The sequence below is a fragment of the Miscanthus floridulus genome, chromosome 19, assembly GCF_019320115.1.
Source record: "Miscanthus floridulus cultivar M001 chromosome 19, ASM1932011v1, whole genome shotgun sequence".
NCBI classification, from domain to species: domain Eukaryota; kingdom Viridiplantae; phylum Streptophyta; class Magnoliopsida; order Poales; family Poaceae; genus Miscanthus; species Miscanthus floridulus.
The window spans coordinates 25,517,231-25,589,319 of record NC_089598.1 but is presented as its reverse complement, the minus strand read 5'-3'; the positions used below and the strand labels follow the sequence as shown (position 1 = coordinate 25,589,319).

The window sequence follows — 72,089 nt, the reverse complement described above, 5'->3', positions numbered from 1 at the left end:
ATAATTTTGTTATATCATCAGACACACAGCAGATGGAGGTACTAACCTGCACATTGCATAATTTCAACATACCTAGACACCTAGTACTTGTACTTTATCTGTTTCAAAATATGTAAGTTTTATTTTTGTCCTAAGTCAAAATTCTCTATTTTCGACAAAGTTAATACAAAAATGCACGGGTATCTATAACACCAAATTTATTTCATTAAATCTACCATGAAATGTGTTTTGATGGTGCATTTATTTGGTATTGTAAATGTTAATATATTTTTCTATAAACTTGATCAAAATTAGAGAAAATTGAATTAGGATAAAAATAAAACATCTTACATTTTGAAATGGAGGGAATATACCCTGTTTGCCTTCTTGATAATATGACGCCATCTTTTGGTGGGGTTCTTTTTATTTCTTCATTGTATTACCAAAGATACAAGCACATCACATTATTTTCGTAAGGAAGGAACATATAGAAAATCACTATGTTTCTCATTGTTTTGCTATTTGACTTTAAAGTTCCAGGCAGCCAGTTCTGTATATGACCATGGATAGTTTTCTTATGCTGAGAATAAAGATAACAGCTAAGTAATGTTTGTTCTGCTTTACCTGAAAACTGACCGTGAATATATGATCTCTTGCTATTGCAGTCCCTGAAAAACTCCCTGCACTTCATAGTGGACACCGCTTCTGGTGACCATCCGTTTGATCTATATCTCTCTCTCCTTAAGGTTGGTGGTGTGATGACACTAGTGGGCTTTCCCAGTGAGATCAAAATGCATCCTGCAAGCCTTCTTCTTGGTAATTCTCTGTTTTGACACTGTACTGAAAAAACATGGTAACACAAATAAATTATTTAAATTTAACCTGAACGGCTTTTTTAGGTGCGCGGAGCTTGTCGGGTAGTGTTGTTGGAGGTACAAAAGACATCCAAGAAATGGTTAACTTCTGTGCAGCGAACAAAATCTATCCAGAGATTGAGATCATTAAGATAGATTATATCAATGAGGCTTTGGCTAGGCTTGTTAATCGAGATGTGAAATACCGCTTTGTAATTGACATCGAGAACTCTTTCAAGTAGCATGCTGGTTCACATGCTCTCGTATGTCTTTCTGTTAGTGTACAAGAGCAATCACAAATGTGAGTCATGTCAAATAAACTTGATGTAATGCTGCAGCTCATTTACAATTCTAGTCATGTGTTAATTTCATTATTGTAATATTTATGCCTTCTCTTTTTTTTTCTGTTTTTTTTTACTCAATAAGACCGGCTGACAATAGAGGTTGAATAGAAACAGGGAAAAGCGGAGCTTTCACTCAAGCTGTTCCTTCTCGCATGGATGGCAATGACTGCTTATCTTGCAGTAGCAGCAGTGACTGCATAGAATCTTTGTTCGCGGCTAATGGTACTCGAGGTCGAGGTTACCTATCCCGATAGGGATGGATTCACATTGGTTTGGTATGGAATCAGAGTCTGGATAGCACTATTTACCATATTTTAATTCGAATATGAATCCAGATACAAAATGGATATCCCAAATTTAGTTTCGCATTCGGATATCTACTATATTTTTAAGATAGTGTAGATAACACATAAACATAAATATTTCTATTATAATTAAATGTACAAAAAATCAACAAAGGGTTAGATAAATGTTTCAATACACATAATATTCATCTATAATAAAATAAAGTACTTAAATTAATATTATTAGTCATATTAAAGTTAATTAAACTTAACCTTTATATATCATTAAGAGCATCTCCCAGAGTTCTCAATATTTTCTTTCCAAAACCATAGAGTTTTCTAACTCGCAAAAAAGTATTGGAGGAATATATAAGATCATCTCCAACAGTTTCTAATAATTCACTCCTAAAATATAGAATATAATTTTACATCAGAAATCCTATACTATTTCTAAATTATCCTAACTACTTTTCTAAATTGTTCTCTCTTGTACGTTTGCATCAGGAACTCTTTGGTACTCTTTATTCTTTCCCCGGCCTTACACCTTTATAATTGGCCGCACCATATGCGCATTTAGATCGGCGGGAGGGGATACGCGCGACCTCCGGTCCGCGCATCTTTACGCGCAAAAGGGGTTTTTTCCCAAGTGCTAAAAGATTGGGAGGTGGGATTGAGAGTTGTTGGAGATGATTTTTTTTCCTATCCTGCAAAAAATCATAGATTGGGAGAGTGGTTTGGATACTCTTGGAGATGCTCTAATTATAATATTAAAATTATCATAAATATAAGTTTTGAAATTATCATAAATTAAACTTAACCTTTATGATTGGCCTAATTAGTCATAGAAATAACTTTTAAATAGTTTAAAAGTTATATTAAAATAATTGTCATTTACAATGTTAATCAGTCATAAATACAAGTTTTAGATGGTACTTTGTTCTTCACATATGGATAATGTCGAATATTTCACATTTTTTTTGAATAAGAATTCAAAATCGTATAGAGAAGAAGCATAGAAAGTGAATTCGAATACATCTATTTAGCATCCATATTAAATCAGACGAATACTTTAGACATCCTGATCTATCCCTAACTACCGGGCTACAATGCGGGGTCTGCTTTGAGTCAAGGGTATTCAATTGAATATCCATTGTTTTTATCAAACAATTAGTACTTATATTATATATATGTTGAACACTTTCAAGTTATGATCAGATCTATAAATCTATATATAATGTTCAATTATATGTTAATTTTCTATTTATTATACAAATAAAATTAGTACAATATGAAACACTAAACTTTATGTTGTAAGAAAAAATCTGTATTATCTTACTATTTGGTCAATCAAAGGCAAAAACTCTATTAAGCGACGGATCGTGCTCACCTCCTCCCTGGCCCACCTCGCGCACGCGCCCACTCCCACTCCCCCACTCGAGCCAGCGAGCTCCTCCCTCCCTCCCTCCCCTTCGGCGGTGGCGTCGACGAGGTAGGCCTCCACCTCCTCCTACTCCTCCTCCTGGATCTGTGAGCACCAGAGACGAAGATGTCGGCGACAGTGGCTAGGGTGAGGAGGAGGTTGCCGGAGAGGGAGAAGAAGCCAACTCCGCGGGCTTTAGAAGGGCCCGGCCGGGGGAAGCAGGCAAGCTAGGCGGTGGGGAAGGAGGCCGGGTAGTTTAGGGGGCCTAGCGGTGGTAGCGATGGCTGGGACAGGGAGGGGCGGGGGCGCCATGGCTAGAGCTCGGAGCTCGGAGCTCGGCGTCGCCGACGAGCATGGCCATGGTGGAGCTCCGGCGAGAGGGGGTGTGAGGTGAAGCAGGCGGCTGCCACGGGCGCTAGGGTTCGCTAGAGCTCCGGCGAACCCTAGGGCCCGCGGTGGTGCGGTGGTCGGTGGCGGGGGCGAGGACGAGGAGGAGGGCGGGGTCGTCGGCGAGGAAGTCACCCCCAGGGCGGTGGGGGTGGAACGAGGATGACCGCGGGCGAGAGGGCTGAATGAGGAAGACAACCACATGGGTTGGAGGAGGAAGACGACACGCGGTGGGAACGAGGTTTGGCTCGCGCGACACCAGTAGATATGCACGTGCGACACGCACGTGTCTATAAAAATATCAAGATGGATGAGTAAAAAAAGTGTTTAATAATTGAATTCCTACATATACGGCACGCACGTGTTCATAAAAAAGGTTCATCCTTAATGGAGGAATTACAGTGAAAATTTCAACAAATAACAATACACGTTCAAGAGGATTCATATAATAGATAACAAGAATCCAAATAGAAATAAGAATGTGTATTTGCGGCAGGAGTTTGCTGCTCAATTTATATACCGAATGGAAATAAACAGTGTATTTACAACAAGAGTTGGTTGGTAAGCACCAACACCATGTTTGAATTCATATTAAAATCCAACCCACAACTAAAAGGATAACTTTCTTTCACAACAACGGTCATTTCCCTTATGGTACACTTCAAAATTTTAATTGATTGAATTAACAATTATACAAGGCCTTAGATGATTAGGCTAAGAAATTTCATGATATACTCAGATGTTCCACCATAATAATGGTTCTGTAACATAGCCTGATCTTCCCTTGCCACTTGCACCAGCTCCAAGATCAGTAACATCATTAATTAGAACAATCCATATGAGCCAGAACCAGGTGGGTATTCAACCATGCACAATGATAACAGTACCTACATATAAAAATAAAATCAACAAATTTATAATAAATAATTGACTATATACACTTATCATCATACTCTATATACACTTCTAATGATAACACCAGTGGGGAGTGGGTTCGCGCTATCTGCTATACATACCACCCACCTCAAAACAAACATAAACAAATTGAATCTATCAATGTGTTGACATTCATTGTGCTGTGATGACATGGCCATGCCCTTCCTTCCAACAAGACCGGTGATTTTCAATATTTCTTTGTGCTGTTAGGCTATTTTGTATAAAGAGTACAATGCAATGATAACGGGGAATATGAGACATTAGACAGAATGATGAAACTAAGGTTGGAGGTGCTACTCTACTGCACCATATTTCTATATGAAAATTCAGAGTTGAATTGCCTGAGTCACAATTTGTATATGAAGTTATGAACCTAAACTCGACTCAAAATAATATGAGCATCAATCAATCAGAGATCTATCAAAAATAGGAGCACGGCAAATCAATACCAATTAGAGCACTGCAATGCTTATTCTCAGGTGTCGGTGACAATTTAAAAATGAAATAGGAAGAAAATAAAAGATGCTAGTATATGTATGGCTATCTCGCTCATGCATTTGCACTGGAATATTGATGAAAGGATGGTTCAAACCCACTTTTAAGAAATCGTTCCAGGTTTACATTTTCATCCCAATATGATCTGCTTCTTTGATTTGTTCATTTCCGAAGTGAATGCCACCAATGTTGTAACCATGTGTTGGATAATAATGTTTGAGAAAATATAGTCTTTCTAAACTACAAATGGACCCTAAATTTGTTGACACTGCTTACTTTGTATCCTCTTATTCACAGACTTACAATTTGGGGATAATATCTGCATATGAAAAGCTCTCTTGTAATGTCAGAATTTATTTAAGATGAAAGATCCTAAAGATAGCAACATGGATAATTTATTTTAATTACACCTCTTTTATTTTGTTGCCCTGTATAAAGACAACATCAATCTCAGCATGATCAATGATATATTAATTATGAAATTTAATGCATTACTTGTTTTCTCATTAAAAGCATATGTGTTCCAATATACTTTTTTGTTTAATCTGAAACATTCTACGATGTGTGCCTACTATTTAATGGTCTCCTACTTACCTAAAGTATCATATAGTAGGCCACAGATTAGACTATATAGCCATTAGAAGCCTGGAAAATTAATAGTGGTTTGTCACACAGAAAAGATCTGATGGGGAAAATTAAATTTTGTACAAGTCACTGACGGTTACCACTATCCACTGAGGACAGTTTCCTCTGTAGATCTCGACTCAGGAACCCTGGTATCAGTGTGTGGAATTAAACTGCACAATATCCTCTCAGATTCTCAAGTCCAGAAAAGAGACATTCCGTTTCCTGCAAACAGAAAGCCGGTCAACATACATGCAACTAATGCTATCAGAAACAACAGACCAATCAAAGTTTCTAACAAAAAAAGGCGTTCCTGCCCTGCAAGGCTAAGCAAAAGAAAAAAACATGTAAAAAGATTTAAAATAAGTCTACTCAGGCCGGCGCCCGTCCCTCCGCATCTTTCTTTGCCGCGGGGGTGCTGCTGCGCCGCCATCTTGGCCTCCTCCGCCGCCGCGGAGAGCGAACTTATAAAATACAGTAAAGGATATCAACTTGTATCCGTAAACATCCATTACAAGAACCACAACAGTAGAAGATGTTGGAAAGCAAAAGATGGAGGAACACGGGGCAGTCATTCAGGATTACGTACCTACCTCACATGCATTGCCTCACCAGCGCTATCTTCAAGCTTGAGTTGGCGATGATCTGGATCTGAAGGGAGGCGAAACCAATAGATGAATGAAACGGGGAGCATTGGAGCCGAAAAGAGAGAAGAAAGAAATAGATGGAACTCACGCTGGCTGGTGCAACATCGCACGTGGTGTTGAGGAGCGCATCCGCTGGTCTTCCGTCGCCGAGTGACTGCAGGCGTCCAGCGTCCCCTAGCGTGCGATGGAGAGGAGAGGGGAGGAGGATTGGCGGCGCTGGGAAAGAGAAACAAATAAATCAGCATCACCGAAGCAAGCGGCGGCGGAAGAAATGGGTATGGGCGGGTGGGTATGCTGACAGATGCGTGAAAAAAAAAACCGCGGTGAGAGAAGGGATGTAAGAATACAACGGCAGGAACGAGTAAGATTTCACCTGTAAGATGTGAGATCACAGATAGCCCACCATCAAGTTAATATACGCCACTGGATTTAAAGACAACTTACCATCCAACAATTGTAATAGAACGTGGGTATGATTTTTTGGGTAACAACTATTTTTCAATTCATTTGCTCTTTTATAGTATAGATAGATACAATCAAAAGAGGGTCCATGTTAGATCTCAAGGTCTAGAAATTATGACATTAATTGAAGAAAATAAAATCAAAATGTCAATAGACATCTAATAAATTACGCACTACTATCAATATGCAAAAATTAGTCCAAAATACCCTCTTATGTATTCTGCTATTACCCAATTGTACCATTGTTAAGAAAAACCTACCAATAAAAAAAAAGAAAGAATAGCATAAAACTAACCACTGTTGGGGGAAGGCCCCCCAGCAAGCCCCCCCTCCCCCCGTCTGCTGCTTGGCCTTTCTCGGACCCTCGCTAACACTCGATCGCGTCGCGGAACCCTCGGGAGGCCGAGGCTTATTTGTTTCCCTTCTTTACAGGCATACGCAGAGGAGAAGGTCACGGCGGGGGCAACACGTAGCAGGAGAACGGAAGCTGATGGGGGTCTGGTGGACCCTCAGGATGATCCTCGCGGCAAGAGAAGGCGAGGCCCTGTTCATTTGGCTTATCAGCCTGTATTTTTTCAGCGTAGTAGCAGTGTTTTCTCTCTTACAACAAATTAGCGAACAATACTTTTTAGTCTGGCTTTTCAGCAAAGCGAACAGGAAGCCTTCCTGGGAGCTCGGGAGTGGCGGCGGCGGCGCATGGAGTAGTTGGCCGGGGTATTGCAAGTTACCACCATGCCCCTTAGCAGTGTATTAGAAACCTGCGCGCCTGAGCAACCCTTGCGTAATTTTACTATCGCCCTGTGGTGTGCCCTACAAATACCCTAGGACGCCATTGTTCGGACAAAGTTCTTTGGCAATTTAATGGGCAGTCAGTCCGCATTTAACCCTGCATTCTCCTTTTGGGTTATTCTCGGTCCGAATCGAGTTCAATCCCTGTGGGAAACCATCGTCCTTCCCCCGCCTAGCCTCCGGCGAGGGTGCGAGGCCAGGAGTGACCCTACAACCACACATTAAATTTAAGGTTGAAATCCAAATGATATGATATATGATAAAATACAAACATTCCTGAGATTTTTAAAAAAAGAATAAAGACATAGTAAATAATGCAAATAATATAAAATCCAATATAAGAGAATAATGATCTATCTATATCGTGAAAAAAACACAAGCGTTCATGAGGATTTACTTGAGTTTTTTTGCCATGTTTATTACACTATATATAAAAAAATGTAGAAGTGTTTTTATCTCTCCTATTGCTAGTTTATTTACCTTTAAAATTCTGAATGTCCTGACGGTACTCGTATGATCCTGATCCCGTCACTCCCACTCCCATTAGCTGAAGGCGTCAATGAAAGGGAAAGGGATTGATTGACGCATGCGCTGATGCGCCGCTCGGCCACGCCAACCCGTTAATCAGCGATGAACATGAACTCATGGTTCGCGAGTCGCGAGAAGCCCCGTAGGCCGTAATCAATTCAGTTAGCCAGGTCTGCGACGTCAGTGCTGCCGCCACCCTCCCCGTTCCATTCCATCCAGATCCAGCGGAACGTGATACGGTCTGCGCCCTTCCAAGCAACCAACTGCATCTTCTTCCCGATTACAGTATAAAAAGCTCGCTCGCCGTCGGGCTCTACCTGCATCTGCATCCCGGTAACAGATTCCTTGCCGCGCTTGGATCGAGGAGAGTTGGGGGGCCTGCCGGCGCGGAAGGAATCGACCCGGAGGTGAGTCTTTTCTCCCCCCCCCCTCCGCCCTCCCCTGTACCTGTACGGCTGTACTGTATCGTATCGTGCTTTGGCCTGTTCGTGTGCCCTTAAATCTGGCCGGATTCACTTCTTTTTTCGTCCAGAACAGTATTTTTCTCTCACAAATTTCTCCAGCATTCCTCCAAACCATCTAAATTCCTCCAAGCGAACAGGGGCAACGATTTCACTGCGATAAGTTCATTTACCTTAGGCTATCTGAAATTTCCCCCGCTCTGCAGTTTTTCTAAAGAGCTCCTGTCTTTCTTCAAAATAATACCCAGTCCTTTGCCGGTTTAAATTCAGATTTTATTCATTTTAAATTCAAAAATCAAGTTCCATCTATTTACAAAATTACCACTATCTTCATTAGGTCATATCTTCTCCGTTTTAATTCCGTTTTGATCCATTCAAGTTGCGTTAGATTCGTAATTGAGTAATCTACATGTTCATCCTACTGTTAAATATATTTTCAACTTTTGAAATTCAACGTTAGATTTAATCTATTATTTTGTTAAAGGAAATCTTGTTTAATTCATAACTTTTCGTTATAGCTCCGATTAGAGTGTTTTTCGCTTCTGTGTGTTCGTGGCGAGACGTAGATTCATTTTACAAACTTTTCATCTTGATTTTATGTTTGGTGTACTGTTCTAATTTAGATCTATTGTTTGCTTCATGTATGATTACATGGATACTTGTGTGGTGTTTTATGATCATGTCCAGTCGGTGAGCTTTACGTTGGTGATATAAAAGAAGTTAGTGATCCAAAAGAAATCCTTTGGATGTTACAATTAAATAGAAGAAGGATATGAGTTTAAGGCAAGTATAGCATGTGACCATCCTTGTTGTTCTATACACCTTTAATCATATAATTCATGTTGCATGTGTCTACCTTGATTACCACTAAGGATTTTCTAGTACTGTGTACCTTGTTCCTTGATACCTATAGGGTATTGCATTGGGTAGTATGATGCTAGTGCTCAACTACAACCATGATCTTGTAACTTGACTAATGGAATATGCAATAAACACTAAAAAATATTTTTTAGCAACATGAAACAGGGGGCTAGAGCATTGGACTATTTTTATGGTGCTCTAGATTCCTCTCCCTAAGGACTTATCTGTAAGCGAACATCTAGGACTTATAGTACAACTATGAGGGCTACATGGCTCTGGCCTTAGCTCAGTATGAGGATATTTTCTAGCTTGTTAGTGGTTACCTTTATTGGTGTAAGAATGTCTTGACGAATCGGGTATAGTGCAGCCTCTGTCCCCTTGTGTATAGGTTGCGTGTCATTATGACATCAGGAAGGGAGGATCTGCATCTGTTTGCCGAGTGAATTTAATGGCCCTAACTTGTTAGACGAATCTTTGAAAGGCTTCATAGTGAACCCTGCCGACCTTCCTTGGTAGTGGGTCAAGAGGCTGATCACCTCGGGTAAAAGGGTAAATCATGACTCACAGTGAAAGTGTATAACCTCTGTAGAGTGTAAAACTGGTATATCAGCCGTGCTCACAGTCACGAGCGGCCTTAGAACTCTTACAGAATAGATGATCATTAATGGTTAATGATGATGAACACTGACGATACTGATGACGAAGATGCTCACTAATGATTACTGTTTATGCTATTCATTATTCATGTTTACCTGATCATGTGTTTATATGGGCTTATGAATAAGCTTGTTGCCACCCAATTGCTAAAAGATGACTCATTAAAAGCTAATTATAGTTAAACCAGTGTTAGCCTTTTGAGCCTCATAAACCCCATGTTATATTTGTTGAGTATGACATGTACTTACGCTTGCTTTACTTTTTAAATCTTTGGAAAAATCCCAGATGGGTACCATATTGCTAGAGTTTGGAGGAATTAGGCTTGTGATCAACCAGTCAGTTGTCCCTGTGGAATTGGAGTCTTCTCCCAAAGATCAGAGTTGTCTTTCCGCTATTTGCTATCTAAGGTTATATTCTTTATACTAAGTACGTTATATATTGAGCATTGTCTATTGATATTACCCTTATTTATAGCTATATGTGAGATTCGACTTCCTGGGCTCACATATGGTGTGTATCTGATTTTGTTCTTAAAACCGAGTGCTACAGGTTCTGAGCTTGAAAATCAGAAAATAATTGGGACTAGGTCAAAACCGGCAGTAAAGGTTCACATCACTACCGATTTGTGACTTGCACCGGTAGTGGGTTGATGTCTACTTATCACTGCTAGTTCTAGCCAAGAACTATCAGTGATGGTGGGCTATCACTGTCGGTTCTAGACAAGAACCGACGGTGATAACCTCACAGTACAAAAAGCTAGCGTCGTATGCTCCTTCCTCCTCTCTTCCATCCCGAGCACAGAGACACGCGTTTGGGTCGCTCCCTCTATTGTTGCAGCTGCTCTTCACTATGAAGCTAGCTTTTAGATTTGGAAGAATGTCTTGATCTTCTTGCTTTAAGGTTAGTAACAAGCATCCACTCCTTTGATTTCGTTGCTTAATTAGCGTTGTTTTGATGGCTACATTGCTTGATTATCATTCTAGTTCTTTCTCCATTCTAGAGAGCACTTTTTCAATTAGACTTTGTGCAAGGCTTGCAAGCAAATTGTGGTGAATCCATCATCTAAAAGGTTGGTGTATTTGAACACATTTAAATTCCTAGCTAATTACATGGTGGTCAAGATCATTGTTAGTATGTAGAGCTATAATTAGTTCTTGATAGGAGTAGAGTAGATTCTTTTACAACTTTGGTGAGCAAATTAATCCATGTGCCACCTACCAACACATTGTTTGGAGCTACATTGTTGTTCATGACGATATCTCCAATTTTACTGTTTTTTTAATTAGTGTCGCCATTTTTATATAGCATAGAGTAGAATAATTGTTCTTTATTATTGTGAAATAATTGTTTTTTAATGGTGCTACTATTTTCAATTTATATAGCCGAGGCTACAAATTTCAATATTCTAATAATTAGTGTACAATAATATTTTTCAAAAATAGGGTGACTAAATTAAATAAATATATAATAAATTGTTGTTTCAAGCAACAATTGCTATTCATGAAGCTCCACTTGTTATTAATTTCTCTATAATTACTATCTCAATATTTTGTTGTGCAGAGATGGATCGAGAGTGGATGTATGGGTCCCGAACGGACAAGTGATACATGGTTGGCGTCGGCAAGTTTTTCACCGATGCCAAAGCCCATGCTAGGAATGGGAACCCTGTCTTCTGCCCATGCAAAGATTGCATGAATCAAAGGAAATGGGCTCAAATTGAGTCTGTATGAATGCACTTGATTACCAGGGGGTTCATGCCAAACTATACGATATGGACTATGCATGACGAGGTTGGTGTGAATGTTCCGCAGGAAAATGATGATGATGTGGCCATGCCTGACGTGGCCATGCTTGACGTAGCCATCCACGATGCTGATGAGAAACCTGGTGTCAACACAGAACCTATGGCCACAGTTAATGATGTGTTTAGGAACACGCTAGCTGACGACACCGAGGATAACGATGGCATTTCTCAGCTGCTACGTAATGTAGAGACCGGATGTCTTAGTGAAAGACAGCGGAGAAAGCTAGAGAAAATGAGACAAGATGACAAAACACCATTGTATAAGAATTATCCAATGAGCAAATTGAAAGCCGACATCATGCTATTAGAGTTCAAATCGACAAACGGATTGAGCGATAAAGGCTTCGATCAGATGTTTGAAAAGGGTGTGGAGGATGTTTGGGATGAGTACAAAAAGGAATATGTCACGATCAAGGCAGTACTTATCGCTACAGTCACCAACCTGCCAGGTCGAGGTTGCTTGTCTAGAGAGAAGACAAAAGGCTATACTGGATGTGTCGAATGCTTGGACGACACCGATAAGATACATCTACCAAAGAACTCAAAGATAGTTTATATGGGACACCGTAGGTTGCTACCTAAGGATCACCCTTACCGCAGGAACAAAAAAGATTTTGACGGGACTATTGAGAAATGCTTACCTCCAAAATATCGAGACGGGCATGTGATACTTCGAGAAGTCAACAAACTAGAGGTTGTCCTTGGGAAGGGGCATAATGCAGTAGCAACGCCTGATGGGAGCATCTGGAAGAAAAATCGGTTTTCTGGAAACTACCTTACTGGCCAGTGTTGAGTGTATGCCACTATGTTGATCCCATGCACATTACTAAAAACGTATGTGGTAACATGCTTAACACCTTGATGGACACCGGGAGGACATCGAAGGATGCACTAGCCACATGCTTGGACATGCAACACTTGGAAAACAGGAAGGTGCTGCATCCCGTGACACTAGAGGATGGCCAGTTCAAACTTCCGGTTGCGTCGTGGACCTTGAAGAAGGAACAAAAGTGTGTGCTTATTTCTTTCTTCAATGAACTCAAAGTCCCGATGGGCTACTGTGTGAACCCGAAGAGGCTAGTGAACATGAGAGAACTCAAGTTCAACTATGGTTGTATGAAGGCCCATGACTATCATGTCATTATGACTCAGCTGCTCCTTGTTGCCCTGCGTGGTATCCTCGCCCCAAAGGTCGACGCCCCAATCATAAAGCTATGCTCGTTCTTCAACATGATCTCAAAAAAGGTCATTGATGTGTCCACGCTGGACCAGCTACAGCGAGACATAACCAAAACTCTAGTTAGGCTTGAGATGCATTTCCCACCGACTTACTTTGATATCTCAGTGCATCTGCTCGTTTATCTTGTTGATCAAATTAGAGCCCTTGGCCCAATATACCTGCATCAGATGTTCCCTTTCGAAAGGTTGATGAAAGTTTTTAGGAGGTATGTTAGGAACAGATTTAGGCCAGAAGGGGGCATGGTTGAAGGATGGTCAACGAAGGAGGCCATTGAGTTCTGCACATATTATCTAGACATCAATAGGGTCGGAGTTCCCAAATCTCATCACGAGGGAAGACTAGGTGGCAAAGGAACGATCGGGGAGAAATCTATTATAGTAGACGACCCTATTTCTTTCAGACAGGCACAATTTGCTATTCTCTAGCAAGTCAAGGATGTGATGCCATACATTGATGAGCATAGGCAATCGCTGCAAACTTTGTATCCGACCAGGTCACATGCTTGACTTGATAAAAACATAAGGAAAAATTTGTCAGCTGGTTGTGATGCCGCTTGATTGGAATAACATTGGGTAATCGGTTGAATATCTTAGCCAAGGGACCTTCGAGTACATTGGTTAAGTACCAAGGGTATCGGATCATTGGATTTACATTTTACACAAAAAAGCAAGATGGAAAGAGCACATACCAAAACAGTGGTGTTCGTTTCGATGCTCACGACGAAAACAACAATGTGTAGGCGACCTACTATATTTTCTTAGAGGAGATATGGGAGCTAGACTACGGTCGGTTGAAGGCAGCTCTTTTTTGCTGCTAGTGGGTCTAGCTCGAGGAAATCACCACCGACAGAGAAGGGTTCACTACCGTTGATCTCATCAAGACCACATACCGAGATGACTCCTTCGTCCTTGCAAAAGATGTTATGCAAATCTTCTATGCAGGAGACAACAAGACAAAAGCAAAGCTAAAAGTTGTCCTGGAACAAAAAAGGAAGATTGTCGGTATCGATGGAGTGATGGACGAAGAAGACTACAGGGGCTATCAGAAAATGCCTGCATTCGGGGCGAACGTACCCCTACCTATCGTTGAAGAGGGTGACGAACCTGCTTACGTCCGGTGTGATCACGATGAGGACCTCATTGCTGGACCCGATGAAGATAGTTAGATTATTATTAACTATGTAATCATTATTCAGATGTTGTATCAGTAATTCGCACTGAATATTTAATTTATATTTTGTACGTATCTCTATAATTTAATTATTGATTATATAATCAAATATTAAGATGATGTTCACAAACACTATTATTTGATAATTATAGACCATTAATTAACTATCATAGAATTAAATAATCAAGACACAAATTTTTATGTTATTTTAGAATATAAACTAAATGTATTTAGAAACAATAAACGAATAAAAGAAAAAACTAAACCAATCCTAGTCTAAATAAGAGAAAATTGAACAAAACTTTTAATAGTGTGTCTAAATAAAAGAAAATAGAATATAAACTAATTTTGAGTACATTTTTCAGTTTTATTAATTAAAAGTGTGTTAGGACGGGATAAAACAAAAAATAAAACCAAACTAACTGAACTTCCTATACTACTGTAGCGGTTAAGGCCGCGCACTCTGGACCCTGAGACCCGCGTTCAAGCCCTAGGTGGGCCAAACTTTTTTTGTGTTTTGTTTTATTAATTAATAGTGCGGTAGCGTGGGATAAAACAAAAAAATGAAACAATCTAACTGAACTCCCTACACTACCGCAGCGGTTAAGGCCGCGCACTCTGGACCCTTAGACCCGCGCTCAAGCCCCAGACGGGCCAAACTTTTTATGTTTTGTTTTATTAATTAATATTGCGCATAGGATAAAAGATAAAATAAAACAAAACCAATTGAACTCCCTATCCTAGCGTAGCGGTTAAGCCACTAAACTATGTACCCCGAGACCCAGGTTCGAATCCCAGTGACGAGACAATTTATTTATTTATTTTTTTAAAAAAGCTGCGATGGCAGGCAGCCCAGCTGTAGCATTGCAGCATGCCAGGGTCCATCATTGTCAGTTTCGGTTTAAAAACCGACAGTGATACAAGCTATCATTGCCGGTTCCCAAAATCGGCATAGATGGGCACCTTCACTGTCATTTTTTAACTAAAACCGACAGTGATCTAAAGATGCTCCTCACGGGCCTACAGTGCTACTGCTGACCACCATGGCAGGAGCATTGCTTCCACCTACCCTGACAGCTTTACTTCAAAAAATAAAAACGTACACGACTGCTAGCCCCTATAAAATGGTCATCGGCCGGGAGCTAGCCTCTCAACAGCCAAGTCTTGCCACCCTCTTGCTGCTTATTTCTCACTTCGTTCTCTCTAGCTAGTATACACATCTATGGCATCTCTGTGGGAGAAAGCCCTCCACATATAAATTTCAATAAGCGTGGTCATCCACAAGGATGGTGCACACAAAAGGTACTACAAGATTGTTTCTGAAGATAGAGCAACGCCGAAGCTTGGGAACGCCGTGAGGTTGACAGAGTCATCCTATTCGGTGTGCTCTGGACTATCTGACCAAAGCGGCATGGATTTATCGCTGCTCGGCAATCGTCCCGCGTGCTGGTGATGTCCCCGTTCCGCAAGTAAGCGAATACTGGGCGAGCTACAACCAAATGGATGTGGTAAAATCAACGTCATTGATACCTAAGTTATGGTTATTTATTATATTATTATTGTAATAATGATCTCTCATTTTGTTGCTCGCTTGCCGGTGGTGCTCCATGACATTACCTATGCGGCATTGGGGTTGTCGGCCATTCTAGACCAAGCTACGAAAAGACTCGGGTATGACTAGGAGTACTATACTAGGAACCTTGGCCAGCACACTACTGCAGGACACCAGTTCTACATAAGATTTACTAATGGGGCCAATGATCGTTTAGTAGGTTATATCTATGGACGACCATGTCACCGGTCTTTTGAGCCACAAGAGAGTGCAATCGTACGGGTATTGGCCTTCATCGATGGCTGTGATTATAGAATCTATGACATCAATTATCATGCTTGGATGCAAATGTATGGTGCTGCGCATCCACCCTCGAATTAGTGTTTGTTTAGGTTTAATTCGCAAGGTTTAAGTTTAATTCGGCTTGTGTTTGTCATATAATTCATGTGTTGTGGAATGAGAACTCTAAATTCCAGTGCTGTATTGGTTTCAAACTTTTTCTCAGGCTTGCACATGCCATGGGTGAATGAAACATCAAGTTTGGGATTTTTCTAAGATGGTTTGGTACTTTCTCCGATTTAATTGAATTTCCGCACGACGTCACCGATTAATTGGAGGTTGAACTGAACCTACCCCAAAATGATCTGGAATGGTGCCAAACTTATCCACAGGGTCTTATGTGCCCTAAGAATCAATTTTTGGTCAAGGTGGATGCAAAATTCTAGTGTGCCCAAGATGTAATTAGGCCTTTTTTGTCCCGTTTAGCACAAAAAATATAATAATAAAGAAAATAATCAAAAAAATCTAAGATCTTGTGTGGAGACATAATTTGGGTGTACATGCTTGAATTTTTTTTCAAGCCATTTCGACATAGGCACTACATACCTGCTTCACAAACCTATAGAAGCCATCTCATGTTACATCGACTAAACACCTAGGTTCCCAAGGTTTCTGTGGTTCATATATATTCTGGTATTGTATTGGTCTCAAACTTTTTCTCAGGCTTGCACACGCCACAAGGTGAAGTAACCACCAAGTTTGAGATTTTTCTGAGATGGTTTGGTACTTTCTGTTGTTTAATTGAATTTTCGCGCGACACCACCGATTAATTAAAGGTTGAACTGAGCCTACCTAAAATGACCCGGAATGGTGCCAAACTTTTCCACAGGGTCTTATGTGCCCTAGGGACTAATTTTTGGTCTAGGTGGATGCAAAATTCTAGTGTGCCCAATATGTAATTAGGACTCTTTTTGTCCTGTTTAGCACAAAGAAAAATATAATAATAAAGAAAATAATTAGAAAAACACAAGATCTTGTGTGGGGCCATAATTTGGGTGTACATGCTTTCAAAAAAAATTTCAAGCCATTTGGACCTAGGAGGTATATACCTGCTTCACAAACCTGTAGAAATAGTCTCATGTTACAATGACTAAACATCTAGGTACCCAAGGTTTCTATGGTTTATATGCATTCTGATGTCATACTGGTCTCAAACTTTTTTCTGAGATGGTTTCCAAGGGTTTTGTGGTTCATATGCATTCCGATGTCGTATTGGTCTCAAACTTTTACTCAAGCTCGCATGTACCATGGGTGAAGGAACCACTAAGGTTAGGATTTTTCTGAGATGGTTTGCTACTTTTTGCTGTTTAATTGAATTTCCACGCGAAGTCAACGATTAATTAGAGGTTGAACTGAGCCTACACAAAACAATCTGGAATGGTGCCAAACTTTTCCACTAGGTCTTATGTGCCCTAGGTACCAATTTTTGATCGAGATAGATGCAAAATTCTAGTATGCCCTACATGTAATTGGGCCTCTTTTGTCCCGTCTAGCACAAACAAAAATATAATAATAAAGAAAATAATAAAAAAACCTAAGATCTTGTGTGGGGTCATAATTTAGGTGTACATGCTTCCAAAACAAATTTCAAGACATTTGGACATAGGCGGTATATACCTGCTTCACAAACCTATAGAAGTCGTCTCATGTTACAATGACTAAACATCTAGGTACCCAAGGTTTCTATGGTTTATATGCATTCTGATGTCATACTGGTCTCAAACTTTTTTTAGGCTTGCACGTGCCACGGGTGAAGGAACCACCAAGTTTGGGATTTTTCTGAGATGGTTTGGTACTTTCTGCTATTTAATTGAATTTCCGCGCGACGTCACCGATTAATTAGAAGTTGAACTGAGCCTACCCCTGAAATGATCTGGAATGGTGCCAAACTTTTCCACAGGGTATGATGTGCCCTAGGGACTAATTTTTGGTTGAGGTGGATGCAAAATTCTAGTGTGCCTAACATATAATTGTGCCTCTTTTGTCCTGTCTGCCACAAAGAAAAATATAATGATAATAAAAATGATCAGAAAAACCTAAGATCTTGTGTGGGGCCATAATTTGGATGTACATGCCATTTGGACATAGGTGCAATAGGAATATAAATGCATGAATTTATTCAGTTTAAAAAAAGAATATATATATATATATATATATATATATATATATATATATATAATCGCCACTGTCGGTTTAAAATACCCGACAATGATGGTAAGAAACCGACAGCGATGACAACTACCAGTGATACATATATTTAAAAAAATTCAAAAAAAAAATACTCAGCCTCGGGTTCGAGCGCGGGTCTCGAGGTCCAGAGTAGCAAGCCCTAGCCACTGCGCTATGATAGTGTTTGCGTTAGCTGTAGTTTTTAACTTTTTTATTTAGATATAGTGTAGTAAATTTATATTCGAAAATAAAACAAAATTAAAAAAAATTGCCCGCCCGGGGTTTCAACTCATGTCTCGGGCTCCAAAGTGTATAGACTTAACCGCTGCGCTAGGATAGTAATTGTGTTAGGGTTTGTTTTTTCTTTTCTTTTATTTATTTAGAGTGCAGTTGGCTTATTGAAAAATCAATAAAAAAGTTTGACCCGCCTGTGCTACACAGGGTTCGAACCTGGGCCTCGGGCTACAGAGTGCGGTGTCTTAACTGCTGCGCTAGAAGTACGAGTTCGTAAGGAACTCGATACTAACACTACATAAAGGCTAAGCGGAACCGACAGTGCTGCAACTCATCATTATCGGTTTCTCTTGGCCACCGGCAGTGATGCGTCATCCTATATGTAACTAGAGCACATGCTAGCAAAATTTTTCGCCCTCTTTCGAATGTCCGCGCCGCTGTCTTCCTCCACATCGGCGAAGCATCGCCTCCACCCGCCCAACCACCCCCTGCGCTCACGCCCTCCTCTTCATAGTGCACCCGATGGTCCGTAGCTAGGAAGCTGCCCGACGCCGTGCCCCGCCCCTCAATCCTCCACACCGCGTTGCTCCACGCTGTCGTGCCGCCACCAGCGCCGTCATGTCATCCCCCGCGCCACCGTCTGACGCCCGTGTCTTCCTCAACACTGCCCGATGCCGTTCGTGCCACGCCGACGCCCTCGTCTTCCTCGACACCACCAGAGCACCATGGGACCACCAACGTCACCCACGCCCTCGTCTAGTCGTCCATGTCGGCCGTGCCCTCGTCCACGTCTACAGCTACCAAAGCTAGCCGTGAACCGTGGCCCTCAGGAGCGCGCGGAGAGCTACTACCACCCCCCACGGTGAGTGCCTTCGGCCATGCCCCTTAGGTGTTCGCTAAAATGCCCGTGAGGATGATAGATTCATGTAGAATCACTTCAAATTTCCTTAGTTCATGTTTGGTTGGACTACATTTGTTTATTGCTGTTTTGAGTGAATTAGTTGGTTTGTTTGAAAATTATTCTCATCAAACAATTACTTTGAAGTAGCTTTATTATTTCTACTTTTGCTAGAGTGCAACAGTTTATAAGGAATGTAGCATGCCATGTAACATGAATCAATACTGAGAACTAGGATTAGGCTTTGGTACTTTTGTGACAACTTAGTCATTTCAGTTTGCATTTGTAAGCACTAGCTGGTTGTTTAGGTTTGAAGCAAGTGCAATGAAAGGTACTATATACCTAATTACTGACCATATCTAAATGAATGCACGTGCCAGAAAAACATGCAGATGTAAGTATGCAACCTATGTCTGAAAAAATATCTCGATATTGCAAATAGCCTATTTTATGTATGGTCCATTTATACTTGTGCACCTAGTGTTTGAATGTATCATATTGTTAGGCGTTGTTTGTGTATGGAGAATAAATCGTGACTCAAGTGTGCTCAATACACTAAACTTAGTTTGCTTAGTCTACAACATGTTTGAATGACATAGCACTATCAACAAATTTGGTTACATGTATAGGCAACCATGGCATGGTATGTAGTGCATGTTGGTCGAATGCATGTGATCTACCTTACTTGGGAAGATTGCTATGCTCAAGTCAATCGATACCCAGGTAATTGTTATCAAAAATACAACACAGAAGCTGAAGCTTTGAGGGCCTACTATTGTCCAATGAGTGCAAACCATGGCCATCCACCGGCAATGAAGATTGAAGAGGATCCACCCGCCGGAGATATGAAGATTAGGAGAATTGCTCCTTGGTCTTGGAAAGATGCCATGCTTTTATTTATGGCTATGATCATTGCTTTTCTTAATTAAAAGTTGATGTAGGCTTTGTTTCATTGAACAGTAGGTGGACTTTGTTGTATGGAGCTAATCAAACAATGCATTTGTTGTACGTGAGCTATTTGTGGACTTATTATTATACTTTGCATTAAATCTCTTTTAGTTGGGTAATATATATATATATATATGCACAAATGTTACTAGTAGTTGTATGCAGCCAAAACTGACCATGATCATATCACAGCCATGACTCATCATCGCCCGTTAACCCGTCGTCCCAGAACTGATAGGCAACAAGAAGCGACTAATATTGGTGGGATGGGAGAGCAGCATGATCCGACAAACGGTGGTGGTAACAATCAGGACGGTGAGAACGAGGTACCATGGACCCCTACCACTCTTATCAAGCTAGATCAAGATGGCCAAGATGACCAGGTAACTTAGGTATAATGTGACTAGGTAGCCACACACGCTAATTAATTGAGAGTGTATTAGCTTACTTGGTGTCTCCAGCAGGAGGTTGAGCCGACCGAGTAGCCAGATGGTTTGGGTAACAGCAAGGGCAGAACCAAGTGAGGCGTGTCACAGCTTCCTACTGGTAGGAATACACACTAGCACATCACTGAGTTTGACCAAGTTGATGAGCCGCTCGCACCTAAAAAAGCTATGGCCAAATACAAGACTGTCATCGGGGCACTTGTAAGGGACTACATCCCGATTAAGTACAGGAAGTGGATTGAGAAAGATGATGACCCGTGGAGGGTTCCCAAAAGTGAGAAGGATGACATATGGGAGAAATGGATCCCACAGTATTTCACTTTCCCACAGGACTATGACAAGGAGCAAGTTAAGAAAAAAGCGAAAGAAATCATGGGGACATGCTTCAAGACTTTCAAGGGGATATTGTACAAGAAATTTATCCTCGAGGATAAAGAGCCAAATTGGGATGGTGGAGAGTACACCAAGCAGAAGGACTTCTGGTAGGAATTCAAGCAATACATGCAATCCGAGGAGTACTTGGAACTGAGTAGGAAGAATAAGGAGAACTCGCTTAAGGAACTTGAGGATGTGGAATGCGAGGAGTACTTGGAACTGAGCAATACATGCTATCGTGGCTACGCTAGTAAGATGGATGTATTTGAAAGGGAACTTGAGGATGTGGAATGCCATGGCATTGAGCCTGAGACTGCCAATTAGGAGCCTAGATCGATATATTTCTATATGGCGAGGGGGTTACACCACGGCCTAGATGGGAGCTTTAGTTGCACAAATCCAGCCATGAGCAGCCTCGTCCAAAGGATCTCTGAGGTAAATGATGAGGTGAGGAAAGGGACCCATAGTACTAATAGGGAGAATGACGTGCTCACCCATGCACTTAGAAACAAGGAGCACTCTGGTCGCACAAGAGGAGCCGGTCTTGTTCCTTGGAAAATAGCATTCGAGGAAGAATCTTCCACTTATCGGAGCTACTCGAGGGGTAGAGCGACACAAGAGGCAGAGTATATGAGGGTTCTGAAAGAGGTGGAAGATAAATTCAAAAAATGGATTGATGAGAGGGTTCAAGAAAAAGTCAATGTACTTATGGCATCCATGGGATCGGAAGTAGTACCACAAGAACCTCTTCTGACTAGCTTTAGCCCACAGTTCAGGGGTCACAGCAGTTGCGGATCGACCCCACTCGATGATGAAGAGGCGAATGTGCCTCATTCGGTGGACAACATCACCGAACCCGTCAATGTCTAGCTGTACATCCGTCAGCAATGGACAACTGACAAGGTGGCGGTCGGCCAGGCCTAGCCTGCGAGAGATGGGACCATTAATGGCTGCCCAATTCCAATGGGGTATGCCCATGGCAGCATTGATAAGAAGTATAACAAGATGAACATTGATTACCCTGCACAAGAAGATAGGCAACGCCTTGTTTAGAACAAGGGCGCTCATGTGGCCTGGCACAAGCGCTTCATTAATCTTTGTAACACCTCAGTGTTATGGTTGCACTAAAACACTTGCATCACATGAGCATGTGCATTATCATCTCATTCATAAGCATCATACCATGATGAATGTATCATTTCATGTGTGTTTCATTTGAATTGTTTGGTTCTATGCTAGCAATTGGTGAGTGCTCATGTGTGGTTTATGCAAATGTGTGTTAAATGTCCTCTTAAATAACTTAGCTATACTTAGGATGTAATTAGGAACAATGTTCATGTTGACCATGTTGCCTAATTATGATTCCAAGTCATGGTTTGACCATTGTTGACCATTGGAGCTCTGTTGTTTGACCGTTTAAAAAGTACAGTTTAGAATGTTTGCATGTCTAAGCAACCTAAAGCAAAGTTGTAGCAAATTTTATAAGGAACAAACTTTGTTTAGAGGCCAAGGAATGAAAATGTGTGGAACAGTCTCAAACATGGCCCACAAGTCAGGCTTGGGTGCTAATTCTACACTTAGAAAATTTTCTAAGTCCCTTGCTGATTTCTAGTTTTGTAGGCTCGATTTTGGCTTGATTTTACTCTCTATCCATTGCGAATTAGACTTTGATCTCTAAAGGAGTTTTGTAGCTGGTACATAGGACTTCAACTTTTGTTTAGGAGGTTTGCACTAATGATCAAAGGATTCAGAAATCCATTGGCTCCAAATCACGCTATTAGGCTCGGGCATTGCTCTGCTGATCGAACTGAATCAGCAGCTACAGTGACCAACCATTGCAGAACATCATCGCCACGTGTATGCCGCGTGTTGCCGGCGTCCTGAGCAGCCAGGCCACGTCAGGCCTCGGCGTGGCACTTCATCCTGCGGCGCTCGCTCGTGAATCCTCCGCGCTCGCATTCCATTCCTTTGCCTCCTTCGTCCACAGCAGCATCGCAGCGCCTCCGCTTCGGCCGCCGTCGTTGCCGAGCGCGTCGCCATCATGTATCTTCCTCGCCCTTGTGTCGTGGCTCCCTCCAGCTAGCCCACCACTCCACCTTCGCCTCCTGTAGCTCGTCCACCTCGCCGTTGAGCCGGAGAGTCGAGGTAGAGGCCACATTTCCTTCTTCCCACGGCGGAGCGCCATTACCGCCGTGAGCTCCGACGAGCTCCTGTGTACTCACCACCGTACCTCGCCTTGCTCCGTCACTCCCACAGCTCCACTAAGACCGCCTCTAGCTCATCGTCATCTCCGCATAGTCAATCGACCTCAGGTGAGGCCGCATTCGGCATTTTTGCGCCGTCGCAACCTCGCCGGAGTTGGGTGCTCCGTGGCCAGCCCCACCTGGAGTACCTCGTCACCTCCGCTCTCTCCCTTCTCGTTCCCTAGGGCACCCTAATGCTTGAATCAGGCCTAACCAAACCTCTACTAGCCGGAGATGGCCGGCGCACCACCGGGCTCCTCCATCGTGCCGCCATGAACATCGGCGAGCTACCTCCGGTGGCTCCGCCCTCCCATCACCTACCCCTATCGATGCGCATAGATGAGTAGAGCACGCCGGTGACCTCGGCCTCGCCGGAATCCTCGCCGCCGGCGAGGTAGCGCCGAGCAGCGTAGCGCAGAGCCGCCTCCTCTGTTCTGGTGTGACTGACATGCGGGCCCGATTGGCTGGAGGGCCCCAGCTGTTAGCGTCTATTGAATGAAAAGCTAGTGCATTTGTTCAGATTTTGATGCTATTTTGTGAATTTTGTATCTCTTTGTGGGTAGATCCAAATGGAGTGATTCTAATTTTGGTAGAATCACAGTGAGGTCTAGTATTTAGGAAAAATATGACATGAGCACTTGAAGTGGAAATTTTGGATGAATTAAATAGGAACTTGAAATGTGTTTTTAAATGCTTGCAAACTTGTTTAAATTATATCTTGAGTTTCTGTGCTCCAAAAATTATGAAATTTTGTGGGTGAGCTCTTCTTGTTTAGTAGAAGCTCTAGTAAAAATTTGAGAGTCGGAACATGTATGGTTTTTGATTTATAGATTTTTCCTTTTATCATTGGATGATCCTTGTAGGAATTTTAGTAATTTATTTATGAATCCAATGACCATGAAAATTGTTTGAGGATGTCCTAGTACCTTAAGGATGCTAGGAAAAATATAAAATATGTTGCTTGACACTTTTCACTAGGGTATCCTAATTATGCCATTTTAAGCCTTTATGCCTTGTCATTTTTGTGTGGGATGAGATACTTGTTCAATTGATGTGAAATTTATGTAGTAGCCTATTGGAGACATATCTAAGCTACTGTAATTTTTGTAGAATTTTCTATATACTTTGGATATGTGTTTATTATTTAACCTAATTATATAAATAAATTAATAAAGGAATGAAAATGATTTATTTAGGAAGGGCCACTATGTTTGCTTATGTTCATTTGATGTATGTTAACTGTTGGTAACCTTGGTAGTACTCGTGGTGCTATTCATGTATGTAATGAAGTATTATTTTTACTATAATTCTATTATAGTGACTTTCTGGACAGATTTTAGAGTTAAGCAGATTAACTGGTAAATTTGATGTTTTCTGTGAAATTGGTCAATAACAAAGTGGTAGAAAACTTGTTTATATAGCTTGTGTCAAAATTTCAAGACATTTGTCCTAGTTGTTTCAGAGTTATCTCAGTTGGAAGATAGCACTTGATATGAACCCGCTAGGGTTTATGGACGATCTTTCGATGAGAGGCGTGAGATCACTCGATTTGGTGGATGGAGATGACGTTCACGGCCCGACTACAGCCTTCCAAGACCACGCCTTAGCAACCGATACACCACCTCCAAAGGCCGTCATGATCTTGTGGAGCACGACAACCAGCCACTAGGGCTCCCGTCCTGCAAGCAATCGAAGAACTAGCAAGAACAAGGAAACAAGCACTGAATTTGCAAGATGAAATTGAAAGCCTCAAACTGAATCTTATTATGAGTGGGGTTCCGAAGACAAGGAGACGGGCGGCTGGATCAGCATGCGCGCCTACAAGCAAGTAGCAAAGGCTAAACTTGATCTAAACAAAACCCAAGTGTTCCTGGTGGCGGCTAAGGGGTATATGACGTGTGGAGGACGACCACAAGAGAGTTTGGGTCGTGCTCCAACCCTAGGACGCGTCCCTACTGGACTCCAAACGATACAAGCCCATTGGGCTAACTTAAGGTGGCGCAGCACCCTGGACAGAATAGACCTCTCGGTGATTTTTGGACTGTTGACGCCGTTTCTGAGCAGGTATGAATATGAGGTCAGATCCGTATGAAAGTAGACTTTATTAGCTTTCCAACAAGTCCAGAATCACCCCAATCCGACTCCGTATGTAACCGTGGCGACCGTCGCAAGTTGGAGGTGTGCTGTAGTCTGAATCCAGCCTACGCGAGTCCTTTTCCCTTTCGGTCTTCTCCTTGATTCCTAATCAAAACAAGAGTGCACGTGTCTCCAAGATCTAAACAGGATGGACAAGAGCTCAAGAAGGAACTCACTTGATGATTAAGTGTTCGAGCACGAGCACGGGTAATAGGACCAGCAGGTGTTGGCGTGGACGGCGTGGATGTATGATCGGTGTTGATGTCCTCATCATCCTCCCTTTCTTGAATTTGAGTCATCCTCGACTCAAGCTCATCGTCCTCACCCAAATAAGGCTTCAAATCTGCAATGTTAAATGTGGGACTAACCCCAAAATCTGCAGGAAGATCAAGCGTATATGCATTCTCATTTATTCGTTGCATCACTTTAAAAGGACCATCCGCTCTAAGCATCAATTTAGATTTTCTTAATTCAGGAAACCTATCCTTTCGCAAATACAACCAAACCAAATCTCCAGGTTCAAGAATCAATTCCCTTCTACCTTTATCTCCAGCAAATTTGTACTTAGCATTCATGCGCTCTATGTTTTCTTTAGTGGTTTCATGTAGTTTTAGCATCAATTCAGCACGTTGCTTAGCATCAAAATTCAACTTTTCAGAACTTGGCAATGGCATTAAATCAATAGGAGCACGTGGTAACAAGCCATAAACAATCTCAAAGGGACACATCTTCGTAGTAGAATGCAGCGAACGATTATAAGCAAACTCAATATGAGGCAAACAATCTTCCCACATCTTAATATTCTTCTTTATGACAGTCCTTAACATAGTAGACAAAGTTCTATTCACAACTTCAGTTTGACCATCAGTTTGGGGGTGACAAGTGGTGGAAAATAAAAGCTTAGTCCCCAATTTGGCCCATAAAGTTCTCCAAAAATGGCTAAGAAATTTAGCATCACGATCAGAAACAATTGTATTTGGCACACCATGCAAGCGAACAACTTCTCGAAAGAACAAATCAGCAATATTTGTAGCATCATCAGTTTTATGACATGGTATGAAATGTGCCATTTTAGAGAATCGATCCACAACCACAAAAACACTATCTCGCCCTTTCCTAGTCCGTGGCAATCCCAACACCAAAATCCATAGAAATATCCTCCCAAGGAGCACTAGGAACAGGAAGAGGCATATACAAACCGTGTGGATTCAACCGGGACTTAGCCTTTTGACATGTTGTGCAGCGAGCAACAAATCTCTCCACGTCTCGTCGCATCTTTGGCCAAAAGAAATGACCAGCAAGAATGTCCTCCATCTTCTTCGCTCCAAAATGCCCCATCAAGCCACCTCCATGCGCTTCCTGCAGCAACAACAAGCGAACGGAGCTAGCTGGAATGCATAGCTTGTTAGCTCTAAACACAAACCCATCATTGAGGATGAATTTGTTCCACGTTTTCCCATCTTTACAATGCAGCAGCACTTCTTTAAAATCAGCATCATGAGCATATCGATCTTTAATTGTTTCTAACCCAAAGATCTTGTAATCAAGTTGATTCAGCAAAGTATATCTCCTAGACAATGCATCTGCAATGATATTATCCTTCCCTTTCTTGTGTTTGATAACATAAGGAAAAGATTCAATAAATTCAACCCATTTTGCATGTCTACGATTCAGTTTTCCTTGACTACGAATATGCTTCAAAGATTCATGATCAGAATGTATAACAAATTCTTTGGGCCACAAATAATGCTGCCATGTTTCTAATGTCCGCACTAGAGCATATAATTCCTTATCATATGTAGAATAATTAAGAATAGGCCCGCTCAATTTCTCACTAAAGTATGCAACAGGTTTTCCTTCTTGTAACAAAACACCACCCAATCCAATTCCACTCGCATCACATTCAAGCTCGAAAGTCTTATTAAAATCAGGGAGTTGGAGTAGAGGTGCATGTGTTAACTTATCTTTCAGCACATGGAAGGCGTGCTCTTGTGCTTTGCCCTAAGAAAAGGGCACTCCCTTCTTTGTAAGCTCATTCAATGGTGCAGCAATGGTGCTGAAGTCCTTCATAAAACGGCGATAGAAACCAGCAAGTCCTAGGAAACTCCGCACTTGGGTGACCGTCGTGGGTACAGGCCATCCTTGTATAGCTTCCACCTTGGCTTTATCAACCTCAATTCCCTGTGGAGTGACAACATAGCCAAGAAACGATACTCGATCGGTGCAGAAACTGCACTTCTCAAGGTTACCAAACAAACGTGCATCACGTAGAGCATTGAAAACAGCACGTAAGTGATCAAGGTGTTCATCCATGGATTTGCTATAAATCAGTATATCATCAAAGTAGACGACAACAAATTTCCCAATGAAAGCACGCAAAACCTCGTTCATTAATCTCATGAAAGTACTAGGTGCATTAGTTAACCCAAAAGGCATGACTAACCACTCATATAGACCGAACTTGGTTTTGAAAGCAGTTTTCCATTCATCTCCCAATTTCATACGAATCTGGTGGTACCCACTACGCAAATCAACCTTTGAAAACACAACATCACCACTCAATTCATCAAGCATATCATCTAATCGTGGAATAGGGTGTCAATATCGAATGGTGATATTATTAATAGCCCTACAATCAACACACATGCGCCATGTTCCATCTTTCTTAGGCACTAAAATCACTGGAACAGCACAAGGACTAAGAGACTCACGCACATAACCTTTGTCTAGTAGTTCTTGCACTTGTCGCTGAATTTCCTTCGTTTCCTCCGGATTGGTCCTGTATGGCGCACGGTTTGGCAAAGATGCTACAGGGATAAGATCAATTTGGTGCTCAATCCCTCGTATTGGTGGCAGCCCCGCTGGTATCTCAATGGGGAACACATCAGAATACTCCTGGAAAATGTTAGCAATAGCAGGGGGCAAAGAACGTTGCATATCCTCAAATGAAATCAAAGCATCCTTGCATACCAAAGCATAAGCAACAGAGGTGGATGCATTGAACTCATTAATATCAGATTTTGTAGCAAGCATACAACGTCCTTTCAATTTTATCTCATCTTTGTCATCAACAACGGATTTGTCACTCTCGCTCTTTGCTTTTGCAGCCTTAGTAACATCAGATTGCATAATAGCTTCAGGAGACATAGGATGCAACACAATTTTTCGATCATGGTATAGAAACGAATATTGATTTGATCTACCATGATGCATCGAATCTCTATCAAATTGCCATGGTCTACCTAGCAGAATATTGCAAGCTTGCATAGGCACAACATCACATTCAACAATATCTTTATATGATCCGATGGCAAAATCGATTCGCACAAGTCTCGTTACCTTTGCCTTACCACTGTTGTTCAGCCATTGGATGTAGTAGGGATGGGGGTGTGGTTTGGTGGTGAGGGCGAGCTTCTGTACCATGTCGCTACTTGCCAAGTTGTTGCAGCTACCTCCATCAATGATCATGCGGCACGAACGCTCCTTGATGACACACTTTGTTTGGAATAAAGTGTGTCGCTGATTTTGCTCCGCCTTCTCCATTTGTGCACTAAGCACTCGCTGTACAATCAAGCTCTCATAGTGCTCCGCGTCACCTGCATTAATGTGTTCTTCTATGTGTTCCTCACTACCTGCATAGTTAGCCGCAAGCAATGCAAGTGTATCTTCATCAAAATCACTAGCAGATGAACACTCACCATCATCTTTGACAATCATAACATGTTTGTTTGGGCAGTCACACATCATATGGCCATATCCCTTGCACCGATGACATTGTATGTTGCTTGTTCTACCTGTCGATGCCACGGATGAAGTACTCACAGCCGGCTTTTGCGCTGTCTTCGCTACTGAATTGGTGGGGGCAGCTCGAGTCTTGTCACTAGATGATGGCGTAGGAGTATGTGTAGACGGAGTTGTAGACGTGCGCGGCTGCCATGAACTAGCTTTCCCTGTAGAAACATTAGTCCTTGCGCTAGCACGTCGTCCCTGCACTTCCCGTTCAGCTTTACAAGCAAGATGAAACAGTTTGGTTACGTTATTGTATTCTTTGTAAGCGAGGATATCCTGAATTTCCTGATTTAACCCACCTAAAAATCTAGCCATAGTAGGTTCCTCATCCTCCTCTAATTTAGAACGCAACATACCCGTTTGTAATTCCTGATAGTATTCTTCTACACTTTTAGAACCTTGTCTCAATTGCTGCAACTTATTTATCATATCACGGGCATAGTAAGATGGAACAAATCTAGCTCTCATGGCTCGTTTCAGCGCATCCCAAGTTTTAGGTATGTTATTAGGATTTTTCTTGCCATATTCGATCCACCAAACAGAAGCAAAATCTGTGAACTCACTAGTAGCAGCCCTAACACGTGTGTTCTTAGGAAATTCATGGCATGCAAACTTTTGATCAACAGCAATCTCCCAAGTAATGTATGCATCAGGGTCATATTTACCATCAAAAGGAGGTATTTTAAATTTAATCTTACTGAAAGCATCATCATTATTGTGTACCTCGCGTCGGCGGCGGCCACCCATACCTCTACGGTTGTGACGTAGGCGACATCGATCACGAGTGTCTCGATCATCATGTTCAGTATCACCTGTGTATTCTTCATCATAACTACCATCCTCTCGATCTTCCTCCTTCTTTTCTTCTTTATGCTGGTCTTTATCATTGTTGTGGAGGTCATCAAAACGCCTCAGCAGAGCAGCAAGGCTTTTGTCCACACTAGCAATGGACTGCTCCAAACCTGTAAGCTTGTTGTTTGCGGCAATCTGCGTAGCCTCCAACTGCCCAAGTTTGTCATTTGTCACCTGCAAGTCATTATCAAGTCCCTCCGTGTGCAACTTCACTTTCCTTTCAAAATGTTGTATGATGCCCTTTGTGCGAGGCGAATGTGGAATTTGGTTATCTTCGTCGGTCCCTGGCATGGTTCAAAGACAAAGACAACAAGAAGACAAGTGAAGAAATAAAAGCCCTACAACTACTAGGCTGTAGCTACAGCAAGTCGCTCACTCTCCACCTATTACACAAGTTCTTACCAGTTCTTACCTTGCTCGACAGGAGGGGTCATCTACCAACAAGTCTGCAGCAATGGATGAAGTGTATCGGTGCCACAGCACGAGACCTGTCAAGCTGTAGAATATGTGGAGCTATAGGTGGGCTGAAACAAGGAACGAACTAGCACCACGTTAGTTACAAAAAGCAAGCTGAATAATCATTCAACTGGCGGTACTGTGCTGGTCCTAGTCTAGACCGTGCTAGAGACGCGAGCCTGGACACAAAGGAGAGCACAACACACCACCCGAAGTGAACGAAAAATCTCTAAGATCAGCCCCTTTCTCTTCTTTTCTTTTGCTTCTTTCTCTTTTTTTTCTTTTTTTTTTGAATAATTTTTTTTCAGGGGGGCACTCAAAACTGATTATATGAACAAGAACACTCCCAAAGAGTAACTCAGCACACACACTTTTTCCGAAAGGGCAGGGGTATTCCGGTAAGCCACTCGTTTAGATATGAATACTTGCTGCATGGTTTGTTTGATATTTGTGGCACAGGGTGAACTGAATTCCTCGTCCGATTGGAACTTCCAATTCTACTCGGACTTGGCCAACAGCGAGGAATACCCGATTCCTTGATCCGACTTGAACTTGAAAACCTACTTGGATTCGGCCAACAGAGAGGAACAGCCGATTCCTTGTCCGATTCAAACTTCAAACCCTACTTGGATTCGGCCAACAGAGAGACTATATGATAGCGCGTTTTGTGATAGAACGTGACAAGAACTCAAAACTCTAAAGGACTAAAACTAAGACCAGCAACTTGACACAACCGATGCAACCGACGACTCAACAAGCCCTAACTAGGTAGCACTAGCCACGGCCCAAAGGTCTATAGGATTGTAGGAAACTAATCTACTATTTTTTGACTTTTTTTTTGGACTGTAGGAAAAATAAAAACAGCGAAGAATTATAAGTCTCTCACCGATAAACCTTGCTCTGATTACCAATTGATATGAACCCGCTAGGGTTTATGGACGATCTTTCGATGAGAGGCGTGAGATCACTCGATTTGGTGGATGGAGATGACGTTCACGGCCCGACTACAGCCTTCCAAGACCGCGCCTTAGCAACCGATACACCACCTCTAAAGGCCGTCACGATCTTGTGGAGCGCGACAACCAGCCACTAGGGCTCCCGTCCTGCAAGCAATCGAAGAACTAGCAAGAACAAGGAAACAAGCACTGAATTTGCAAGATGAAATTGAAAGCCTCAAACTGAATCTTATTATGAGTGGGGTTCCGAAGACAAGGAGACGGGCGGCTGGATCAGCACGCGCGCCTACAAGCAAGTAGCAAAGGCTAAACTTGATCTAAACAAAACCCAAGTGTTCCTGGTGGCGGCTAAGGGGTATATGACGTGTGGAGGACGACCACAAGAGAGTTTGGGTCGTGCTCCAACCCTAGGACGCGTCCCTACTGGACTCCAAACGATACAAGCCCATTGGGCTAACTTAAGGTGGCGCAGCACCCTGGACAGAATAGACCTCTCAGTGATTTTTGGACTGTTGACGCCGTTTCTGAGCAGGTATGAATATGAGGTCAGATCCATATGAAAGTAGACTTTATTAGCTTTCCAACAAGTCCAGAATCACCCCAATCGGACTCCGTATGTAACTGTGGCGACCGTCGCAAGTTGGAGGTGTGCTACAGTCCGAATCCAGCCTACGCGAGTCCTTTTCCCTTTCGGTCTTCTCCTTGATTCCTAATCAAAACAAGAGTGCACGTGTCTCCAAGATCTAAACAGGATGGACAAGAGCTCAAGAAGGAACTCACTTGATGATTAAGTGTTCGAGCACGAGCACGGGTAATAGGACCAGAAGGTGTCGACGTGGACGGCGTGGATGTATGATCGGTGTTGATGTCCTCATCAGCACTCCCAACTGCCTACTCTCTGGAATCCACGGACAGTTTTGCAAGATCAGTCTGGGTGACTTAGTTTGAGTTTGAATTAGTCTTTGGTGATTAAATGAAAGTTGTAGACAATTTTATAAGCTTTCCAGAAAGTCTTAAATCATGGTATTTGGATCTGTAGAACTCCAGTTATGGATCAAACATGTAGCTACTGTTTGCAGCCTAAAAACTGCTGAGCGTAGTGAATGACTTGCTTGCTTTATATGAGTTGATGTGGTAATTTAGATGCTAGGCTAATTAAGATAAATTGTTAGTTGCAGGTGCTAGACCTCTTACTGAAGATGAACAACTTTATCTTAGGTTATTAGAACTTGGTGAGTGTGCCGTTCTTGTTTTCTAAAAGAGATATGCACATACTCGGTAAAATCGATGTTAATCTTGTATCATTATGTCTTTCATGCGTCCATTCACACATGGCTGTACATTTCATCATCACCTTCCATCTCGTGTGCATGCATGATTCTTATACTATGCATATGCATGCAATAGGTGTTCCAGAGGGAGTCACGCTTCTAGAATTCGAGCCAGTACTTTCGGAGGAGCAGCAGCAAGCTCCAGAGCAGGAGGTGCAGGCCCCCGAAGAAGGAGTCAACGAAGAAGTTCTTAAGTGCCCCGATCACCAACCTTCGTTTTTTCTGAAAGGCAAGCCCCAGAGCATTCTAAGTCTCCCATGTTTTAAAAATGGTTACCTTGAGTATCTTTAATTGTGATGCATTAAGTGATAGGAACTGGATGTAAACTCTTGTTTCATATATATCTATTCCTTGTCCAGTAAACATACCTTGAATCATATTTAGGTCCAGGAGCGAATCAAAGCTTAGCCTTGCTTAGACCGATAAAAGTCAGGTGATTTCCTATCACCTGCATGTTAGGATTATGTCTAGTCACGGTTGGCTATATTTGCTATCGTGAAAAATAACCATGTGTTAATAATGAATTGTGACCGGGCGGGATGTCGATAGAGAAGCAACAAGGCAAGGAGGTCTTGGGTGTGGATCTATCCCCATCTGTGTCGGTTAAGGACCGATTCGCTGTACGTCCTCATGCCATGTTGAACGCATGCCTATCACTTAGTTGGCCGGATAACTCGTTTCGACCGCGAAGCCGAGTAGCTCAACTCAGGCCGGGAACCAAAAAGTGAAACTGCGCACCCTGGAGGTAGTAAGGATGTGTGGGGAGCCATTGGCGTAAGTCCTAGGTGAGATTGACCACCTGGCAGAGTGGACTCCCTGAGGGTGAGGGGCTGGGCGGACCCACGATTCCTGAGTTGTACCAAAGGTGACCTGAGGAAACCACTGATCAGGTTGATTGGGTTTGTGTTAGGAATACCCCTCCAGCTGGATAGGAATCGATTCGAATCGCCGTCTCTCCCGGATAGTGAGAACTTGTCTGAGCAGCGGCAACGTAGATGCACTTAATGGAACTTGATGGTTAAATCGATGATGATGATGTTACAACATTATACCGGATATGGTTACTAATGTTTGGAGTTAATCAATTGCTTGCTCTAGTACAGGTGCTAATCTAGTTGATAGGTTAATATTGATAACTTGTGGCTTACTAATAATTTAAATTATGCTCTTATATCATTAAAGCTTTTATGCAAAATGGTTGTCAAGCAAGATCCACCGATAAAGCCTTGCATACTCCTTGGTGTCATTTATTTCTGGTTTTCGACGGGTAAGTCTAGCTGAGTACCTTCTCGTACTCAGGGTTTATTCCCCCTTGTTGCAGATGACGTGCTCTATAATGGCTACTGCAAGTATTGTCTCCACCCTATGGGGGATGAAGACTAGATCATGGGCATGATCATCTATGTTATCTTATCTTACTGCTTTTGCTAGATATGACTATGGAGCTGGCTTGTATTTGAACTAAGTGTGTGTGATGGTCTCAAACTACTTTGCTTCCGCAATTTGTGAACTCATTTTGTACTAACTATGTGTACTCTGATGTATGAGGTACTTGTGAACTACTTGTGAAATGGATGTAACATGTGGCTTGTTATGTTGAATTACTGTGATCTTTGTTGTATGCAAGTTGGTTTGAAATCCTTCGTGGTTTCAGTTGACTACTGGGTTTATATGGGTTCAAGTATGACGGTTCGATCACTCCGGTGAATGCTTTTGTACTTGTGCTCTTATAAATTGGTCGATTCTGTTACAGCTGGCATCAGAGCTAGATTCAACATTAAACATGTCATATGTGTATTTAAAACAAAGGTTTTTGTGTGCAAAAATCAGTTTTGACAACTTATAGCTACTTATATATAGGTGTGTTCAAAGCTGAAATTTTACTTAAGTGTGCCAGTGGTCATATCCTCTATGCCCAAATAAGGACTTTTAGGTGGCTTATTTAAGTAATGACTTTAGGGGGTAATTGCTTGCATTCTATTTCGTCGTCCATACGGTGTGCTATTATATGGATGCCATCCACTTGGGTGATAATGTGTGGATCAATTGCCTCTACGCCCAGGTAAGTATGAGTTGTGAGAGCATGACCATCCAATAGTCGGTAGGGGAGAGTTAGTTGTGGTTACCGGAATGTTTACATGTTGCACACATGTACATATGAAGGTACTTAATTGTGGGTGTATCAATCGGGTAGCTTTGGATACCAAAGTATATATATTCGGGGATGTATATATGGAGAGTATCTTAGTTTACTGCTTTCATTGCGTGCTTATTTCTTTTGTTGGGATGGGCTGTAATGAAATTTTCTGCAGGTACACTAACAACGCAACGTGTAGCCCGACTAGATACGTATATGAGAGAACGTATGTATGCCACCATCTATGTCGCTAGAATGTTAAATTTTTCTTAAGATTCATGAGGACGTACGGAACGTGCATACATCATGTTTACTCATGCCATTACATTTTTGCATCACTCCCTCCCTTATCTTTAATCATTCCGTTATATATTTCTCATCCTTTAAGATAATCCTCCCACACCCAAATTGCAACATCACCACAGATGGCCGCACCAACACTACTGCCCAGGAGCAGTACATTCCTTCATGTGTTTGGCACCCCAACCCTGTTGTGGAGGGTGCTACATTCAGTAGGATATGCGGAGCCGCCTTGTTATACTTTGATGTAATCTCTAAAACTTGCATGTTGGCTCCATATGGATGTGAGCTTTAAATAAAAGTCCAGCTTTGATGTTGGCAAAAATTTAGCATGTAAGCGTATGCATCGCGTGAATGTGCGGAGTAAAGTCATGGCAATGTTATGAGAATGAGTTATTGTGCCTCTGTTTATTGTATGAAATTAATCTCTCCAATAAGTTCAGTTTGGCATAATTCTACAATCCTTCTGCAATGTATCCGACATCGTCCATCATTACTCACAAATGCACTTCTACAGATGTCGCGCAATCTGCATTCAGGCTGTGCTGGGGGTAGTGGTGATGATGATCTTCCACCGCCACCACCACCCACACCGTCTGATCTGTTGGCCATGCTCGTGGAAGGTCAGCGTGCGTTGGGCGATGCCATGCGTACCCTGGCCCAGCATCAAGCACAGGGCCAAAATCAATGACAGGGACCAGAACCCAATCAGTTTAGTGATTTCAAAAAATTCCAAGATACCAAGCCGCCAGTTTTCAAAGAAGCTGAAGAGCTGCTCCAGGCAGAAGAGTGGCTAAACATGCTTGAGCATAAGTTTCGTTTGCTCAGGTTGACAGAGCAGATGAAGGCGGAGTATGCTTCGCATCAGCTACAAGGACCAGCAGGTATTTGGTGGCGTCATTATAGGTCCACCTTATCTGAGAATGCCCAAATCACGTGGAATCAATTCCAGGAGGCTTTCAAGAGTCATTATATTCCTTCCGAGTTGATGGCCATAAAGCACAATGAGTTTATGAAGCTGGTGCAAGGCACCAAGACACTCACTGAATATCTTCATGCCTTCAACCATCTGGCAAGGTATGCTCTAGAATTCGTTGATTCAGAATCAAAGAAAATTTCTAGCTTTAAGAGAGGGCTTAGTCCCAAACTGATGAAATCCATGGGGAACAACAAGAGTGTCACATTCAATGAGTTCATAAGTGATGCTCTTACTCAAGAGAATAACAATAATGTCTATGTTGCTTCCAAAAATCGCAAGAGGGTCCTTGAGGTAGGTGTCTCTCAGGCTAAAGCTCCAGTAGCGAAGACTCAGTTTCGCCCACCGACTACAGCCATTAGGTACCGGCCGCCACAGAAGAAGAATCAGGCAAAGACTGGTTTCAAGAAGGCATTTACTGTACCTCTTCCAAAGGGCACCACAGGACCAGGAAATTCTTTTGTTTCGCCAGCTAATAGGCCCTGGTGGAATTGTGGTAGGACAGGTCATTGGTCCAAGAATTGTCCATATCCTCAGAAGAACAATCAGAAGCAAGGGAATTCTGGTGCTCGTCAAGGATATGTTAACTACACCAATGTGACTAAGATACCCTCCGGAGAGGTGGTTACTGCGGGTAAGTTTCTTGTGAATCAACATCCTATAGTTGTACTATTCGATTCCGGTGCTTCGCATTCATTCATGAGTCCAGCTTTTGCATCAAAGTACAATCAGGAGGTTATTGCGCTCTCCACGGGGAGTTATTGCATTAGTGCATCTGGAAGTAGTATTTCTACCAATCAGATAGTGCAGGCTGTGAGTATTGAAATAGGGGGACGAGTGTATATGTCGAATCTGGTAATTTTGCCAGGGCTAGGTATAGATGTAATCTTGGGAATGAAGTGGATGAGCGGTCATGGAGTACTCATCGACACTTCCACTAGGGTTGTTATGTTAAGAGATCCTATTAACAAGGAGGCTTTCCTAGTGCCACTTCCCAGAGACCTGGAACTCCACAACACTGCTAATGCCCTCTAGGCCCCGAGAATAGAGGACGTTCCAGTAGTGTGTGAATTTCTAGATGTATTTCCTGATGATTTACCTGGTTTATCGCTGGATCGAGATATAGAATTCAAGATCGAGTTAGTGCTGGGCACTACACCTATTTCTAGAAGGCCTTATAGGATGCCGCCCAATGAGTTAGCAGAGCTTAAAGTTCAGTTACAAGATCTGTTAGAGAAAAGGTCTTATCCGACCTAGTGATTCTCCCTGGAGTTGTCCTGCTATATTTGTGAAGAAGAAGGACAAGTCATTGCGCATGTGTGTGGATTATCGCCCACTCAATGCTGTGACAATCAAGAATAAGTACCCATTGCCTCGCATTGATATTCTGTTTGATCAGTTGTCTAAGGCAAAGGTGTTCTCCAAAATTGATTTGAGATCTGGTTATCATCAGATAAAAATTAGACCGGAGGATGTGCCTAAGACCGCTTTCTCCACCAGATATGGGTTGTATGAGTATCTTGTTATGTCTTTTGGCTTGACCAATGCTCCTGCATACTTCGTATATCTGATGAATTCCGTATTCATGGAGGAACTGGACAAGTTTGTAGTAGTCTTCATTGATGACATCTTAATCTTTTCCACAAATGCTGAAGAACATGCCGAGCATCTAAGAGTTGTTTTATCCAGGCTACGAGAACATAAGCTTTATGCCAAGTTCAGTAAATGTGAGTTTTGGCTTAAGAAAGTACCTTTCTTGGGTCATGTGTTGTCCGATGAAGGGATTTCGGTTGATCCGTCTAAGGTGCAAGAAGTCATGGATTAGAAAGCACCAACTTCAGTGCATGAGGTTAGAAGTTTCCTTGGTTTGGCTGGATATTATCGTCGATTCATCCCGGATTTCTCTAAGGTAGCCAAGCCCATGACCAGGTTGCTTCAAAAAGATGTAAAATTTGTTTGGACTCTAGAGTGTAAGACTGCTTTTTGTACTTTAAGGACCTTGTTGACATCAGCTCCTGTGTTGGCACAACCGGATATCGAAAAACCTTTTGATGTGTTTTGTGATGCATCAGGTACTGGTTTAGGATGTGTCCTTATGCAGGAAGGTAGGGTTATTGCTTATGCCTCACATCAGTTAAGGAAGCATGAAGCCAATTATCCAACTCATGATCTTGAGTTAGCTGTTGTTGTTCATGCTTTGAAGATTTGGAGGCATTACCTGCTCGGTAACGTGTGCCATATCTATACCGATCATAAAAGTCTCAAGTATATCTTCACTCAACCAGAATTGAACATGAGGCAGAGAAGATGGCTAGAGTTGATTAAAGATTATAACTTAGAAGTTCATTATCATCTGGGTAAAGCAAATGTTGTTGCTGGCGCTTTGAGTAGAAAATCTCATTGCCATTCTCTCTTGGAATCAGATTATCATTTGGTACATCTGTTACATCCTGCTGTGTTGCACAGTATTACCCTTAGTTGCTCTCTGGAAAGTAAAATCATCGAGCTTCAAAAAACCGATGTGGGTGTGTTCCATATCAAAAGGAAGATGAAGGAACAAGAGACAAAGCACTTTCGTGTTGATGAGAAGGGTGTTCTATGGTTTAAGGATAGACTTGTAGTACCGAAGGACAAAGAACTTAGAAACCAAATCTTAGAAGAAGCTCACTCATCCAAGTTATCTATTCACCCGAGAAGTAGCAAAATGTATCAAGATTTGAAATCTCGCTTTTGGTGGACCAAGATGAAGAAAGAAATCGCAGCTTATGTTGCAAGGTGCGACAATTGTTGTAGAGTCAAAGCAATTCATATGAAGCCTGCTGGACTTCTCCAGCCATTGTCTATACCAGGATGGAAATGGGAAGAGATTAGTATGGATTTTATTGTTGGACTTCCCCCTACCCAAAAGAATTTTAATTCCATATGGGTAATAGTGGATCGTTTAACAAAGTCTGCTCATTTCATACCAGTTAGAGTTGACTATCGACCAAGTGACTATGCTGAGTTATATTTTAACCAGATAGTACGTCTCCATGGTGTTCCTAGAACCATTATATCCGACAGAGGACCTCAGTTCACTGCTCGTTTTTGGGAACATTTGCACAAGATGATAGGGACCAACTTAGTTAGAAGTTCTGCTTATCATCCACAAACCTCCGGACAAACGGAGCGAGTGAATCAAATATTGGAAGATATGTTGAGAGCTTGTGTCATATCATCCAAAGGTTCGTGGGATAAGTGGTTACCCTTGGCTGAATTTTCCTATAATAATAGTTATCAAGAAAGCATCAAGATGGCCCCCTTCGAAGCGTTGTATGGCCGTAAGTGTAGAGCTCCTTTGAACTGGGTTGAATCTGGAGAAAGGAGATACTATGGCCTTGATTTCATTGAAGAGGCTGAACAACAAGTCCGTACTATCCAAAAACATATGAAAGCCGCTCAAGCTAGGCAGAAAAGCTATGCGGATAAAAGAAGAAAGCCCATTGAGTTTGAAGTAGGTGATCATGTTTATCTGAAGGTATCACCGATGAAAGGTGTGCAGCGATTCGGAGTAAAAAGGAAGCTTGCACCTAGGTATGTAGGCCCATATCCGATCATGGAAAAGAGTGGGAATATAGCTTACAAGATAGAGTTACCTTATGAGATGAGAGCTATCTTCAATGTGTTTCATGTCTCTCAATTGAAAAAATGTCTCCGTGTTCCCGAAGAAAGAGTTTCACTTAGAAATATCAAGTTGAAATCAGATCTATCCTATGAAGAAAGGCCAGTGCGGGTTATCGACACAAGAGAGAGAGTAACTCGAAACCGTGTGGTCAAGTTTTACAAGGTTATGTGGAGTAACCAGGGTAGTGAAAGCGATGCAACGTGGGAACGGGAAGATTATTTAAAGGACGTATACCCTACCTTCTATTCAAAATGGTACGCTTTTCAAATCTCGGGGCGAGATTTTTATAAGGGGGGAGGGCTATAACACCTTAGTGTTATGGTTGCACTAAAACACTTGCATCACATGAGCATGTGCATTATCATCTCATTCATAAGCATCATACCATGATGAATGTATCATTTCATGTGTGTTTCATTTGAATTGTTTGGTTCTATGCTAGCAATTGGTGAGTGCTCATGTGTGGTTTATGCAAATGTGTGTTAAATGTCCTCTTAAACAACTTAGCTATACTTAGGATGTAATTAGGAACAATGTTCATGTTGACCATGTTTCCTAATTATGATTCCAAGTCATGGTTTGACCATTGTCGACCTTTGGAGCTCTGTTGTTTGACCGTTTAAAAAGTACAGTTTAGAATGTTTGCATGTCTGAGCAACCTAAAGCAAAGTTGTAGAAAATTTTATAAGGAACAAACTTTGTTTAGAGGACAAGTCATGAAAATGTGTGGAACAGTCTCAAACATGGCCCACAAGTCAGGCTTGGGTGCTAATTCTACACTTAGAAAATTTTCTAAGTCCCTTGCTGATTTCCAGTTTTGTAGGCTCGACTTTGACTTGATTTTCTCTCTATCCATTGCAAATTAGACTTTGATCTCTAAAGGAGTTTTGTAGATGGTACATAGGACTTCAACTTTCGTTTAGGAGGTTTGCGCTAATGATCAAAGGATTCGGAAATCCATCGGATCCAAATCGCGCTGTCAGGCTCAGGCATTGCTCTGCTGATCGAACTGAATCAGCAGCTACAGTGACCGACCGTTGCAGAACATCATCGCCGCGTGTATGCCACGCGTCGCCGGCGTCCTGAGCAGTCAGGCCTCGGCATGGCACTTCATCCCGCGGCGCTCGCTCGTGAATCCTCCGCGCTCACATTCCATTCCTTTGCCTCCTTTGTCCACAGCAGCATCGCAGCGCCTCCGCTTCGGCCGCCGTCGTTGCCGAGTGTGTCGCCGTCGCGTATCTTCCTCGCCGTCGTGTCGTGGCTCACTCCAGGTAGCCCACCACTCCACCTTCGCCTCCTGTAGCTCGTCCACCTCGCCATTGAGCCGGAGAGTCGAGGTAGAGGCCACATTTCCTTCTTCCCGCGGCGGAGCGCCATTACCGCCGTGAGCTCCAACGAGCTCCCGCGTACTCACCACCGTACCTCGCCTCGCTCCATCACTCCCACAGCTCCGCTGAGACCTCCTCTAGCTCGTCGTCATCTCCACACAGTCAATCGACCTCAGGTGAGGCCGCATTCGGCGTTTTCGCGCCATCGCAACCTCGCCGGAGTTGGGTGCTCCGTGGCTAGCCCCACCTGGAGTACCTCGTCACCTCCGCTCTCTCCCTTCTCATTCCCCGGGGCACCCTAATGCTTGAATCAGGCCTAGCCAAACCTCTACTAGCCAGAGATGGCCAGCGCACCACTGGGCTCCTCCACCGTGCCGCCATGAACGTCGGCGAGCTACCTCAGGTGGCTCCGCCCTCCCATCACCTACCCCTATCGATGCGCATAGAGGACTAGAGCACGGCGGTGACCTCGGCCTCGCCGGAATCCTCACCGCCGGCGAGGTAGCACCGAGCAGCGTAGCGCAGAGCCGCCTCCTCTGTTCTGGTGTGACTGACACGCGGGCCCGATTGGCTGGAGGGCCCCAGCTGTTAGCGTCTATTGAATGAAAAGCTAGTGCATTTGTTCAGATTTTGATGCTATTTTGTGAATTTTGTATCTCTTTGTGGGTAGATCCAAATGGAGTGATTCTAATTTTGGTAGAATCACAGTGAAGTCTAGTATTTAGGAAAAATATGACATGAGCACTTGAAGTGGAAATTTTGGATGAATTAAATAGGAACTTGAAATGTGTTTTTAAAAGCATGCAAACTTGTTTAAATTATATCTTGAGTTTCTGTGCTCCAAAAATTATGAAATTTTGTGGGTGAGCTCTTCTTGTTTAGTAGAAGCTCTGGTAAAAATTTGAGAGTCAGAGCATGTATGGTTGTTGATTTATAGATTTTTCCTTTTATCATTGGATGATCCTTGTAGGAATTTTAGTAATTTATTTATGAATCCAATGACCATGAAAATTGTTTGAGGATGTCTTAGTACCTTAAGGATGCTAGGAAAAATATAAAATCTGTTGCTTGACACTTTTCACTAGGGTTTCCTAATTATGCCATTTTAAGCCTTTATGCCTTGTCATTTTTGTGTGGGATGAGATACTTGTTCAATTGATGTGAAATTTATGTAGTAGCCTATTGGAGACATATCTAAGCTACTGTAATTTTTGTAGAATTTTCTGTATGCTTTCGATATGTGTTTATTATTTAACCTAATTATCTAAATAAATTAATAAAGGAATGAAAATGATTTATTTAGGAAGGGCCACTATGTTTGCTTATGTTCATTTGATGTATGTTAACTGTTGGTAACCTTGATAGTACTCGTGGTGCTATTCGTGTATGTAATGAAGTATTATTTTCACTATAATTCTATTATAGTGACTTTCTAGACAGATTTTAGAGTTAAGCATATTAACTGGTGAATTTTATGTTTGCTGTGAAATTGGTCAATAACAAAGTGGTAGAAAAATTGTTTATATAGCTTGTGTCAAAATTTCAAGACATTTGACCTAGTAGTTTGAGAGTTATCTCAGTTGGAAGACAGCACTCCCAACTGCCTACTCTCTGGAACCCACGGACAGTTTTGCAAGATCAGTCTGGGTGACCTAGTTTGAGTTTGAATTAGTCTTTGGTGATTAAATGAAAGTTGTAGACAATTTTATAAGCTTTCCAGAAAGTCTTAAATCATGGTATTTGGATCTGTAGAACTCTAGTTATGGATCAAACATGTAGCTACTGTTTGCAGCCTAAAAACTATTGAGCGCAGTGAATGACTTGCTTGCTTTATATGAGTTGATGTGGTAATTTAGATGCTAGGCTAATTAAGATAAATTGTTAGTTGCAGGTGCTAGACCTCTTACTGAAGATGAACAACTTTATCTTAGGTTATTAGAACTTGGTGAGTGTGCCGTTCTTGTTTTCTAAAAGAGATATGCACATACTCGGTAAAATCGATGTTAATCTTGTATCATTATGTCTTTCATGCGTCCATTCTTACATGGCTGTACATTTCATCATCACCTTCCATCTCTTGTGCATGCATGATTCTTATACTATGCATATGCATGCAATAGGTGTTCCGGAGGGAGTCACGCTTCTAGAATTCGAGCCAGTACTTCCGGAGGAGCAGCAGCAAGCTCCAGAGCAGGAGGTGCAGGCCCCCGAAGAAGGAGTCAACGAAGAAGTTCTTGAGTGCCCCGATCACCAACCTTCGTCTTTTCTGAAAGGCAAGCCCCGGAGCATTCTAAGTCTCCCATATTTTAAAAATGGTTACCTTGAGTATCTTTAATTGTGATGCATTAAGTGATAGGAACTGGATGCAAACTCTTGTTGCATATATATCTATTCCTTATCCAGTAAACGTACCTTGAATCATATTTAGGTCCAGGAGCGAATCAAAGCTTAGCCTTGCTTAGACCGGTAAAAGTCAGGTGATTTCCTGTCACCTGCAAGTTAGGATTATGTCTAGTCACGGTTGGCTATATTTGCTATCATGAAAAATAACCATGTGTTAATAATGAATTGTGACCGGGCGGGACGTCGATAGAGAAGCAACAAGGCAAGGAGGTCTTGGGTGTGGATCTATCCCCGTCTGTGTCGGTTAAGGACCGATTCGCTGTACGTCCTCATGTCATGTTGAACGCATGCCTATCACTTAGTTGGCCGGATAACTCGTTTTGACCGCGAAGCCGAGTAGCTCAACTCAGGCCAGGAACCGAAAAGTGAAACTGCGCACCCTGGAGGTAGTAAGGATGTGTGGGGAGCCATTGGCGTAAGTCCTAGGTGAGATTGACCACCTGGCAGAGTGGACTCCCTGAGGGTGAGGGGCTGGGCGGACCCGCAATTCCTGAGTTGTACCAAAGGTGACCTGAGGAAACCACTGATCAGGTTGATTGGGTTTGTGTTAGGAATACCCCTCCAGCTGGATAGGAATCGATTCGAATCGCCGTCTCTCCCGGATAGTGAGAACTTGACTGAGCAGCGGCAACGTAGATGCACTTAATGGAACTTGATGGTTAAATCGATGATGATGATGTTACAACATTATACCGGATATGGTTACTAATGTTTGGAGTTAATCAATTGCTTGCTCTAGTACAGGTGCTAATCTAGTTGACAGGTTAATATTGATAACTTGTGGCTTACTAATAATTTAAATTGTGCTCTTATATCATTAAAGCTTTTATGCAAAATGGTTGTCAAGCAAGATCCACCGATAAAGCCTTGCATACTCCTTGGTGTCATTTATTTCTGGTTTTTGACGGATAAGTCTAGCTGAGTACCTTCTCGTACTCAGGGTTTATTCCCCCTTGTTGCAGATGACGTGCTCTATAATGGCTACTGCAAGTATTGTCTCCACCCTATGGGGGATGAAGACTAGATCATGGGCATGATCATCTATGTTATCTTATCTTACTGCTTTTGCTAGATATGACTATGGAGCTGGCTTGTATTTGAACTAAGTGTGTGTGATGGTCTCAAACTACTTTGCTTCCGCTATTTGTGAACTCGTTTTGTACTAACTATGTGTACTCTGATGTATGAGGTACTTGTGAACTACTTGTGAAATGGATGTAACATGTGGCTTGTTATGTTGAATTACTATGATCTTGGTTGTATGCAAGTTGGTTTGAAATCCTTCGTGGTTTCAGTTGACTACCGGGTTTATATGGGTTCAAGTGTGACGGTTCGATCACTCCGATGATTGCTTTCGTACTTGTGCTCTTATAAATTGGTCGGTTCTGTTACAATCTTTATCACCAGTTGTCTTCGGATGATGATGCGGACGACGACGAATCTTCACCGCCCAGAGATGATCACTCACCATCTCCCAACAAAGGAGATCACACTACCTTCCCTGGTTCCTTGCCATCACCCCCGAGAAGACAGAAGTCTCTTTCTCTTCCTCGTCCTCCATCTTCTTCAGTCCCAAGAAAAGAGAAGACTCCTCCTCCTCCCTCTTCATCACCCCCGAGAAAACATAATTCTCGTCCTCCTCCTCCACAACAGCCCAAAACAAGATCTAAGGCATCCTCGCAGTCGCAGAAAAGATCCTCGGATTTAGTCGCTAATGCTCCCAAAGTGGACCAACAAAAAAAGAAAAGGACGATGAGTGGCAGCGTTACAAACTTGATGAACCAACAAAAGCCAGAAGTAGCCTCCAAGGAAGACAAAGTTAGATTTTGGAATCTATTTACCTCATTGCCTAAGTGGAGGGTGCAGTCCGAATTCAATAGGCAAACAGAAAGTAAGCACAATCAATTAAGAGTCGAAGAAATACACCATGAAGATCAAAGAAACATAAACAAGATTGTCGAAGACAACCCCGGATTAAGCAGGGATGATGCCGCGAACATCTATTATGATTCACTAGCATATAAGACGGCAAGACCGGTAATGCAGTTTCAAAGAGGCAATTTCTTGGTGGACGAGGAGGAGTATAAAAATTTGACAATATATATGCGTGACTTGCATGATTATTACATGGACGAAGCACTTGAGACGGGGCAGGCGGGTTTCGAATATATTATTCGTCCGCCGCATGTTTTCTATTATCCTAATGAAAAGAAGCACTTTGTCAATTGGGATCACTTGTTTCAGCTATTCCAGAGACGCGATCTCGATACACAAATGTTGACGCTGTGGACTATATAAGTACCATACTCGTACGATATTATAATTAACTACTCTCTCGATATACAAATAGTTAAATACTACACATTCCTCATGAATTATGCAGGTGTGTAGCAAAATATTGCTTCAGCTCATATGTCTTTCCTGGACCCCGAGTTAGTCAACGAGAGAACATGCGGAGGCATGCATGGAAATAAAGTAGAAGATCTGACGAAGACACTGACTGTCATTTTTGAAAATTTTAAGATGAGTAATAAAACCAAAATACTTATAGCCTACAACTGCAAGTATGTGTTCTCTGCTCTTATTTTTATGCTTGTTTTTTGTAGTTTTGATTATTCGTTAACTAGGGTTTTGTGATTGCAACAACCATTTCGTCTTCATTGTTGTAGATATTAAAAGAAATCGAATCAAGGTGTGGGACTCGAAGAAAAAGCCACTTTCTTTGTTCGATCCCCTAGTCAAAGTGCTTAATGTGTAAAGCGAACCTAATAACATATTAGTTTCTAATCGCACATAGCATATTCTAATGTTGCCCCTTTTTTCAAACTTTATAATGTGGCACAGTGTACAGGCAAAAATGGTTGGTGGGACGAAGGTCTCATTCCAGGTTGTACCAATGCAATTGGAGACCCTAGACCAGCCGACGAGAAACAATGAATGCAGGTTCTACATAATGTGGGCAATGCTTCGCTACCTCGGCGTAAAATCAGAGGCGACAGATGCTTTGGTGTGTATAATCCCCATTTCATTTATATCTGTTAATTCAACAAAACGATCTACTTATTTCTCTAACATTTCTGCCTTTCGAAATCGGTTTTTTTGAATGACAGCATAAGAAATTTAAACACAATAGGCTGTTAGAAATAGAGGTCAAAGCACTGTCATCGGAGCTAGCAGCCTTCGTTGTATTGGAGTGCTTGGAAAAAAGGAACATTCTCCATTGCATAGTCCGTGAAGTACAAGGCGCAGTACGGGCCAGAGCGGCTCGCTACACTATTATAATTTCTTTTTTATTTCAAGGGATCGAGAGCTTCATAAGTACATTTGAACCGTAACCGTAACATTTGTAATGTTTAATGTTGATGAACATGTCGTTTACGTAGCAAATATAAAGCGAAACCCGATTCCATCAAAAAAATAAAAAATAAATTATATAAAACAATAAAATACGAAGAAGAGATCACCGCCGGTTTACATGTCAAGCCGACAGTGATGTCTTGAGCAACACTGCCGGTTCAAAGCTCAAGCCGACAGTGTTGGCTTGAGCATCACTGCCGGCTCGAATGACAAGTAGACTTGAGTCACAAGCCGGCAGCGTTGGCTTGAGCATCACTGTCGGCTTGTGCCATAAGCCGACAGTGTTGGCTCAACTAACACTGCCGGTTGGTGTCAGGAACCGACAGTATTGCCTGCACATCACTGACGGTTCCGGTTATAAGAACCGGCAGTGATGTGAACCCCACATCACTGCCGGTATGCCACTACCGGTTCAAAATCCGGCAGTGAAGGGGGATTTTGAACCGACAGTGATGTCGTGATGTGGGGTACTGAATAGACGAGGATTCATAATTTTAGAGATAGGGAGATTGGGTGCATAGGATGAGCCAACTTTTTTTGTTTGATTAGGTGGATGTAATGGGCCTGTTTAGTTAGTTACTCCATTTTTTATACATATTGTATTGGGTAGGGCATTGGGACTGTCCTAACTCCTAAGAGCACAATATATGGCAAATAGAGGCATTCACGCGGCTCGATCTCGCCACACGGCTTCCTTGCTCTTGCTCTATCCTCTGATACAGAGTGTTTTGTTTTGTGTTTTTTTTTGGGAACGGTAAGCTGTTTGGTTGTTATGGTTTGCTGCAATACTGCAAGTATATATAATTCGGAAATCAGAGTTACTTGAGCTGAATTGCAGCATGTTCCAAAAGATGAATGGATCATGACAAGTATATATAACTAGCGTGAGCCCCCACGCTTTGCGTGGGAAAAAAAATCAAAAATTTTTTTTGTCGGGCTGACACTGTTCTTTTGTCGGGTTAAAAAAACTTATCGGGTGGCACTGTTCATTTATCGGGTTGGTACTGTTTATTATCGGCCGGTTCGGGTGGTACTGTTTGTCCGGTACCCGGCACTGTTGCTCTGCAGCGTTCCGGGTCTTGAGAAACACCGGATGAACAGTAAACCGCTGTGGAAGGCCTCAAATTTAAAGTTTTATAATTATAATAATAATATAATATATATATAGATTCAGAAAACAGAGTTTGGCACGCGGCTCGACTCGACCATCGGGGGCGGCACGCGGCCGAGCGCATGGGCAAGGCGAGGACGGCGCGTGGGCAAGGAGCGGGCGACACGCATGCTGACGGCGAGCAACACGCAGGCGGCTAAGCATGGGCCGATGATGTTGGTGAGCCATGGGTGCTCCAATGCGCGCGTGCGGAACTACCCAAGCGCGTCGCACACAGCTCCATTCGACCACCAGAGGCTCGCATAGCAGGCAAGGCGACGACTGTGTGCGATCAACGAGGGCGGGCCAGTGTGCTGTTGAGGCACAGGCCGGGTGCTCCAACTTGGGCGGCGTTGTTTTTTTACAGTAGAGGCGAGTCAAGGGTTTGGACTAGATGAGATTTGGGAAGACGGATCGTAGATGAGCCAGATGGACGGAGGGGTAGAACAGGCTAGGGACTAGAGGCCTGACACTACATTGCAGAGAAGAACAGGCCAGGTTTGCACATGAATGCTTCGTGAACTGAGACATGTAGAGCAGCGATCGAGTACCACAACTCCACGTGCAAGCCACAAGCTTCTTTGTTCAAAGTTTCAAACAATTAGGCTATTGCGGGATTTTTTCTCTAAAAATGATCAAATCAGCTTAAACTTAAAAAATGGATAATAATAAATCACACAAGTATATTAATTAAAAAAGTGAAACCAATATTGTTAGGTTTCTATAAAATAAACCCACACAGTATAGCTGATAAAGATCATTAATCACAAAAGTATTAAAAAAGGTGAAACCAGTTCTGTTAGCTTTTTATAAACTAAACCTTAAAGATTATGAAACCGGTTTTATAATTTTTATGTTATTATATTTTTAGATTTCTTAGGCTACACAAAAATTCGTGGCCTCCATACGACGCACGGGCATATATCTGGTACACTAATATAAACTATTTTAGGTGGAGCATTGGGAGTGTCCTAACACTTCTAATATATGGCAAATAGAGACATTCACACGGTTTAATTTGATCTCACCACACGGCTTCCTTTTGCTCTTGCTCTATCCTCTGATACAGAGTTGTTTCACAGTTAAGGTCTGGTGCAATAATACTGCAAGTATAATTCGCAATTATTTGAGCTGTAGTGCAGCATGTTCCAAAAGATGAATTGATTATCACAGATCAACGATCTGATCCCACTTTTCTGTGGCAGCGAGCTCCAGCAACTCAGACTCCGGTTGAATACATCTCAATCGACGTTGCTGATTTTGAAGTTCACCCTAGCTCACCCCTCATCACAAGGAGACCACGGTTGTTGGGGCCTACAGTGTGGACCTCGAGCTTTGCATGGGGACGAATGCTTCAGCGGAGACTGGCCACAGTGAAAACCGCCTACTGGAAGAATTGTGTAATTCAGTCTCCCGATACCTCCCAATCTCATTTGTTCTCTTCATTGTGCAACGCCCGACACCCAGGTCTAGTTGGTGTTGCTAGTGAACAACTTCCTCAGATGGTATTTTATAGACATGAACTTGGTCTCTGTATCTAGTCCTATATAATAAATGTTGGGAACAGTTTCATGAATGCTTACCTTAGCATTTTGTTGAAGCTTGGGACGTACTCCTTGGTATTTTCAAGAGATACTACACTTTAATCCAACTCGTGCAAAGGCTGCAACTGCAACCATGTGGATGCAATTGCAGCAGAGCCATGTAAATAAATTTGGATACTGAAACCGCTCAGTGTCTCAGTATAAGTTTAAAGCACCGTAGCTTGGTCGGAGGGCAAAGCAGTGCTGGTGTGAGACTAAAAGGTGCTGTCTAATAAACAAGGCAGTGTTTCCTTTGTTGCTTTGGTTTAGTGTATACTAGTACTAGCATAAATGTAACGTAATAGAATGATATTAGTATGTGGTATCTATGCACCAAATTAAAATATATTTATCCTCTGAATTACTCGTTGAATGGAGAGTTTCACAACTTAATAATAAAAGTGTTTAGATACATTGTAATTATATTTTTATAATTTTAGTCCCCGACGAACTCAGTGAGTTAACATTAATAATCACTACAAAGTAGTATAAGTAATAATTAGTTATGCTGTCACTATTGATCATCACAGTTAAAAAAACGATTATTAACCATGTGTTACGGCGTGGTCGGTGAGGAGATTGTAGGGGAGAGTGGAGTAGTAGACGGGACTAGGAATTGGAATGCAAGGGGTAGCGAGGAAGAGACGCGGTGGAGGGTTTGGCGGCAGCGGCAGAACCGCTCGTAGCCACCGTCGACGGGAAGCCCACCCACCTCACGAGGTTTATTCCTTCTTCAATAATCTGATTACATTTCCTAAGTGGCCTTTATAGACTAGGTCCACTTCCTAACAAACTGTAAATCCATCTCATAAATCTCCTCCCTAACTGCTCGCTTCTAAAACTAACACCGCCTCCTAGACACTCGTTGCAAGACGCCTGGTCCGGCGTCTATAGTGGCGGCCTAGGAAGGAGTCCACAACACGTACCATGGCTTTGTAGCATCTAACTATGTACTACATTGCTAAAACTCTCAATATGCAAATCTATATACTAGTATATAGATTCATGAAGTTGCATGTTTTATCTCTGCCAGCTCTACGTTTATGCTATTTCCTTCCCATACTGGCGTACAACCACATCCACATGCGTGGAGAATTGCAGATCGAGTTGTGGGCAACTCACTGGGATTGTCATTTGGACGACGAATGTTAGGGGGGGCATAGGAGGAGTAGGATGAATGGCAGGAGAGACACTCCTGACTCCCGAATCCTCGTGTGAAGAGGACTGTGGACTCCAGCGGAACTCCGGAAAACATTAGGGGACCCCTAGTCTGTTTTTATAAGACATGAGAAGTCGAGCAATATATAATGCACCTGTTTTGTGATGGTTCCACCATCATTGAGGCCAATTGATTTACTCCCTCTGTCTTAAAAAGAATATGAATCTTGTTTTTTGATGAGTCAATTTTTTTAAGTTTAATATTTGTATCTTCAAATCAATTTATTATAAAAGTGTATTTCATGAATAATTTAAGGATACTTATTACATATTACAAAAAATATTTCATGCTCATTTTTTTATAAAAAATAAGTCATTTGAAAAATGAGATGTGTATTTTTAGGACTGATCAGCTCCAAGAAAATGTGGCCATGAACTCTGGACCGATCTGAGCTCTGAAGTCCATTTAGTGCTTAGAAGATAGAAGTTAAAATATGATACTAAGTGAAATTAGAAATCCAAAAGTTAAAATATGATAATGATCGAAAACAGTCATAAATGATGTCAATACTACAGAAACGAGCCTGATAAACGAAACCTTCCATTCTCGCTTTTATCCCTAAGGGAATATGACGTCCATCACCAATTCTATGGGCTTTAATGTATGTTAAGACTTTGTCTCCTCATGTAGAAGCTATATCTTTGTTTTCCCCTCTATTTCTTCAATAAATAATGCACGTGACAAGGTAATTATTATACATTAATACAAATAAAAACTGTCCTACATGGAGCATTGGGAGCACAATATAGCAAATTAAATAGAGGCATTCACACGGCTCGATCTGGCACATGGCTTCTTTGCTCTTGCTCTCTGTACTCTGATACAGATTTGTTTGGTTGTTAAGGTTTGCTGCAAGACTGCAAGTATATATAATTCACTTATTTGAGTGCAACATGTCGCTAATGATGAACGAATTATCACAAGTCAATGGTCTGATCTCAGCTCACTGTTTTGTGGCAGCCAGGACCAGCATCAGCACCACCGCATCTGATTGAGTACATGTCAATGGCAATCGAAGTTGCTGATCAACCAGTTCATGCTAGTTCACCACCATCGGAAGGAGACCATGGTTGTTGGGGCCTACTGTGTAGACCTTGAGCTCTGTGGGGCACGAAAATGCTTCAACGGAGAACGACCATGGTGAAAACCACCATGTCACATCCAGTTTTAAAGACAAAACCAGATGTACATCATATGTGTGCCTAAGAAGTCAAATCACACGTATAGCGACAAATTACAATAGTATCAAGCATAGTGTTTATTACATAACGAGTAACAATATTGCGTTAACACTTACATAGAGACAAAGCATGCATCAAAATAGTGGAATCATAAATTCTAATCTTCAAGCGAAGCCTCCAAACACCACAAGGACGGTTGACTGAGGGTACATATGCCTAGTACTTCTCAGAAAACTCACTAGCTCCACCATCTGGTACTTATCCGGGATTTTTCCAAAGTAATTGAAAAGTAAAGCAAGCGTAACCAAACCACCGCTTAACAAGCATAATATGAGGGGACGTAGGCTCAAAAGGTTTGACGCGGTTGAACTGCGATAAGCAATTTTAGTAGACCAAGTTTTAATATTAAAGCCTGAGTTGCTAAGTTATGCTTAAGCTCCAATCCTCACATGATCATTAGTAATGGCAATAATACAATAATAAATAAACATGAGCATCAACATCATAGAACAACAATACACGGCTGTTATAACAGTTTTACACTCTGCAGAGGTTGTACATTTTCACCATGAGCCATGATTTACCCTTTCGTCCGAGATGATCAGCCTCTGGACCCACTACCAAGGAAGGTCGACAGGGTTCACTATGAAGTATTTCAAAGGTTCATCTAACAAGTTAGGGTTGCTAGGTTTCCAATCGGCAAGCAAATGTAGAGCTCCCCTTCCAGTTGGTACATTTCGCACAGGCTATACACATAAGGATAGATGCCGCACTATACCTGACTCGGCAAGCCCCTTTTGCGCCACGAAGGTAACCTCTACAAGCTAGAAAAGGTCATCATACTTGACTAAAGCCAGAGTCATATAGCACTCATGGTTGTACTATAAGTCCCGGATTTTGCTCAGAGATAAGTCCTTATGATTCCATGTTGCTAAAAAGCACATTTTAAACATCATTGCATATGCCATTTGCCAATAATATGGAGCTTTCATCATTAAAGTAGAGCAACTAGCAAAAACTACCCATATGCATAAACCCAGTAGGTAGCAAGGAACAAGGTAACAAAAGTATACTAAGTAAGGTCTTTAATGTTTCATCATATTAGACACATGCACATGAAAAGATGATTATAATGTTATTAGGTAACAAGGAGCCTCATATTATACTTGCCTTAACACTTGCTCAAACTTCCTTATACTTTAGCTTTCAGTCATCAACTTCTGATCTCCAACGCGGTTCTCTTTCTACTTATAGCAAGCACCAAGCAACTTGAGCACACATACAAGCAAACAAGGTAGACTAAGAACAATATACCAATCAAGTAAAAACTTGAAAACAACGTGCTAAAAGAGAGGGCTCGTTGCTACGGTCATGGCAACGCAAGAACATCGAGATCAAAGCTACGGTGCAAAAGAAACGACTACCGAAAGATTTATATTATAAATAAACATCTAGAGCTTGATTTATGTTAAGTAAGCAAAAACATATGAAACTACCGATTCAGATTAGTCAAATTATATATTTAATTTAGAAAAGTCAAGTTCAACTAATCATATTTTATTTATAAACATGTGCGTATTATTTAATCCATCCAAACTTAACATCATAAAAGACAAAAGTGAAAGTGCAATCAAGCCCTAATTGTGGGTTTTGGTGATAATGACCACGTAATTAGAGAACTAATGAGATTTATCGAGATGGGGAATTTATATTCGAGGATGCTACACGAAACAGAGGAGCCCCCAACTACAAATATAGATGGCTTTAAATTCAAAGGAGGTTTAAATTCTTTTATATTTTGAATTTGAGTATAGAAAAAGCCATACTATAAAGGGGGACACAATGCTTAAGCTAATATGTGCTACCAAGTGCTCAAACATATACATGCAACCTCAGATTCACAGCCAAGACAGTCCAGACTTCACTCTTACCGTTGCTGTCTTGCGTAGTGCGGCACTGCCGCAACTTAAGTGACCATTGGGGGCTGGGGGTATTTATACCCTTCCCTTCCCTCCGCAACGGCTCTCTGCCTCTTCTTCCTCACTCCAGCTCGCCCAAAACAGAAAATGAGCTCTCTCTATCCCTCCATTGTTGACCTTGAGCCCTCAAGTAAATCCACTGATTTCCCTATCAATCCTTGAGAGAAAAGGGTCCAAAACTCGATTAGAGAGCAGCTCCATTGATTCCCTAACTCAAAAGAGCACTTGGTTCACATTTTGGCCGGCGATTGTGTTTGTTACTCTTGGAGCTTGGCTCCTAGCTGGCTAGAGCGTCGCTCATGGAGCTTGCCAACTTATGTGGCAGTCCTGAAAGGTTTGTAACCATATCTTAAAGCTAGTAAACTCACCTCTCATCTCAAGAGTTAAAGTCTCTTGACTTGAGAACGAGAAAGGGTTGAAAAGCCCTAAGCCTTAGTGGCTAACCTCAATAACGTGGAGGTAGGCAAGCCTTGGTGGCGAACCGAACCACGAGATAAATCATTGTGTCACTTGTGCTTGATTTACATTACCTGCATTTTATATTGTTGGTTGAGGTGATTTCTAGGAGTTCTAGTCGATCTACTTATGTGTGGTGTTCCTACAACTTCTAGCTCTTGATCTGTGACTATCATACCTGTAGTAGGCTGGGAAATTTCTCTGATATAAGTTTCCGTTCACTGATTTTGAACTGTGACTCAAAGTTGTCTGTAGGTGCGGCAGTGCCGCTGTTCTGATCCGGTAGTGCCGCCCTCCAGAGCGGCAGTGCTGCAGGGTGAATTTGATAAAAGTTTGAGTATTTGTTTTGACAAGCCTATTCACCCCAGGTCAACCAGAGATCCTACAAAAAGCATGTGAGCATCTAACTCGAATTTTGTATATGGAACATTTTTAAACTGGGTATAATTAAAACACATTTAAGTGTACAACTAATCATATTAACATGTTATGTATAATCACCAAGATATAAAACCTATATTGCTTTTAATTATAAAACTAATTACAAACATATTAATCAATTTAATATTTAGCTATATATGGAAAAACATGTGACATGAAAAACATTAGCACTACTACATAGAGCGTGTCGACACGAATCTAGCGTAACTTGAACGAAGCAAAACGGAATTAAAACGAATAAAGGGTGATTAAAGACGTCTCAATGGCAAACTCGTAATTACCTTGTCTTGAACCAGCCATGGGGAGGAAGGGGTGGACGATCGGCTGGTTAGGGATGGACGAGCTGGGGCTGGGGCTAGCCGCGGTGGCACACGAACACGTGCTGCGCTTGCTCGTCTGGGCCGGCAGCAGCGGCGGCTTGGCCGGTCGGTGGCGTGGCTCTGCTGCTCGCACAGGGCACGTGAAGCCGGGGCACATGGCCCGGGGCGGCGGCAAAGTGGGGCCCAGGGCTAGGGCTGCTACGCCCTGAAGGAGAGAGGCACCGCGGAGGTGCTCTTGCCGGACGGAAACGAAGAAGAACATGGTCATCAATGGTGGAACTCGCCGGAAAGTTCACCGAAAAAAGGAGAACGAAGGGGAACGGTCATACAGCGGCGGATTACTACAAACAAAGACACTACGGCGTAGAGAATGATGAGAGCTACCTTATGGCTGCGGTGGTTTTCGCCGGAGACATCCAGGTGGCCGGAAACGCTCGCTGGAAACCTAACTGGTTCGAACTTCGGCGCTAGATGTAGCGCGTTAGGAGTGGCGGCTCGGAAAAAGGATTTTAGATTTGGAATCAGCACGTCGAGCACAACACCGGCATATATATATAGTGATAGGGTTTGAGGTCAGAGAAAAATGAGTTATTTTTCCTATTTTTGGAATTAATTAATTTCGTGAATAAATTGATTCCAGAAAAGTCCAGAATTGATATTTATGCCACGAAAGTTACTCCGAAATCTTAAAAAATTCATGGAAAATTCTCAGAAACATTATGGAACATAAGGAATCCAATCTATTTTTGTGTAAGAAAGAAAGACTAAAAGCGAGTTCTACTAAACTTTAAAGTATTTGGAGCTCATGAAAAGATATTTTGGAGCATCTCAAAAATAGATTATGCTTGCAGAAAAGTGGGAACAGGTTCCAGAAAAAGCCCAAAAAATTACCGAGAAGTTTGTAGATATTGATTGATGGACAAGGAACTTGAAGAAGTGATTTAGGTTACAAAGAAAAGATTTTGAGAAGTTTCGAACAAAAGGTTAAGCTGAGAAACAAGGAATTTAATTGTAGAAAAAGATAAAAACATGCCGAAGAAGGATGATCGACCTACTAAACGCATTTTAAAGACTTTGCTCACTCTCAACAGACAAAGAAGCAACAAGTAAACATCACATCAACCAAAAGCCCATCAAATTAATTCAGAAAAGTTTGAAGATTCACATTTTTCCTATAACTTACTGGTATTAATTTAAACTAAATTTGGAAAATTTTATCCAAATATTAAAACATTTGTTTTAATTAGTGTTTTCTATGCACAACCCAAAATCAGAAATTTTGGGGTGTGACACGCCAACTGGAAGAACCATACGTGTAGTACTTGAGTCTCGATCCGGATACCTCCCAATCCCGTTGTTCTCTTCATTGTGCAACGCCCAACACCCAGGTCTCGTCAGTGTTGCTGATGAAGAACTTACTCAGATGGTATTTTATGGACAAGAACTTGATCTTTGTATCTACTCCTATATAAATTCTTAGCTTAGATTTTTGTTGAAGCTTGAGACAACGTACTCCTTGGTTTCTCAAGAGCTAGTGCACTTCAATACAACTCGTGCAAAGGCTGCAACCATGTGGACGCGGTTGAAGCAGAGCCATGTGATTAACACTTGGTAGCGTTTGGTTTGTTGCTTTGGGTTAATGTATACTAGTACTAGCATAAATGTAATGTACAACTATGTGTTAGGGATATATATGTGTCCATATGCTGACAGTTGGGAAGCTGTTAAGAGGCATGTGAAGGCCAAGCCAGCAGGATAAAAGCGACCGGATGGCAAATCAAAAGGGAATCGATCAATTAAACAACATAGATTGTGTCATGTCCTTCTTCGTCCTGTGGTTCTTCTCTCTCTAGTTAATTCCTCTCTATAGAGTATCTTACGTCCCCAATTCCAGTTCTCCATCCTTCAGTCCTGCTCGCTTGTCTTATAATTCGTATTTTTTAGCTTGTTTTTTTAATTGAAACAGTATTTTTCTCTTACAATAAATTAGTCAAAATAATATTTCAGCTTAATTTTTCAGCGAAGCGAACGGAGCCTTCATCTATATTGCTTTACAGATTTGCTATCTCGTGGCCGGTTGTTTTGACTCCTGCGAACAACCGGTTTTCTGGCGTCCTGATTGGTTGAGAAACCGCACCGTATGTGGGCCCCGTCCCTCGAGCAGCGCGCAGCAACCAGCACGCCCCGCGACGCATAGCCTGCCCGTGACAGCCTATGCAGCCTCCCTCAGTCCCTCCCCAGGATCCTACGGATATTTTCCGACCGTATTCGAGACCGAATCCGTTTAAAGGGGTTCAGATCTGTTCGTATCCGAGTCCAGATATTCAACATCCGATACCGTATCCATATCCGAATACTTAAATCGCATATTTATGATGTCGATATCCAATCGTATCATATCCGATATGGTTGACACTATCCGTATTCGAATCCGAATCCGGACAGAAATATGAAAACAAATATAATATCAGTGATATCCGTTCGTATCCGATCCGTTTTCATCCCTAGACAAGAGGATAGACAGGGGCTAACAGGGGTTGTATATGATATTTGACATACGTAAACAATTTGACATATATTTCTCTGTTATTTGTAATCTATAAAAATAATTTGTATTTTTTTTTAAAAAAATTAGCATATATGTTTCTGAGATCCGTAATCCATAGAAATACCTAAATTACATCACTCTGTCTAATAAATTACATTGAAGAAATCATTGTAAATATAGTAATAGAACAGTGTAAATATAGCTATATGGCAGTGTAAGTATACGAGAAAAATCTTTTTGAACGTACAGTATATGAGAAAAATCTGGTTGTCGGGAGGATTAAAAACAACCGGTTGTTACGCAGACGTTTCCTTGCTTTATTGCTAATAAGCCCAGGTCTCCCTCTCCCCTGAGGCCAATGTAATGCAATTTATATCTGAATCAGCTATTCTGTGAACCAATCGAAGGTGTGTGCTAACACTATGCTGGTATGTGTTACCTAAAACACCAAATTAAAATGCATTTATCCTTTGAGTTACTTATAGAAGGGAGTTTCATAACTTGACAAAAGTTTTAGATACTCCCTCCAACCCCAAATAAATCAATTTCTAGAGCTTTCCTAAGTCAACTTTTCTTTTAAGTTTGACCAAATTTATAGGAAAAACACCAAGGTCTATGGTACCAGATTAATACCATTAGATACACTACGAAGTATATTTTCATAATTTGTTCATTTGGTGTCATAAATATTGTTATATTTTTCTATAAATTTGGGGCAATGCTTCGATACTCCCTTTACTTGGTAGGAGGTAATACCTCAAATAAATTTGAACCATTGATTCTGTTAATTTTTTTGAATTAGTTAATTAACTAGAAAAACAACCAATACATCGACAAATCCTTATGTAATTTGAAGGACACGTGGACGCCTAAGAGGGGGGGAGGGGGTTTGAATTAGGCAACTTAAAAATCTAACTCAAGACTATGGCCTCTTTTTCTACTTCTAGCAAAACCTATGCAAAAGATAATCTATCTAGATGTGCAACTACGGTTTTGCTAGTGTGTTGCTATCTCTACCGCAGATGATAATAATATGATCAATGTAAATGCAGAAGCTTAAAGAGCAAGGTAGAGATATGCAAACTCCCGTCGACGACTCCGGTATTTTTACCGAGGTATCGAGAAGCGCGCAAGCTTCCCCCTAGTCCTCGTTGGAGCCCCTCGCAAGGAATCCCTCGCAAGGGCCAAGCTCCCGGTCGGGTAACTCCGTGGATAGCCTCGGGCCTTCCCCACGCGCAAGTGGGTCTCCGACGTGCCTTCCGGCAAGCCTCTCCCGGATGCTCCCCGCCGTCTTCACTATCAAGCTTTCGGCCGAAACGCCGCGGGCCTTGTTCCCTTCGGTACACTGTGGCGGCCGCACCACAAATGCGATTGGTGCGATCTCGCAAGACTTCAAGCCCCTCCGATGTACAACTCTTGTGCTCGCAAGCACGGGGTGGTAAGAGGTATGCAAACCTCACTAAACACTAGGCATATACCTAGAGCAAGCGCATAAGCGGTGGTCTAATCAACCTAAGCACTTCGCAAAGCACCTACGCTAATCACCTGATGAAACACTAAGCACTATGTAAGTGGAGATCACTAAAATGGTGTATTAACACCCTAGATATGTTTCCTCAGCTCCACACTTCTCAAATGGCCGGTTGGGGGTTGTATTTATAAGCCCCACTGAAAAAGTAGCCGTTGGGGTCGAACTCCCGCAAAACTGCTACTGACCGGACGCTGAATTGTCCTGACCGGACGCGTCCGGTCGTCCCGACCGTTGAGCCGGCAATGTACTGATCGGACGCTAGCCAGCGTCCGGTCGCCTGCCACCGGACGCGTTCGGTCGCAGATTTGCCGCTCTGGAACCTTACTGTAATCGATCGGACGCTGCGTTCCTGCGTCCGGTCGGTTGCCGCCAGCGTCCGGTCCTTGCGTCCGGTCGCCTGTCTACCGAGTCTCCACCCAACATCCGGTCGCAGCGTCCGGTCGCTTGTCCAGCGTCCGGTCCAGCGTCTGGTCCCCACAGTGAGCTCGTTTCTTCGCGATCTTGCATACGGCTTGGTTCCAATCTTCATGCTTGGACTTTACTTGATCTCTTGGGTCTTCTCTTGTGCTCCTAAGGTCTTTCTTAAAGTGTTGATCATCGGATCACCACGTCGCCTTCGTCCAAGTCACGTCTTGCATCCTATTGAACTACAAAATAAACACTTGCAAATTCATTAGTCCAATTTGGTTGTGTTGGTCACCAAACACCAAAATCCAAAGTAAATGGGCCAAGGGTCCATTTTCCTTACATAATTTATCTGACGATGAGCAAGTGTGCTACTCTTTACTTGATCTCTTCCTGTGCACTTAGATTGCAGCAGTATTATTCTAATTTGGTCTACTTCCCTCCCCATGATTACACTACCGGAGACCGGCCAGTTACCGAGTGTCAGGTGGTTTGCCGAGTGTTCTTTTTCGGGCACTCGGCAAATACGCCTTTGCCGAGTGTTTTTTTTGACACTCGGCAAAGAGGCTCTTTGCCGAGTGTTTTTTTTGACACTCGGCAAAGAGTCTCTTTGCCGAGTGTTTTTTTACACTCGGCAAAGAGCTTATTTGCCGAGTGTTTTTTTTACACTCGGCAAAGAAGCTCTTTGCCGAGTGTTATTTTTTTTGACACTCGGCAAAGAAAATTTCAAAGCACATTTTGAAGCAGTAAATTAATTCAAATGAAAAAGTTTTCAACTACAAAGTTGTATAACTCATCAAGACGTACAATGTTTGTTTTGGTCTTTTCTTCATACGACAAAGTGAAAATAAATTTGTTCACAAATCTAACATCTCTCTTGTAGTTTATGAAACTACAAGAGAGATATATAAGATTTGTGAATAATGTTAGAACGACCATGTCGGATGAACAGATGATAAAACAACCAAAATAAACTTTATAGATCTCGAAAAGTTATGAAACTTTGTAATTGGCAACTTTTTGATTTGAAAACATCTTGTCATGCAAAACTGCGTTTGAATTTCAAAATTTTAAAATTCGAACTTTTCAAACGACCTCGGATGAAAAAACAACCAAAATAAACTCTGTAGATCTCGAAAAGTTATGAAACATTGTAGTTGACAACTTTTTGATTTGAAAACATCTTGTCATGCAAAACTGTGTTTGAATTTCAAAATTTTAAAATTCAAATTTTATAAACGACCTCGGATGGAAAAACTTCCTAAATTAAAAGTGTAGATCTCGAAAAGTTATGAAACTTTGTAGTTTACAACTTTTTGATTTGAAAACATCTTGTCATGCAAAACTGTGTTTGAATTTCAAAATTTTAAAATTCAAATTTTGTAAACTACCTCGGATGGAAAAACTTCCTAAACTAAAAGTGTAGATCTCGAAAAGTTATGAAACTTTGTAGTTTACAACTTTTTTATTTGAATTCGTTTAGGGCCTCAAACATGCAATTTACACTCGGTTTAATATAATATATTGGGAACTAAAACGGAATCCAGACACAAGTGAGAGTGTGGTGTAGTGGTAGAGGAGGTACGTGCACAGCAAGAGGTCTCGGGTTCGAATCGCGTCGGTCGCGTAGCCATGAAATTCACGCGAAAAATGTCGTAGATGGGTGGGCGCTGGCCAGTGGGGGCCTCCATCGATAAAAAAAAAATCATTTTTTTGGATAAAAATTCCCATTTTTTTCGGGTTTTTTTCGGTTTCAACTTTGCCGAGTGTCGGGCACTCGGCAAAGGCTTTGCCGAGTGCTCGATAAAAAACACTCGGCAAAGTTGGCTTTGCCGTCACTTTTTTTGGCGAGTGCTGTTCGCCGAGTGTTACACTCGGCGAACCATTTGCCGAGTGTTTTAGGTGGTTTGCCGAGTGTTTCGGACACTCGGCAAATTCAAGCAGTCCGGTAGTGTTAGATTGTGTTTGCCACATAGTTTCTTACCTAAAAAAACTCGACCTGCGGGGGTAAGACAGCTCCTAATATTACATTAAGAAAAAAACCTTCTCACACAGGTCGAGAAAACCCCTTAGACCTGTGCTTTGACATAGAACAAACGAGGGGATTTTTTAACCCTAGCCTGAAAATTCAAACTCAGGACCTGCGAAGCGTTCCTCAGGTCACCTAATCAACTCAACTAAAGGCCCTTTCACACCTAGTTTCTTATCTCAGTCTCTTTTAAGTGCATTTTGCCTGCTCAGTGTCTTTTGCCATCTGAATGTTAAATTGTATATCAAATTTATGACTCAAATTGATATCGCTCATTGATGAACAATCTGAAAGTATTTTACAAGTCTGTATGAATTCCTTTCGCCACCTAAAAAATAGTTATGATAATTGATGATTCATAAAAACAATCTGTACATCATTTTATTGATTCCCACATATTGAGTCATTCTGCCACATTTAGTTATTTATTTTGACAATTCAGTGATCACATTCTCAAATATTTAGTCACAGTATATCATTTTACAATCTCATAGATTTACTCATAACCTCACTTCACAATCCCATTTTGTCTCATCTCTGAACCTAAAGAAGTACATGTTTTTTTCTCTGAACCTGAAGAAGCACCAACGGCGCGAAGCACGGCGGCGAGCAAGGCATGGTCTGGGTCAGCCACGAGCGGTGACGTCCGACGAGGGCGGCGAAAGACGGCGGCGCCCAGGTTTTCTCGTGGAATTATTTTTTGGGGCCGTATGTCGGGCCGGACTGGGAGGCAGTTAGAGCATCGAGGGCGAGCCGAAGCATGGACGCACGATCCTCAGCACACGTCGATTTATCTCTGACCGCACTGTAGCGCCGCGCGGAGGATACAATAGAAGCTGGGTCAATGCTACCAAAGAGACTCCCGGTGGGCTCCAGATGAACCGCGATAGACAAGCGATCAACAGAAGTGACATGTGCTGCTGCATTATCCCATGCCTCCCAATCCTACCGTGTGACACTATCCGCACTGCTAGTGCTAGATGGTAGGTGCAAGATTCTTGCGGCATGGCAGTGGTAGTATGACACACTACCGGCAACGAGGAACTCAGGAAAGCATTAGGGATCCCCAGTCTGTTTTTGTAAGACCTGAGAAGTAGGGCAATATAAATAATGCACTTGTTTTGACAAGGTTCCGCCACCATTCGGGCCAGTTGATTTATGTCTGATCAGCTCCGATCCAGAAACACGTGGCCAAGGACACTCGAGTGACCTGAACTCTGCAGTTCATTCATTCAGCGCTTCATTGATAAGTTTCCGGCCGGGAGACATCTGTGAAGAATGCAATTCAAACATGCAACCTGACAATCACGAAGTTCTTGACTCAGTTGTAATTTTCTTCTGCAAATACCTTTTTTTATAAACAGACATAATTAGGTTGATTTGAAATTGGGTTTGCCTAGAAGGAGCTAGCTTTCCTGCAAATTTAATTCATACAACGATTTGTCTCCAATTTTAGCATTAGATAGACCACTTCACTTGGTATGCCATTTTGTGAAGTTTATCATTTATAAAAAAAGATTACTCCAATCACAAGAAACATACTATTTAGGATAAAATTTGGTAAAAGATAAAATTTGCTATGGGACACTAAAGTGATGTCGCGTTGCCAGAGGACATCAAAAAAAAGTTCGATTAGCTGTTGGACATTCTGGTCAATGATAAATTTGCTGGAAGACACAACATCAATTAAAATAATCAGCCTGTCCGGAAGCTATTTTTAGGAGATAGAATGACGATGAATGTCATTTTTTACTGTGGCCCTTTCTTCTTCCTCCCCTCCCCCTTCTTCACTACGCTTTTCATGCCTTTGCTCTTCGGTGTCGTGCCCACGTTGCTGCCGCCGTACTTTCACACACGCCGGACCCGCTGTTGTGCCATGCCTCCTTTGCTCCAACCACTCCGTGTGCAACGCGGTGCTGCCCTCCTCGGATGGTTTCAATCTAGACACGGACATAATCAGTCTTACTCGCATCAGCCTGTTTGTGCCGAGCTTCGGAGCAAGTTGACGAGCTTAGTGCTTGCCGTTGGATGTCGGCTTGGACTTGGTCGACCTCTGTGCGCGCAACGGCGACAGCTATGTCATGTAAGACTTTGTCTGTTGTAAGACTCCATCCTTCATATATAAGACTCCATCCTTCATAATTAATAAAGCTTTGTGTTTTAAAATATGTGTACCATTCTTATGCGTATTTGTACTTAATCCCGGTGCATACAGAAGCACTTGGACTCTTAAAATAAGAGCCCGATATCAAGTTGGGTAGAAACATACAAAAGTATCTTCATTACTTGCATGGTACATAATAAGCTGGTTTCTTTAGTTTTGCCGGTTGCGTTAAATAATAACAGTGATAGTTTTATATGGTTAGTAAAGAAGAATGGGGTGTTCTCAATGCAAACATTGTACAGTGAAGTAATGAAGAAAGAAAAAATCTCCGGGAAAACAATGTTCTGGAAGGCGATGATACCTTTGAAGGTTATGGTTTTCTTTTGGTATTTGAAGAGTGGGGTAATCCTTACATATAGGATAATCTTGTAAAGAGAGGTTGGAAAGGGGATACTAGGTTTAACTTCTGCGGTTTAGAGGAGACCGTGCAGCATCTCTTTTTTGATTGTCGCTTGACTAGGTCTGTGTGGAATTCCTTGCTAATCGCTTTTAGTCTTCAACCACCTAATGGGAACGACTCATATGTTTGGTGCTTGGATAAGGAGCTTTGCTCCAAGTTTGAGGGATATGATCATACTGGGCTGGCAACAATTTGTTGGGTTTTGTGGTTGGACAGAAATGATGCAGTGTTCAACAGGAAATGTTCTAATTCTTGCTTGCATGTAATCTGCAGGGGGGCTTACTGGATCACGTAGTGGTCATTGCTATCTAAAGAGGAAGCAAGAAGCGTGTTGAAGGATGGGTGCAAGCGCCAGGAAATACTGATGTTACAAGTGTTTGGGGAGCATGGTTGGCGTCATCAAAGAAGGATTGAGGGCTGTGCATCTTAGATGGTGTTTGGTTCAACCAAATGTAGCGCAATCGGATTACAGAAGGTAATAGATATCGATATTGTTGTTTGGTTGACGTCATCGCGTATCAGGTACCGTGTAATCCCATAACAGCCTTATTCACTCCCATTCCCAGCCTTCCCCTTAGTTGTTTGGTGTCCAGTTGATTCAATTTACTTTGGACTGGTCCTGTTGTTATTAGTAATGTTTAATCTTGTTTCTGCTTAGTGGACTTGGTCTAAGAACCAGCTATTCTGTATCGGACGGTTATACTCATTCTTGCGTGGATGGGGAAGACCGGAATGTTTTATTCCTTAATCTATAAAAAAAAAGTAGTGTACACACCACAATGCAGCATACAGATATATGAACCAGCACTCAAATGACTTCTTGATGCTCCTCTCTATTTTTAGTACAAGCAATAATGTGTGGTTATGACTTATAATGTGACACCTGTATGTGTTCCAAGTGCAGCAACCACACAAGACTTTGGGCCTTATGTCACATAGAGCAGCGAAAAAAGGAAAGGTTCATAGAATTTTTTTCCCTTCCCCTTTCCCCGAACTAAATCTCTGTCTTAAGGAACCACATGGCCACATGGGTATTTACAGTGGCAGATCAATGCCAGGATTCTTAAGTTGACTATTCCTAAAGCAACACCATCTACTATGAACTACACATGCTATCTTGTCGTCGCACTTGTGTTCTTGTTGGTGTGGCTAGTTGTCGGCCTAGGGTTCTTGTGGGGATTGGGATTTGTGGGAGACGAGAATTTGGGGTGGGATAGATAGGGGTGACAAACACAATGTCGATGCCACCGTGTGTGATTAAGAGTCTGGGAAGATCCCAATACCTAGATGGCGAATGGCAATTCCACTAGGTCGGCCAAGGAAGACCAGGTGGATTGTTGTGGGATCGGAGGAGACTGGTGGGCTTCAATTTTTGATAAGCAAGCAACAAGAAAATGAAGGAAGTGAAGCCCAATGCAACTAACATATACATGTGTATAACTAATATATACATAATGTTTTACCAAAATTATTGGGTATTCTCGAAAATACACGGGCATCCATATTGAATCCTGTTAGCAAATAAAGATCAAACACGAGACACAAATTTTTACGTGGAAAACCCTTGCGGGAAAAACTACGGGCGCCAACCGGCTATCTCTACTATATGATGAGAGTTTACAGAAATGAGTCGTCTCAACTCTTCCCATGCGGCTTACAAAATGTATTTATAGGATGGACTGACTGCAGTCAAATACGGAAACAAATCTGCTAATAAACATAACCTGAACCGCGGGCCCTCCAGGCGTCCCCGCAAGACTCACGTTAGAATTTGGATCATATTCCAACAAATCATCTCCTGATACTAAAATGATACTGCTCGGTGAGCTAACTCCAAGAAAGAATACTTCTTCCATTACATTAATGGTATCGAAGAAGTTCATGGAGAACTTATTTGATTACACGGACAATGAGATGATACAAAGCAAGAGCATATTGTACTAGTGCATTCATGCAGCACTAAAATTATTTAATGAGTAAAGTTCATGGCGGGTCCTCCAAGTTGTGATGGTGTGTCATCCCGGTCCTCCAACTCATAGACTATGTCATTTCGGTCCTTAATCTATGTTTGGGTCTCACATTAACATCTAGCGCTAGTCGTGATACTAAAACCATGTGATCATGGTTTTGCCCAAAACAGTCGGGAAACCACACGCTATTTCTTTCTCGTCAGGATTTATGAATAGACCAACGGCCTGTTCGGGAGGCCGTATCGTATCGTGGATTATTTACTGCTGGCTGGTTTGGTGTGAGAGAAAAACACTGTTCCCGGCTGGAAATTTACGATTGTTTACGAGTAAGCGAACAGGCTGCAAACCTCCTGGAGAAACTTTATTTATTTGAAATAGTAGCCACATGCAAAATATAGTTACAACAACAATCAGTACAAGAGTTCTGTGAGAAACTGCAGGACACTGCATGCCACCCTGCCCACTATGGAACTAGGCACTAGAGACCGGACGAGAATATGGCCTCCAGCTCCAAATGCAGGCACGTCATTCCTGATGAAATGTGTTGTTGCATTTCCTAATGCCTCCGAATCCTACTCCTGCGATGTGCATCGCTAGATTAGCAAGCGCGAAATATTTTTTATTTTTTAACGAAGAGAATTCCAGAGCAAAACTTATATATTACTAAATTGCATAAATGATATGTTTCCTCCAGACGCATGTCCGCTTCTATAAAATCAGTAAGCACCTCCGCTTCTATAAAATCAGTAAGCACCTCTACTCATGTCCTCCGATCCTATTTATGAAGGAGGTGAATAGCATCTTTACTATAAGGCCTGGTGCAACAACAGCACAAAGGTCTGGCGGCAACCACATGGTTGCTGGCTGCAATTCAGGCATGCAACCGTAGTATTAACTGAAGTACTCAACTGGTCATCTTGCCATGATTAATTGAATGAGTTATGGAGAGAGCATGTGAGCAAGGGGATGATGTTGGTGGTAGCATAGTGGGAATTCTCAATTCTGTGGGAGGTGAGCGGAGTGACACATGGATGGACATGTCTACCTCGTTTTGAACTTCATGATCCAATTCCAATGTCGACAAAAAATAAACCCAAGGATCCAATGGTGTTGAGACTTGAGCTGGTGTGGCTCAGTTGAGAGTTGAGCATTAGAGAAATTAAATGCACTTAGTGGGTATGAACGAACTATATCAATATAGTAGATAAGGGGACCGTCAAATGTCTACTATACATTGTTCTCCATGAATGACTAACACTATATCAAAAAGAAAAGAGAAACAAGAAACTTGATTAGGAGAGACATGAAAAAAATGTGTCGCTAATGTGATATTAGAGACGACGAGCTAAATTGAAATGCATTTGTGATATGTGCCCCCAGCAAAACACCTGGCTAGAGGACACTTATTAGAGACAGTTGTAAAAAAAATACATATGTGATACATAGTTGTGGTCCAGTCTATAACCCAAAAAGATATCACAGACGTGTGCCTCTTTGATCAAGTTTTGCAGACCTGAAAAATTTATCCATTGTACCTCAGCGATGACTCAAGTCCGCAGACCTCACCCGTCGTACATTTGCTACCAGCCCCCATCTCCTCCTCTCCTCTCCTCCTCTCCCCCGCGCGCTCGTTATCTCCTCATCTCCCCCATCTCTCTCTCTCTCATCTCCTCCACCACCGCCTGGTCTTTACATGACAAATTCATGGAGGCCGGATCTCCACGAGGTGGATCGGCGTCAACACATTCAAAGAATGATCTCATAGCACTAACTCATGAGCTCCTCCATTGTTGCCCTACTACAGCTTTCCTCTCGCCGAAATCCTAAACCCTAGTGCATGCACACATCTTGGGAGTGGGAGGCGGCAGTGGCTCGAGGATGAGGAGATGGGCGCTGGGGGAGACAGGGACAAGGCGGGGTCGATGCTGCCTCTATAGGCGCTGCTGGCGCTTGGGCTCGACCAACACACTGCGAGGATATGCTCATCAACATTAGTGTTTTTGGGAGACAAATTGATAATGAAGCATTATTGAGTCTTGTTTCAACAGACATAATTTTTTTGTTCTTATTATTTTCCTGCCAGCTGATGGAAACAAGCATGCAACTTTGTACATAATTAGTGACAATAAATTAACAGGAAAATGAAATCCTCACAATTTAAATATATTAGAAGAGCATATATATCTAATAGGGCAGGAACATCAAGCTTACATGCCAGATTAAGAATACTTGAAAGTAAGTTAAAGGCTATGTAGTTTGAGTTCAATAAAGTGACATTTATCTGTACGTTACATTTAAGCCACAGCTGCTTGCTTCATTGGTTAAAAATTGATAGCCTTGGTTTCTGTCGCTTGCTGCCTTTTTTTCGATTCCTCAGGATGACAAATACTACAACATTCTAAGAGAAGATGTTCATCTTAACTATAACTCTTTGGGGTATTTGGAATGTTAAAATAAAATATTTTTTTTAGATAATAGAAAAAGTTTCCGGCCTCTGCAATCGCACACAGTCAAGTCTTTACAAATTTTCAGCTAATTGCTATAAAAAAAAGGGAACGAGAACACAGGTAGATCAAGGTGATTATAAGCAGAGTCTATTATTGATCCTCCATCCGCTCTCGGCGAAAAAGGCTAATGCAACAACTTCCAGTGCTCGGCGCACCAGTCGAATGATTTCCTTTTGCATACTCACACAGCAACAATGCCCAAAACCGTAGCCAATATGTTCCCCTGAAGGTAGCGCATAAAAGAAATAAATTGTTTCTTTTCGAAAACAACATCATTTCATACGTGTACACCAGATAGCCCAGAGAAGAGCAGCGACACCCACTAAGATCAGCTTTCGTTCATTACCCGCAACGCCAGTTGACCAATTCCTGAGCATATGAGTTATAGACCTAGGAGGGGTTAACCCAGTAGCTATGTACATGTGGACTATACGTGAGATAGTCTTAGCATGTTGGGAATCAAAGAAAAGGTGTTTAATTGTTTCATTGCAATTGCAGAAACAACACTTTTGACTCCCATGCCAATTCCTCTTAGCTAAGTTATCCTTTGTTAAACTTGGGATAGAAGAGAAATTTCCAAAACCTTCTAAGCAGATGTTCACAAAATTCCATCCTTTTTGCAAAAATGGCATATCTTACTAAAGCATCTTGAAGTGGTGTTGTTAGCGGATTTCCTGGATGATCTAGTGCATTGAAGTGGTGCCCCTACTGTAACTCCAGTGGTGTATCTAGTTTTTTTTTTGGCTGAGAAATTACCACAGAATAATCAAGTGGTGTTGTTAGCGGAGTATATATTCCCTATAGATGTTATTTTTGGGCATGTCGGGACTCGGGAGGGGTTTTCACTATCGGTGTTCACGCATTTCCTGGTAACCTCTCAATCCTAACACACAGTATGGAACTATATGTGGTCATTAGGGGGGCAATGTTTGGATCCACCCACCTAACTATTAGTAGTGTTAGCCAGAAATAACTAATAGTTAATTATTAGCTGGGTGGTAGGTAAGACATTAGTTGGACTTATTAGTTGAGGATCCAAATAAGACATCAGCTAATTTTTAGCAGCTAACTATTAGTTGTAGGGATCCAAACAGGTCTTAGTAATACCAGATAAACTTTTAAGTTAGCTAGTACTCCTTGGCAAAAAAAAAGATCAAGCTAGTAATCTCTGCTTTCCTTCATATAGGTTGCCACTATTCAAGTATGACTCTTTTCTCCTTCGGGTCTTCCTCTTATAATCAAGAATGTGTATAGCGCTTTAGTTCTGCAATATGTAAAGGCAACCACATGGCTTGTACATGGATATTAAGAGCCATGAGTTTCAGCATCTCAACCGAATGCTTAAGCAGTCCTGCCAACTTGTTAATAAGATGTAGTGAACACCTGACGTGATGGACCTGATTGCCTGATGAATATAGGGGAGCAGCTATAAGTCCATAATAACGCCCACATGATCTACTGAACACTCGGGAATGAAGGCGCATGAAACTTGGGAATTGGGATACTTATTCATGGATTTGGTGAAAGTTCATCGTAGTTGTCAGTGACCCATTATCTAAGTATTGACAATTAACAAATTACTGCATCTACATAGTATGTGTAGCTCTGGACTCTTAAAGTTTAGCACAAATTTGATTGGTAAGGAACAAACTTAACGACAACAAAAGATAGATAACTCAAGCTAATTCAACCAAATATCTAACACAAGCTAGCTACAACTGATGCTGACCATATTGAGTTACATGCATCAACTAGTCCAACCAAAAAGTTCAAGCTGATGATGAAGGTGGACAATTCACGTTACATTTGAACACTCCCCCTGATGTGTAGGCTCCATCAGGCCTTAGATGTGGAATAAGAGCGAGCAATAATTATTTTATTTAATTGTGCTAGCAAGCTAGGATTTGATGTGCCTTCTGGCCTTGATACCAATATTGAGTTTGATGCATCAAGCAATTCAACCAAAAAAATAAATTGATGATAATGGTGGGCAATTTACTTAATATTTCAACAATACCAACATCCCACGTATGGTGTGCAACATTAAAATGACTGAATGAGTCCACCAAAGGATAAATGTAGCATAAGGAATCTGACAGAATTTGGTGTGTGTATTCCTAAATGTTTCTTGGTCCTAGAGTCCTACAGTATCCACTAGGTATGAATCTTATCATTAGTTTGTGCAGAGATGGTGTGGCAGGCCATGGCTAATTAGGTATGTACGTTTCCTGAGTTGATTTCTAATCAAGTGAGTTGACTCAAGCAACCTCTCTTCTAGTTCACGTTTAGAGGAGGCGGCTTTCTACGGTTATAAAAAGGCACCACTTGATCAATCTTGTGCAGCAACCATACAAAGGAGGCAATCGTTGAACCATATTATCATAGTGCATTTGAGTTTGACACAAGGTGGAATACAAGAATTTCATAAGAATTATACTGCAATTTCATGAGAAACGATCTAATATCATAGGAAAAAACGCATGAATAAATTCCAATGTTCCAGACAAGACCAATTTCGGAGCTTTGCCTTCAACTTGGTCTAATAAACGAGGTCATCACAACACCCAAGCTGACTACCAGATCTGTGGGGTTCTCCTAGTGGCCAGAACGCTCGGGGCTGAAAAACGTGTTAACAAATCATAAGATGGCATGGTATATATTTTTTGGTAAACATTACATCAAGTGTGTACTGTACCTAGTTTGATAACTGAATTTTTCGTGGGACTGGGCGAGGAGGTAGATTCAGATGTAGCTGTTGTTGAATGGCCTGCATAAAGATAGAAAAATAACCATTACAACAGGTGTAATGACATTAAAAACTCATTAGCAGATTTAATTCCTTGTATGAACCTACTAGTTTTTTTTTGAGGAAAATATGAACCTCCTAGTTAGATGAAACTAGTAGAATTATTTTGTCCAAGCAAGCTAGTTTCAAGCATCTGAACTACCATAAAAATGTTAAGTCAGTGCCTAATTACAGCTATGAAATTCAAGTCATGTGCTAGGATTTAACTGCAAGTTACAGAATCTCATCATCAAGTATTGAAAAGAACGAACTGACTGAGATGACATTATTGAAGTAGGCACGTTCATCATTGTGTTCATTCTGTTCCTGCATCCTGGCCTCATGTTCCTTCTGCCTAGCTGTGCACTCCTCTTGCAGCTGTTGTTCCCATGCCTCACGCTTCAACAGCAGCTCACGCTCTCTTGCCTCACGCTCCAATCGTAGCTCCTGCTTGGTGCAAGACTGGATTGCAGTCTAAATCTAGACATACTAGAGAAATATGTGCTAATACCCCAAGAACCATTGGTGGTGTGTCTCCCAACGCCTCCTATTCCTACCCAGACAATATGCACTAGACCCTGCATCAAATC

The 72,089-nt window shown here is 41.9% G+C and overlaps 2 protein-coding genes across 2 annotated transcripts in view; both read left to right on the top strand.

Annotated features, from left to right (window-relative positions):
- The window catches only part of LOC136527553 (probable cinnamyl alcohol dehydrogenase 1), a 3,057-nt gene extending 1,853 nt beyond the window's left edge, over positions 1-1,204 (top strand). The window contains exons 5-7 of the mRNA XM_066520324.1: positions 1-38; positions 645-795; positions 879-1,204. The exon at positions 1-38 is cut by the window's left edge and continues 248 nt beyond it. Coding sequence (XP_066376421.1) covers positions 1-38; positions 645-795; positions 879-1,075 — 386 coding nt within the window. The 3' untranslated portion in view covers positions 1,076-1,204. The remainder of the gene's footprint in view (positions 39-644; positions 796-878) is intronic.
- Positions 1,205-35,620: 34,416 nt separating this feature from the next.
- Positions 35,621-37,114, top strand: LOC136525750 (uncharacterized). Its single transcript, XM_066518631.1, has 3 exons — positions 35,621-35,726; positions 35,841-36,713; positions 36,789-37,114. The coding sequence occupies exons 1-3, from the start codon at positions 35,621-35,623 to the stop codon at positions 37,112-37,114; spliced, it is 1,305 nt and encodes a 434-aa protein (XP_066374728.1).
- Positions 37,115-72,089: the final 34,975 nt, after the last annotated feature.

Excerpts from the sequence above, each read along its gene's own strand:
- LOC136525750 (XM_066518631.1), top strand. The coding sequence starts at position 35,621 with ATGTCGCGCAATCTGCATTCAGGCTGTGCTGGGGGTAGTGGTGATGAT. Across the intron at positions 35,727-35,840 it reads GTTGGCCATGCTCGTGGAAG|ATACCAAGCCGCCAGTTTTC; the intron begins GTCAGCGTGCGT and ends AAAAATTCCAAG. Across the intron at positions 36,714-36,788 it reads CGGAGAGGTGGTTACTGCGG|CTTTTGCATCAAAGTACAAT; the intron begins GTAAGTTTCTTG and ends TCATGAGTCCAG.